Consider the following 72,089-nt stretch of genomic DNA (forward strand, 5'->3'; position numbering starts at 1 on the left):
CTCAAAAGAAAAAGCTAAATACTCTAAATTCAATTCACCATAAACATCATCATAAAAGCTCAAATTCAAGAACACCATATATATATGAGCTCGAACCTTAAGACTTTAATTTATAAATTAAAGGTGAGGAAAAACGACTCATACCTGAATTTGCTTTTATAATCCCCAATTATTAAAACCCAACCAAAGATTTGTTCTGTGGTGATAGAAATTTTTTTCTCCCACACTGTTGTTTCAACAGATCCCCAAATCTATGTATCTATGTGAATTTTGAGCATTTATTCCATGTAGGACCATGTCCACAATATTGAGAAGAATGAAATAAAATTAGATCGATTATTCCATGAAAAAAATGTATATTGAACACATCAAATTAAATTACTAATTTACTAGTGACAATAAGTGCCTAATAATAATATCTTGTTCTCCTACCCCTTCTTTCTAAAATGTTGTTCACCATCTTCTCCCAATATGACTCTGTATGTTTATTGAATTTCTTTTTTCTACAGCTTTTTGTTCCTATTATTCATTTACCAAATATAACATTGTCTTTAGTACTTAATCCCATAATTTACCAAAAACATAACATTGTTTACAAGTCCAATCCTCTCTGCATAATCCAGTACAATCTTGCTTACCATATAATTTGGATAAAACTATACTGGAATTTCATGTTATATTAACTACAGAAAATGAACATAGCAAAGAAAGGAGTGAGAAAAAATATAGTTCACGGGATTACAAAAAGACGACCGTCAAGTTTCATTACTATGTACTTGAATCTCCATTAAACTGATCTCTATACTACACCCTATACAAAACCCCTAAGTAATAACCAGATCAAAGAGCAAACTCAATTAATCTTCATACAGATTTTGAGGTATCTCCCCATAAACAATTCTTTACTAAATATTGTTTTCACTGAAAAGATGCTCCAGTCTTGGAAGATATGATCATATGGAAACACTGTTTGGCACACCTCTACATGTTACACCAGGTTCAGAGCTAGGGGCAAGTAGTTCATAAGGTAACACCCCAGCTCCACACCTATTTCTAAGGCTTGGATCATTGTTCCTTCTCTCAATTTCCTTTTCAATATTTTTCACCTGAGCTGAGAACTCGTAAAACGCCTCCACAATCTCGGGATCACCAGACCAAATCGATGGCTGCTGTCTCTCCCCAATGTACTCCTCGTCAGGGGAATGAGTAGAGAGAGTGTCAACCACAGCCATAAATTTTGTGGATTGTAACACAGAAGGCAATGCTAAAAGGAAGTATTTCTGAGGGTCAGCAACAAAAGTGGCATACTCTGGATCATTCTCTTCAGGGATCAATCTCCTCATTAGTGGTGGGCGGTTAGGAACGTAGCCACCATATGGGTACTGCCCAAAATTAAGGGCTGCATGTTGGGCTGAGGCAAGCCAAATGAGGGTAGTGAGGATAGAAGTTAGATCCTCAGGAGTCTCTAGCTTGGGCCACCAACTTGCATTCCTAACATCGGCGTGGCCCACATTGATGGACTCACTGTACCAGTTCTGCAACTCCAAGTCGTTACAAACCACGCTTGAATTTGGGTAGTACCGGTTGACATAAGTGCTGACCCAGTTCTCAATTGCGCCCCATATCAAGAGTCCGTCGTTGGCATATGGGTAATCTTCTATTACAACCTTCACACCATGTGGCTGTGTGGGGTCAGGAACAGCCATTCCTCTGCAAAAAGAAACAAAACAGATCTTAAATTAGATTCATTGTATGACTATTGTTTGGTCTACACCTTTTACATCATCATAGATAAGGGTCCCAGTTTTGTTTTTCGAAAATGACCATGTTTCAATATCTCTGTTTTAGTACTCTGTTCCAACAACCACACTAATTACGTCCTACGCTTTATTAAGAAAAATATACAAGTTTTTTGTGAGAATGATAAATATATACCTTCGAACCAAATCGGCAGGGAGATTTTCCTGGTCAAAACGCCACATGCTTTTGTAAGCAGCAGCACTGATTTCCATGCCGTAGCGACCGGCTGTGAAACAAGCCTCAATGACGCCATCGGCGTTGATAAGATTCTGTCGTGCCAAAGCATTGATCTCCAGAGTATATCTCATGTGAGGATCCAAAAGCTTGTATATGGGATGCATTGCGCTCATTTGCCGATGTGCGGACAATATAAACGGTTCAAGGCTAGCATGCGTACGTAACCTGTAACATAACACATTGGCGTTTATAAATTATCGATTGCTTTGACCAAATAAAAACAACACAAGTGAAGGTCTGACTATGGAAGTAGTGCTCACCAATGGTTTACTAGTTGATGGACTCCGGCATCGTTAGTGCAAACGTGAGCCTTGGCAAGCTGCCACACCCAATTGGAGGTGGCATCCACAGGTGGTGTCACCACACGCTTAGACCGGGAACTTGGTCCGGTTTGTGGGAGGCTAAGCTCTATGGCTACAGGCTTAAGGGTGCCTTGGGGTGATAGGAAATAAATGGTTCGAGTAGCGTAGGTTCTTCGACCATCGAGTGAGTTGATCTTGTCAAGGAATGGAAGGAATATGTCATGATAATCCACCATGAATAGCTTCTTTTCATCCAAGGCCTGTGTCGAGAACAAAAATATTAATTAGCAAAGGAAGAATATAATGTAAAAGGTGATATTAATTAGAAAAAAAATAAATAAAATATATTAATGTACCTGCTGGACTGTCATGCCATTGAGATGGCCAAGAATATGCTCATCTTTAAGAGCAGACTCTTGGGGTCCATAAATTTCAGGGTCAAGCTTGCTCACTGGTGGAAAAACAGTCATTCTCTCTATGGAGACCGGATTAACCCCCGCGATCGCTTGACGAGCAAATTCATCGTCCCTCAGCCAAGCAAATTTATCCTCTGTAAATCAAGAAGAACTAGTTAGTACCCATATGAACATTTTATTCAACAGTAATAGTGCTTTGGCTTTTGTTTGTTACACTCACTTGAAATAATTTTAGGAGTGTCATATTTGAGTATGCCTTTATTTTGTTGGATTCGGGTAACCAAATTCAAAGGTAGCTTCTTGAGAAGTTCTTCTTGCACACCCAATTTGAGTAGTATACCTTCACTATAAAGGTTATCAATGTCAGCAAAACCACTGAATTCTTGGTTTTCAGCTGAAAAGCTAGCCTTTAAGGAAGGTATTAAATTATGCAACACTGCTTTCAGTCTCCCAAATGAGAAACTGGCCTGTTTTGACTCCTCAAATTGTTCATCTCTTGGCACATACAAAGGGAATGGCTTCTCGATTCTACTCTCTGCTTGCAAATCTACAAGGCCAATGTTATAATTATAAGTTTCACATTTTGGCCAAGACTAAACAAGTGAATATATTAATTCATTCATTATGAAAAATGAAAACATGTGTTAATATGGTTACCAGTATCAGTAGGGAGACGACCAGTACGACACCGTCTAGGATATGGGATTTCTTTACCACCAAGTTTAGGACGAGCTAATTCAGTTGACTTATCTGGGTTTCCCAAATCATTGTACACATCAAAGTCATAAATCCTGTCTGATAATTTTCTAACTCCTTTGCCATTTCCTCTCAAGATCTTTAGCTCTTTTTCTCTCAAGACTTTAAGCCCTGCTGGAGTTTCACTTGGTAAATATGGCTGCACAAAATTACATATGGCAAAGTTATGTCATTGTATTGATATCTAAATAATATCTTAATGAAATATTTAAAGTTGTAACTTGTATCAGTTAGATATTCTTATGATGGGCTCAAGGAAAATATCTCAGTGCTTGGTGACCCATTTTTGTTCAAAAACAAATGAGAACAATGAACAAAAGGGACCGACACTGAGATTTTCTTTACTGTTATTATTGTGTTCAAAATTATTGAATAATCTCTAAAGTACCCAATCATTCATCAGATAACTAATCATTTCCTTTATCTTTAATTTGACTTTCCTTTTTTAATTTTTTGATCAAACAAAGACACCCAAAGAAGGACCATTTAGCTGACTAGGGGCTTTAACTAACATGGACTTGAATAATCTTTTCTTTACATTAAACAGCTTGAAAAATATGTGCACGCTCATAGATTGTAACGTTCATAAGATAGAAAATTAAGAGAGTAGTTGATTTTTTCCTCTTTATAGGAAATTAAGTATATTTATAATCAAATATAATTGGCAGCTAAAGTCTTTCTTTAAGAAAAAAAAAAAAACAATCCAAAGAGATCATTCCATCCATTTAGACCCATGCACATACCTAACCGAAGCTACATGCACGAATTTGTCACTTGCAAATATTCAAAGACAAATTAAAAAGAACAGCTAATAAATCCGGCGGCATCAGCCTAAAAAATCCTCTCAAGAGGGCTTAAAATATATTTAATAATAAAAATAATAAACAACGACATCTAACTTATTTGAAGAAACTATTAAATTAAGTTACCTACCTTATTAGAGAAAAATATCCTCTTGGCAGGATGATCTTTTTTAGATTGGACCCAAGAATTGCAGGGGAAATGTACAGGACCACATGCTAATCCTTCAACAGTTATGGCCTCTAAGAAAAACTCCTTTTGATGCTTGTTAGTCACAGTAATTGCTCCAGGAATACCAAAGTTAGAATCCACCTCAAACTCAGCTGTGTAATTAACCCTTTCTGCTTTGACATTAACTTTCTTTGACCAATCTCTCAGAACAGCCTCTTTGCTCTTCTTTGGACCATTAGTTCCTAAAATCACAACCAAAACAAAAAAACTTAATTAGTATACTTCCATATCACACCATCATATCCAAACAACATACAAAAACAACATCACACATGCAACTATAAAAGGACAAAAAAAGACTTACTTGGGTCTGTTTGGGTACTGATGAGTTCCAAAACAACATTTCTACCAATTTTATCAGTTATGGCATCTAAGTGCTTAACAAGGGTCTCTTTAAAGTCTTCTTTGTTCTTGTTTCTCACGGTCACCACGGCTCTGACCTTGAAGCTAACAGGTTTCGATTCAACTGGAGACTCAACTGGGGAAGAAGAAGAAGGCTGGATAGCCTTACTCCTTACCAAATCTTCACTGATAGCCGCCACGGGACCCCTCACAACCTTCCTCAAATGTAGTGTCCTCCTTTGTTCCAAAGGGACCAAAACAGGACTCACCAAAAACCGGGTTTGATTCCGGCGAAAATTTTGATTCAAAAACACTTTTGAGTAAGAAGCAGAGGAAGAAAAAGAAGTACTTTCAATTATAGAACCACACATAATTTCTTTAGCCAGTGCCATGTTCTTGTTCTTCTATCTGATCTCTTCTCTACACACACAAATAACTCTGCTTTGAGCAGTTTATAAGTTATAAAGCTGTTATTTTTTTATGTGGGTGTAGAGATTAGAAATGGAAAAAACAGAGATGATCCGATGGATTTGATTAGTTTTATGTGTTTATGTATGTGTGTGTGTGTTATATATAGTGGAGAGAAATGATTAAGGAAAGGTCTCATATGACTTACAGTCTCCCCACACCGTCCACACGTTTTTCTAAATTCAAGTTTGTGAATCATTTGCCCTTTACTTTTTTGTATGTGTTTTTTCTTTTTTTTTTTAAAAAAAAAAATAATAAAAAAACATTTTTCATTTGGGATATTAAAACCATTACAATTTAGAATAAGAAAAGTCAAAATAGACTTTCAGCTTCGGAGTCCGTAGACGCGGTTCGGGAAGCGAAAGAGAAGGTGCCGTTTTCTTAGAATGATTTTTTTCTCTTGTTTTTTTTTCCTTGAGAAAAAGACAGTTATCTCCTTTCTCCGTCAATAAAATGACAAATATACACTAATTAGTAGGTATGTGGTAACTGGTAACTGGTAACTGGTAACTGGTAACACAGTCCTAAATTTTTTGTTTTTTCTTACAATGATTTCTTTAGTAAATGTATGTAGTTGAGATTGTGTACTATAAATTTGTTATAAGAAAATTACTCAATAAAAAAACATTAAAATATAATTATTTTGATATTAGTTGAAATATATGAACTACACTATTAAATTACGTGCTGATAGAATTATTATTAATTACACAAGAATGGATCGAGATTTTGTCTATAATTTTGTTTTTGTTTTTTACTTTCAATTTTTCTGCACATGTTGATCTATTGACTTTGTCGTTTTATAGAATCATAATTCGCATAGCAATCTAGTTATATATATATAGCTCAATGTCATCAGCGCCAGAGAAGCTATGAAAGTTACTTTCATTAATTCACCAAACACAAACAAAACCGTTATTTTCCAAACACAAGTTATTTTTTTTATTTTTTTTTAAATCAAGCTCAAAATATATTTATATATATATATATATATATGTTTAGTTGGTTAACTATATATTCAGAGTTAACAGATAAATATTTTTTATTTTATCTTAATTCTATAATCTAAGAAAAAAAAATAATTACATAATTAGAACATATATTCTTTTTATGATTATAACTAGGTAACTAAGCCGCGCTTCGCGCGGTATTGTTTAACTTTTATAATCTTTATTTGTACATATATTTATTATACTTATATTGAGTGATATATCTAAAATATAATATTTTAATTTGTGTATTTAATTATTATTTATAAAAGTTTTTACATTTTATTTTATGGTGCCGTTAAAATACCTTCTCTACAAAAATGAATGTAGGATGAGAACTATAAAAGGGATTGTAGTAACATTATCTTTTTTTAAAAGTTAAAAACTGCGAGATTTATATAAAACTATTAGTGATAGAATATTTCTATATAAAATGTTTAGATAAGAGAATTAATTTTAATAAATTATATGGATGTAAAATTTATACCAAAAGAAAACTCATAATCCATATGACTAATTATTTCCATAATAAAATATTTATTTATCTTACTATTTTGCGATAATTAAAATAATAAGTGCCGTATGAAGTTGGTTACAGTTATATAGATTTGTCAACATTAAAAAAATATAATTTAAAAAAAACTTTAATTTTGAAAATAAATTAATAAATTTTTTCATTTGTTAGATTTTTAAATAATTAATAAAATAATGTATATTTTATTAAAAAAAATTAACTATGTGGGATAGATTAATACTATTAAACACTCATTATACAACTTTCACAAAAATTACTAAGCACATTAACATTCTTAATGATTTCTAAACGATGTGGGATTTTTGCTTCTCCTAAAGAACTTTCTATTATTGAGTGTGAAAATTAACAAAGTTACTTAACAAATACAAAAAAAAAAAAAAAAAAAAAAAACCAAAAAAAAAACATAGAAAAATGAATTCTTAGAATGTCACCACATTGTCTTGTGCATTCCTTTATATATAGACATATATATATATATAGATACGAAATTCTCACAAAATTTGACAAATATAAAGAAAAAATATAGAAAGTCTATTTTTCTTTAAATAGATTTTGTAGATTAGAATAAATAAAAATGACAAAAGAAATTATTTATTTATAGTATATTTGTATAAATAAAAAAATTATATAAAACTAATATGACATTCTCCCAAAATTTAAAATAAATGGTATTTTTTTCTATAAATATATATAAATAATAAAATATATAAGCACACACTATAGATTAGATGATTTTTTTTAAAAAAAAAAAAAAAAGTTTCTAACTAATTAATTAAATAAGATTAATTTAATTAATTATCTAAGAAAAAAAAATAGGACAAAATAAAAATAACAAAAGAAAGGACTTATTTTATAGTGTATATGTAATGTTCCACTTTACTTTATAAACAATGTGGGATTATTAACAAAAGTAAGATTAGTGAGTACTCATGTTTTTTAGCATATTAATATAAAATTCTCAAAAAATTAGGAAAATAAAAACAAAAAATTCTAGAGAGCCACCTATACATTTGTGTGCTTTCTTTTATATAAATATATAGATAGGAAACTCTTTAAACAAATAAATTAAATAAGAGTTGTGTCACCGGCCTTATTAAATAATCTAACGGCTCCTCAAATATAAATCTTCCAAAGAAAAAAGGTCTCTAAATAATTAATGGCATCATAAATCTAAGAATACAAAGAGGAGAAGAGACTATATAAATATATATATATATATATATCATAAAAGAAAAAAAAAATTCAAAAATCAAAAGTCATTGTGTCTGCTAGTATCTTCTAATATATCATCATATGACTATTAATACAATTAAATATTAAATTTTATATAATTTATATATTAATCTTTATAAAATATTAAATACCACCTTTAAATAGTACTAGCCTTATAGCAATATATATATGGTAAAAAAATTACTAAAAGATACTATTGTAAAAAAAAATTACTAAAAGATATCATTGGTACTTAACACACTTTTCAGTGTCAAATACTGCTACTGTAATTAAATATCAGGTCTCATAAAATTTAATAAAATAATTTTTAAAAAGTATATTGCTAACCAATTATCTATAAAAAATTTTAGACACCACTAATTAAATACTCAATAACAATATTCTATAATAAAATAATCTTATAAATTATAGAAGCCGAATATTGTATACAAACTTTTTAAGTTTGACACTTGTATAAATACCATTGATACCAATAATATAAGAGCTTTAATTTACATTAAATGGGTCTAACAAGTTAAAAACCACTCAACAACAACTATATATATTATGTGGAGTTGAAGAGTTGAGGATATACACGTTTAACATTCGTTTATTTCTTTAATATATATAAATATATACAGTGTTGAAACAATGAAAAATATCCACTGAAATAATAGGAAAATGACAAAGAAGTGGAATTTGTACATGTAATGCATCAACGCTTCACTAGGCAAAATCTCCAACTGATCATGTGAAGTGACCAATTATACATTAGCGAAAGTATATTTTTGCATGCATTGCATATTATTGTAGGCACATTTTGGGTATTTTGCACTGATAATGAGCAAGCAAATGAATAGAGATCGTTTCTTCACCACAAGATGTGCACTATAGTACACATATGGACCACAGCCCAACTTAACTTCCTTTTGTGGATCCATCTCATCCATATTAATCTTCTTCGAGTGGCAAAACTTTTCAATAATTTATTTCGATATTAATGTCTTGTTGTTGTTGGTCCCATTTGATATATCTTAAACAAGAGAAGAAAATTTTCAGTAGTTTTTTTTTTTAATTATTTTACTTTACCGTGTTAAATAAAAACAAGAGATAATAATAATTTCTAGAGTAGTGTCTATCCTCAAATAACAAACATGGAAGCTTTCACTATAAATTTTTTTACTTTTAGTCACAAGTAATAAAATTATGGCTAATTATAAATCATCATTTTTATGTTGTAATTAAAATGTCCGTGACTAAAGGTATTAGTGACAAAAATTATAATTTATTGTGATTAAATATACTTTTAGTCACAATACTAAAAGTAAATAAGTGATAACTTGTATTTAAAAATTATGTTTTAGTCACAAGTAATTTTTTGTTCTGACTAAAAGTCACATTATTTAGTCATTGAAAAAATTTATTGTAACTAAAAATTTATCACTAATTTTTTGTAATGCTTGGAAACTGTAGTTACAAACCCCACACCACGTTCACGTAGGCAGTGCAATATTAATTAATTAATTAAGCAGGAGTTCAAGCAATTAAATGGCCTAAAAAATTCTAACAAAGCATACAACAAAACATATATAATAAGCTATAATATTATTAAGCATCTTCTTAGAGTTGTCTTTTGGGTCATGCAATCGATCTTGCATGTAATATATATATCATATAATCACGTGTAATATATAAGTCGTTAGATCTTAATTAATTAAATTATATAACTCAATCGCATAAAATTATAATAATTTTGTAATTGTATTACATATATATATTCAATGGGTTTCTCAAAAAATATCCATTTTTAGTTTAGTTTTGAGTGAGTGGGGGACCTAGCTCCCATTATTTCATACCGCGCGTGCTGGACTTTTTTTCTCTCCAAAGTGGAATTAATTGTGAAAAAACAAATGAAATAATAATAAAATGAAGTACAAGGGCTCAGTTAAAGCTGACTAATATACCACATATCGCACGTGCCGCCAGTTAGGCGAAACAAAAAAAAGGCTGCCTACATATACATATAGCATGATTTGGAGCTTTCCCTGCTGCTTCTAGTTCTGAAGTCGGGTCATAAAAAATAGTGTAGAAGTCTAGGTCAAAAAAATAGAAAAATAATGTACAAGCAGATCATAGAGTAATTACAGTAAGACTCGTAACCACTATATAGAAAAACATATTTATATATGTGTATACGTATAAACAAAAGCAAACAATTCAATATATATATAGCAGCCAAAAGTCACCACCTAATACGTTATACCTAGTACTTTTATTAGTATATATGGTGAAAGAATAAGTGATTATGTCATATTTTGATCGAATTGCTTATTAAGGGTTTGTGGTATAGGATAGATACGCATAGACCATGTAATTAGAACATTGCTATTTATTTGACAACACTTAATTGAGGTGTTTGTCACATAATTGATTAACGTACGGTATTTATTATTAAATTTAAAAATTTGAAATATCTGATAGTAGAATGCACTATGACTTAATGCTTATTTGACACTTCATAATCATAATACTCCTTGACATTTATTGTCTAATTAGTATTATACCTTTATATATTATTTTTATTTATTTTGGCAATTATTAGTACCCTTATATATTCTCTTTAATTTAAAACAAAATATGCGAGATTGCTATTAATGCATTTTTTTAATTAATAACAATCATTATTTTTCATCTTATTAAATATATCATTAATTAATTAAAGCACACCAATTCATGGATGATGTTGTGTGATGGGGAGGAGCTTAATTAACTTAAATTGTAGTGATTATAATTAATAGTTAATTAATTGGTCAAAGTATGGAGTATACGAAAATTCAGTTGAAGACACTTGGAGATTCTGTATGCTGTCTCGTTGATGCTATATATGCTGAACCTTAATTCAGGATGTTGTCTCGTTGATGCAATAGTGTTTGACTATACCTGAATTATTAAGTAAATTGCTAAAAGTATGGTTACATATAACTTAAGAAAATAAATTTTTAAGTAATATCGTTAACAAATTGTAAGATGCCACCTATTAAAAATGTTAAGCACTTAACAATTAATTACTTGGTCAAATAACTGAAATTTGGGCAGTTGTGGCCCCTTAGAATTCAGATAATACTCGTCTTAATTACTTATAACTATACATAGTCTTGGCCCTCATACGTATTTGGTGATGATCCTTAATGTGCAAGATTAATATAGCCTAGCCAAATATATTCTGACATATCATCTATGGTGTTGGAGGAAAGTTATAACAAAACATTTACAAATATATAAAAGCAAATGGAAAATATTTAAACATTATAACTATGTATTATTATATTACGTACGTATTAGGCTTCCCATGTAATTAGTAATTACCTAACATATGTAATATAAGTTATGAAAGTGATTTCTATTGTCACTTTTTTCTTCTCATCAACAGTACCTTTTTATAAATAACATATGTAAGTAAAATAAAAAATAAAACATGTGGCAGCATGTAGTTATATATTATGGTTTGTTAAAATTTTGTTTATATTTTAGTGGACAAAAGGGATTTGAGGAACAACAAAATTTTCTTCAAAATATGTCTGGTTTAAGGAATATATAGATTGAATATGAATATTCAAAGTTCATTCAAAGCTAACTTAAATTTTTAATGTCAACAGACTTCATAATTAAAAGCAACAAATCGGGGAAGTTTTACTTTTTCCATTTCATATATGCACAAAAAAATTTACTTTTTCCATTTCATATATGCACAAAAAAATAAACAAATAAATAAATTAATAATCATATAATAGTCCATATATAAATATATTGAGTGTCATAGCTAGCCATTGACTACCATGTCCATATCCATATACTTGATATATTTGAATTAATGAGACCAAGAAAAAGCATTCCATATATGTAATAATATACAACAATAAAAAAAAGAAAACTTGGTCCATGTTGTGAATATTAGAAATATGTTATTACCATGTTATACACGTACGTAATGAATTGTTTATTCTCTACGTAAGTTTTTTTTTTTTTTTTTTGCCGGGGGATATCTAATAGTTTAATTGTTTTTCTTTTAGAAAAAATTCTTTTTTTTTTCTTATCTACGATTGGGTTAATTAATAGTTCAATTGTTTTTCTTTTACAATGGCTTCTCTACAGGTTCTCCTTCGTCTCTGTGTAGTGCTCGCCGGGATTAGATTCCTCTTTGGCTGTGTTATAAATGTGAAAGTGTATGGTTGAGGAAGTAGGGATAGGTGAGTGTATGGTATATGGTCTATGGGATTCCATCTCAAAACTAATTGACAATAAGAAGACTACGTAGGTCATGCATCTTATGTATGGTATTTAGTTTCTACATATTATTAATGTGAGACTCTCTAACAGGCTCATTCGAGTTGTGGTTTAGAAGGTGGGTTGTCGTCGGGAGTCTCGTCAAGTTAATGTTGGGAGCCGGTGGTTTCGAATTCGTCTGCTCATTAAGGGATTCTCCCCTACATCTTTTTAGATTTGGCTTTTTCTCGGTGGTGCCAGTGGGGCTAATGTGAGTCTGACGGTGATGGTGGATCCTAGGTTCGTGTGAGGGTTGGCCCTAGGCGGGCTAGACCCGCGCCTAGGGCTCCCTCATTTTAGGAGCTCAAATAAAAATAATATCTTTTAAAAAATATATATATAGTTTTTTAATAATTTTTAAAAATACATTTTATCTTTATAGTAAGGTTCAAAAAATTTTTTTTTGCCTATAACACATTTCAACTCAGGACTGCCCTGGTTCATATATTTGGCAAATACATTTTTGGGCCATGGCCGAGTTGATCTCGGGGGTCTATCGAACTCTATATCCCAAGAGTGTGGTTGTGTTTGGTGAGACAGAAAATGTGGAGAAGGATTCTTTAATGATTAGGCCTATTGCATTTTTTTTTTCTCATATGTGTTTTATTTTAGAAGTCATTATGTTTTGTTTCGTTCTAACAACGGTGACGTGTTTGATATCCAATCTTTTTTGAGATTTAGTTGCATAGGTTATTTCGAGACATGCACTGTTATTGTTTGATACTTTATTATTTTATTCTTCCATGTTTAATATTAAGAATTTTGAACATAGTTTTCAAATTTTTCTTCTTTATTCTATTTTGAATAAATATAGTGTTTCTACTTTTATTTTATTGAAAGATCTTTGACTAATTGTTAGTGATATTGATCTGACACGTGTTTATTTGGAATAGAAATCTATTTTTTTACAATATTTTGATGCTTTTTTGTTTACAGCTTATAAGTTATTTATTAGTTGAAGGTGTTGTTAGAATTTTCGTTATTTTTACTGTAAATTAAGTCTATTTTTATTGATTTTGCTAAATAAATAATATTTGTTATACTGTGCTCGGTTTACATATTAATAGAATTTTCATTACCTTTAATTTTTTTATATAAAAAATATTAATAAGAAATGGAATAATCAATTCTCCTCGTGTAGAATGTCAAGCGGTTGATTTATAATAAGGAATGGAGGATTTTATTTTAACAAGGAAAAAGAAAGACTTTGTAATGTTGCATCTATTTTTATATTTGATCTCGTAACATGTGTGAACATCCTAATTTAGCTAATATTTTTGTTTTTGATTATAATCATACTTTCGTATGTATAGTAGCACAATATTGACACCAACACCAATTCTTTTTATATTTTTTTTTAAATTTTGGTCAAGTATTAGTAGCACAATTTATTTTTTTGAATTTTCACCCAACCTAATATTCAACCATCTTATGCCTACAGGTGTAAGTTTCGTTTAATTAAGTAAATAGAAAATTACAAAATTAATGAAAACTTGACTCGAGACAAAAGATGGTAGGCGGGTCGGTTGATTATGAAATAAAAATACTAAAATTGAATTAGGGGATGATTTTCCAAGGTTCAATACTATACTACAAAAATCTCATTCCATGATCATCAAAATTGGACATGAAACTCTTTTATGAAAGAGATATGAAAACATTAATTTCATGTCTTTTTTTGCTGAACATGATATCTAGGACATAAAAAAAATATTTTTACTACTACAAATAAAGAGGAAATTCTTATCAATAAATTATATTTTTTTGAGAATCGAGGCTATTGAAAATGAGTAACTACTAAAAACTGACATTATTAAAAATGAATTACTGTTAAAAATCGATGCTAATGGAGTATCTATAGTGTCGTTTTATAATAGACGATAATTTTTACCGTCATTTTTCAATAGAAGCAAAAGTTTTATTTTTTTTTTTAAAACAAAAAACCTTATCATATATATGACCCGTTTATATATATTAAAAAAAAAGTTATTAATTAAAAGTCTATTTCAGCCCACACTTAAAATAAAACTCTACTCTCTTTCTCTCTTATCCTCTTTTAGTGTCGGTATCATTCTATCTCGTCTCTAATCTATCTCTCATTCGCCCCCTCTCTCTCCTTCTCCATGTTTGTTAACTTTGCCGAACCGAGCTGTTAGTATTTGTAAATTAAAGAGCAATTTGAAAAAAATGCTATGTAATTCATTAAATTAAGGAACGAGATTGCAGGGCTTTATATACAACCAATTGAGCCAAAAGACTCTACAACTAACTAACCAAAAGTTAGTTAACAAGAAGGGAAAAGCAACTATAAACATTAACTAACTTGTAACATATTAGCAATTACTAAACAGTGGCTTAACTAGGTATCCTTAATCGTCCCCTTCAAACTTAGGGTGGTAGAACATACCACACTGAGTGTATCTCTCCAAACTAGAAACCTACAACTAGAGATTGGTTTAGTAAGTCAGTCTGGAAGTTAACTTTCACTTGGAACATGATGAACTAGTATTTGCTTTCGCATCACCTTGTCCCGAACATAGTGAAGATTAATTTCAATGTGTTTGGTGTGAGCATGCAAAACAGGATTAGCTGAAAGATGAACAGCACTTAAATTGTCACACCAAATCTTAGGAGGAGTAGAAGTTAGTTGAGGTCAGAAAGCAATGATTGAATCTAACTGATCTCAGTAACAACAGCAGCAAGGCTGCAATATTTAGCCTTAGTGGAAGACCTTGAAATTGTTGTTTGCTTCTTTGATTGCCAACCAATTAGATTTCAACCTAGGAATATGCAAGAACTTGTTGTGGATTTATGATCATCAGGATCAATTGCCCAATCTGCATCACAAAAGGCTTCAAGTTGCATAGAAGAAAGACAATTCAGATACAAGCCATAGTCAAGTGTACCAGCCAAATACCTTTTTAACAAAAACAAGATAAGATTATGAGGGTTGATGCATTGAGTGGCACACTTTATTAATACTAAAGTGGAAAATTTCTCAAACTAAGCTCTAGGAGCTTGTTTGAGACCATAGATAGCCTTATGTAGTTTGCAAGCTTTGGTGGAGTTTTTAGGATTAATAAACCCTAAAGGTTGAACCATGTAAGTTGGTAACAAATAAATCAAAGAACTCTAATAATATAATTAGCTTAAAATTTAACCATCTCGGGAATTAGATCAATTTATCTAAGATCAACTAAGTGATATTGAATTGAAAAATATATAACAGTAAGTTATAATATCTTTTTCACTGCCAATATCGGTCCAATTTGATGTGAACCCTATACCCCTGAATCTAGTTTGTTTTGCTAATACCTTAGAAAAGATATTCCACTTAGCCAACTGTGAGTAAACCATTTAGTTGATTATTACGTCAATGTAAATCTAATGTACTGATAAATTAAACATTTGAATCATATGATCACAATTATTTTTTACTGTAGTAACAACACTATAATTAGGAAAAGCTATATGTTCGGTATTTTGCAAAATTTGTTTATTAAATAATTAATCATAAAATAAATATTTGAACCATGTAATAGACATTAGTCAAAAATAATCTTTGACTTTTTATTAATAGATAAATAAAATTACATTGAAATAAAGTTTTATTTAGGTGTTGACACAATTTTTGTCAACAAATAGATATTAAAAGATCGTAAACAAGCAAGATAAAACACAAGTGAATGTCGATCAGAAGTAAACTGATTTATGGAATGCAATTTGACAATGATGAACAACGAATTTTTATATTGGTGCACCCCCTTTCAGTTGTAATATGTATAGTCCACTTACAGTATTATTGATCTCAATGCTTTATGTCCTCTAAGAGATCAACCATTAAGTGAGTTTTTAGAGTGAAAATGATGTAAGTTCGAGAGAGATCGACTTCCCCCCCCCCCCCTCTCACCCTTTACAATGACTTCAGATAACCTTTATATAAGTTTACATTGTATGGTTTAAGGTTTCTTAACCAATTTTTTTCTAATTATAGTTGAGATAAGTTTAAAATATAAAATAATAAAAAAATAATATTCCAAAATAAATATCTCCAAAAAATCATAATTGTTGTTCATAATTTTAGACTAACTCTGATGGCACATGCCTAGTACGAAATGTCTCTTCACGTAGACTCAAGTTCGTATGAGTTAAATGAAGGTTGTTGGTCACGTGCCTTCACAACTAGCTTTGAAGGTCGTTGTTCATGTGCCCTCATGACTCTAGCAGATCGTTGGTCACGTGTCCTCACGACTCTAGCTTTGAAAGTTGTTGGTCACGTATGCTCACAACTTGAGCTCTGAAGGTCGTTGGTCATGTGTCCTCACGACTCTAGCTTTGAAGGTTATTGGTCACGGGTCCTCGCATGTCCTCACAAATCTGGTCATGAATATATAACCTCCACTTTTGATGTAATTCCACTTTGGCCATGAGTATACTTGAGTGGACTTTTCATGGTACTCGGTGAACTTGGTCATATGGGTACTCAGCGAACTTCGTCATAGTACCTGGAGAACTTCATCATGACACTTGGGAAATTTTGTCATGGTACCCGAGGAATATAATATTAAAATAATATTATAATATTATTATTTAATATATATTAAATGATAATTTTATTTTTATTTTATGATAAAATAATAATTAAAAAAATAGTGAAGATGTCATTTTAAGCTTCATTGTTTGATATTATTTTTCACTTTAATAATAAGCATTTATTTAAAAATACCAAAAATATATCTATATCGAATTCTTTAAAGCATTCTCATGGGAGTTACTCTTAGTACCCTGCATACACACTAGACAAACCGACTAGTCCAACACAGAGAATCTTCAAGTCACTCCCACGGATCATAGAGACATCTAAGTACCCTAAACAAAATCATGTATATAACACTTAAAACATTTTCTTCATTATTTTTTTTTTCTTTCTCAAAGGACCTAAATCAAGTATTTTTTTTCTCTTTTGCCTAGCCTTTGAAAGCTATATGTGTTGTTCAAGTCACCCCCACGGATTAATGGACATCTAAACTCTAAACAAAACCATGTATATAACACCTAAAACATTTTTTTCATTAATTTTTCTTCTTTCTCAAAGGACCTAAATCAAGTATTTTTTTTTCTTTTGCCTAGCCTTTGAAAACTATATGTGTTGTTCAAGTCACCCCTACGGATTAATGGACATCTAAACTCTAAACAAAACCATGTATATAACACATAAAACATTTTTTTTTTCATTAATTTCTTTTTTTGAATAAGTTTGAGAAATACTTTTTTGAATAAGTTGAAAATTACTTTTCTTATATAACACCTAAAACATTTTAATATTATATTTCATTACAATGCTCCTACTTTTGTTATTAGATTGTCAAATATACTCTTATTCTTCACTTAAGTCTAACACATAATTTTCATTAACTTAAAAGAGTATAATAGGGACATCATTTATAAAAATACGTATATCTTAAAGAATATAGAAATAAAAATAAAAATTAAAATAAATATACAATGTAATTTCCTCATTTTTTTCTTTCTCAAAGCACCTAAATCAAGTATTCTTTTACTTTTGGCTAGCCTTTGAAAACTATATGTGTTGTTGAGTATTTTATTTTATTTTTTATTTTTGTAAAGTAACGGATATTCCATTTCAAGTATTAAATTTGATAAACATAGTGCCTCTAAATTAACTTATACTGCATGTGTTCTTTCTCACTTTTTTTTTAATGAAAAAATTGATTTTGTTAATTATTATGCTTTTTTTTTTTATATTGGGGAGAGAGAATTTGGATTAACTGAGATTTAAAAAAGAAGTGTGAAACTATTAAAATATATATATACTTACAATTATTATTATTATTATTATTATAATATTATTTGTTTTAATTTTTCAATTTGAGAAAATTTTAGATATGGTTTTATGAAAATCAATTAGGCAAAAACATAACAGTTTAGAAAAGTTAAGAATATAATTAAACCATATTTTCATATATATATTAATTATTAAATGTTATATTTTTAAACTGGGATATAATTAACTAAATAATAATAGGAAAAGAAAATAATGAGGTTGTTGCAAGGGTTGGGTTGGGTTGGCAAAGTGGGAAAAATTGCACCGGCCTAGGAAACCGGGTCTGAGGCCGCCATGTCTGGGATTGTAGCGAACCACATATCAACTGCCACTGAAATGTGATGTGGGGCCATACAAATTAAATATATTAAGGAGTAAGGACAAGACAAGCATGCATGGTTATTATTAAGTGTATCATATACAAAACAAGATTCTTAATTCTAAAAACAATTCAAACCTAAACTCCTTTACACCGTCCAGTCCAACTAAATCAAATTCATTTCTAGATATCTAATTTTCATGCATGTCTCTCGGATTGGGACACCCTCATTCAAATTTCATTTTTGAATCATCATTAGTTTTGAACTTAGAATCAATTCCAACCATGTTTTATTCTCAGTTACATGGACATATTTTTAAAAATTATTTAACAATCAACAATGTCATTCGTGCCTTTTTAATATCTAGTAAAAAATTTATCCAAAAATATTTTATTTAAGAAAAAATATATTGTAATAAACTATATATATATATAGATTAGTTTATAAATTTATAGGTAGAATTAATAATTTTATTTTAAATTATAATATATGTGTAAATATTATATTTACTTAAAAATAATTTTATTATGATATAATATTAATTGATTGTTTATTGTTATTATTGTTATATTTGATATAAAAATGTGTTTTTATTTTTTTTTACCTCTATTTAGTTATAACCTCTCAATTAAAATATAATTTTCTTAGTTCTAATTATGTTTTTAGGTAGACACTACTAAAAAAAATCGGCTATTATAGTTGGTTCCTATAACTGACACCTATACTACTGATGCAAAATCCAATTTCATTAGTGTCAGTTCTTAATCGTCAATCGGTACCAAAAGCTAGTGTCTGATTAAAATAGTTGCTAATAGTATAAAAAATACATTTTTGTAGCATTTCCGTCAATTTCTACCGACAAAACAAAGACAATATTTCTAAATTAGGGCAAAACGAACAAAAAAAAAAACTAAAACCAAACCTTAGGCATTTGATTGCCATGCATCTTCCCCTTCTAACTTCTAGTATAGAACTCTTCCCAGCTTCATTCCTCTTTGATTTCTTCTTCATATAAGATGACCATCGAGTTTTGTTACTGGTTCTACAAAATCTAGATCAAAGTCATCATCTTCTACAATAGGTCGTTTCTTTTTAATGATATCACATTCATTGATGTAGGTTTAGAACTTTTGGAAATGGGCTTCTTAACACTTAGTTTTTTCACATATGGAGATGGAGAAGAAGAGGAGTAAGTCACAACTACTTATACGGAAATTAGTAGAAGAAGAAAAAACAGAAATAAAAATCATGGTTGGAGCTTCAATGGCAATTGGAGATTGTGGGGGAGCAATTTTGTGGAGAGAAAACTGATTTTGATTGTGAAAAAATGATTCAAAAGAAAAATGAAGATGAAAAATCAAAATGAAAACTGAAAATGAAATGGAGAACATGTATATAAGAGAGAGGAAAGAATAGTTTTGAGTGTCACTCTAGTATCATGACATCATCATAGATACAAAGATTGATCCATGCGTATAATTGTAAAAGGAAAATTTGATTTTCTATATTTACATATACATAATATTTTTTCCCTAAATTAATACTTTTCTACATTGAAAATATATGACCACTTTTCCAAAATCCCAAAAATACTCCTCTCAAAAACTCTTTTTTTTTTCAATTTTTTTGGGCTTTTAAGGGGTCGAGTCCGATGGGGCCCGATGCCCGTCCGATGCCGACCTGATGGGACATGTTTTCGGGTTTTTGAAATCGGGTCCGATGGGCCCGATGCCCGTCCGATGCCGACCTGATGGGACATGTTTTTGGGTTTTTGAAATCGGGTCCGATGGGCCCGATGCCCGTCCGATGCCAACCTGATGGGACATGTTTTTGGGTTTTTGAAATCAGGTCCGATGGGCCCGATGCCCGTCCGATGCCGACCTGATGGGACATGTTTTTGGGTTTTTGAAATCGGGCCCGATGGGCCCGATGCTCGTCCGATGGGCCCGATGCCAAATTTTTGGGGTCCGATTGGTTATTTTGGGTTTTTGAAGTCGGGGGCCCGATGCCCCGTCCGATGGGCCCGATGCCCGTCCGATGGGGTCCGATGGGCCCATCAGACCAGACCTTAAAAACCCAAAAAAATTGAAATTTTTGCGCGACATCGGACCTTCTTCTTCTCCGGTGGTGTTTCGGCCGGCGTGCGTGCATCGGTTCGGTCGAGATGGCGTGCGTGCGTGCGTGGGTTTAGTTCGTGGATGGTGCTTTGGGTCTCCGTCGGTGCGTGTTTACGGTGTTGTGGACGGTGGTGAGGGGCCGGCGTTTTGGGCAGTGGTGAGGGGTCGGGGCTTTGGGCGGTGGTGAGGGGGATTGGGGGTTGTGGTTCGGTTGGTTGAGAGAGAGAGAGATAGACGAAGAGAGAGATGGGGTTGAGTTATGGGAGGGGTAGTATTGGGTTTTAGATAAAATTGTCACATATTTTCAATTTTTATATGTATTCAATTAGAGAAAAAATTATCCCCCAATTAATGCATAGATATTCAAATTTCCCATTGTAAAATTGTAATAAAAGTTATTTTTTTGAATTTTCATGTAAATTTTTTTTTTACGTGTCGGTTTAAAACGGACACAAAATCCTAGCATTTGTTACGAACCGACGTTAATGAGTGTTTAATAGCACCGCTCATTTTTAATAGTGTCGATTTTTTGGCGCTACTCGAAAAAACCCAACCCTTTAACAGATGAAAATGCATTTTTTTTTTGTAGTACTAGTGAGAAGTTCTATATATATATATATTTATACAGATAAACATATAGCATATTTTTGACTTTACATACATTAAAACAAAATTGCATAAAAATATAAGCTGGCCATTTTTTTTATCCTCTTCAGGAGCATTATTGTGGATTTTTATTTTTCGTAAAAATGTTTCTTTCAAGTAGTAAACGCTTATAGTACTAGACAATAATATATATGACACTTCATTCAAAAAAAAAATGTATATATGACACTATGATTCACTTGAGGATAGGATTGAGAAAAAAAAATACTTAAGGGTGCCTTTGGAAAACCACATGTAATTGGATTTGTGTGTAATTAGAAGTAATTACACAATTTGACATGTTTGTCTGCACTATGTAATTACACTATAACTGTGTAATTGGAAGTAATTGAGAGGTTTCAATTACACTCTCCAATTCTCATGGCCCCCAAAAATTGAGTGTAATTACACTGTAATTACTAAAAACTTTCCATATTAAACATTAGTTACTAAGAAAATATTATTTTCCTATGTAATTACTAACTATTTTACAGGATATTAGGAATTCATATGTAATTACCACCTCATATCCAAACAGACCTTATATTTTAAAATATAGTGTAATTACTAAACTGTATAATTACCACCCTAGTAATTAACTTATATACCTAATAATTACACAGTTACTTCCAAACAGATCCTAATTAAATATAACTTTTTTTCCTTTTAGTTTCGTTTTATAAAAACCAATCATATTGACTTTCTCTCGCCTTACTTCTAAGGATAGGTCATAGATAGAAAAGGTTTTCTCGAGGACAACTATAATTATTTTTCTGCATAGATATATAGTTAATTTTTTTAACGTGGTAAATGTATCATACTGACCCATATTTGTAATGAGGAACTTCTTTGATGGATTTATAAGCAATGGAAGAGGGCCCCTATTGGAGACTCATACTCCAATCCAATGATAATGATGCATATGTTTATACCACTCTTTAGTCTCCTCTTAATAATTTTGACAGCACTGAATTGATATACTAAACCACACTGTCGAAAAAAGTTAGTAGGGAAGAATGAGAACCACATTATTATTATCACTATAGCACTTCTTTTTGAATCACATATAATTTTATTATGATTTGTATCAATTATTTTACCTATATTAATTGCAACTATGCTACACTTAACCTCATATCTCTCATTTTCATAATAATTTAGTGTCTATTATAATCTAATGATGTTAATTACTTTTCAAAAAGAAGGAAAAAAAGTGAACCATTATAGTTATCATTATTTTAAAGGTAATTATCATAAATTTTCTATCAGAAAATGATGTCCACTGTGTTTTTTTTTTTTTTTCGTTATTTTAAGAAACCAGATTTCAAATTAGAAATAGTAGTTTAGAAGAAAAAAAAATAGGGTGCTATTTTAGATTTCATATTTTTACAAAAGTTACCGATTTTTTTTATTTTGTTAAATAGCAAAATTACTATGTATTTTCTAAAATAGTACAAATAGGACCTTGAGTTCAATTTTTAATAATTTTTTTTTAATATAACCAACTTAAAAATAATTTCTAACACGATCAGATGTAGAAAATATAACTAGTTTTGTCATAACACTTTTAGATTGAGTTATTATTAAGTTTTATTTTGACAAAATCAGTTCAAGGTCATATTTGTACCATTTTAAAAAAATATAGGATCTATTTCGTCATTTAACAAAACAGATAGTCCAATCAATAACTTTTACAAAACACAGGATCCAAAATGGTATTTACCCCTTAATACTAGTATTTTTTTTACATTTCATATATGGACTATATTTTAAATATTTATTGATTTTTTTCGGCTCGTTAAAAATAATCTTTAAATTATTTATAGTAGAATTTACGTGGGGTATGGGTTTTTTAAACATTTTATGATAAATATGGCATAATTGATTATGGACACTTTATATGGCTTTTTTTATAGTTTAACCATAGTTTATGGGATTTTAAAGCCCATACGGTTGGAATTTATTTGTCAAAAGCCCATAGTATGTGTATTGTAGTTTATTTAGGTTATTTTAGTAATTTTAGTTCAGTTTTTTTTTAACATAACCATTTTTTTTTTTTTTTGTAGAGTTTTGCATGTAATCATCAGATTTTAATGGTTGTTTCTACATTTTAATTTACTTTTGTAGTTTTCAATTCAGACCTATTTTCCCTAAACTGCCTATGCCATTGTTTCTCTCCCTCTCTTTTTTCATTTCACCATTTCTTCATTTTCCTCTTTCTTCTTTTCCTCTTTAGTTTTCGTCCTTTGTTTTTTTTTTTTTGCTCTCGATTTTTGGAGGACATTGCCGCCATTGTTCTTCGGGTAAGAGCTTCCATTGTTCGTGTGTTCTTCAAGGTACGCATGAGTTTTTGCCTTTTTTTTTCTCTGATTTTAGGGTTTTTTGTTCCTTTTCATTTTGTGGGTTTGTTGAAGTTGTATTTTTTCTTAATCATTCTTACATTCTTACTTTTTTCGTTTTTATTTTTTTTATTTCTGTTTTAAGATTACTAGTGTGTTGTTGTTCTTCTTTTTTAAAAAATGTTTCATTCGAAGTGATTAGTGTGTTGTTGTATTTATTCATATTGGATTATTTGAGTATTTTGTGTTTTGGATTTTGTTTTATGCTTTAGAATTTGGTTGTTTAGTTTAATTTTTTTAATTTTTGTTGATATTCGGTGTTGTTGTTGTTGTGTTTTTTTAAAAAAAAAATTATTGGTTTTTGGGTATGATTTTTGTTGGTTTTAGTGATAAATTTTCTTTCATTTTTTAAAAACTGGTTTTTGGGTATGATTTTTATGATGATTTTAGTAATTTCGGGTTTTAGAGTCAATGTGTTGTAATAAATTGTGAGTTTATTGTGTAATCTGAAAAGCTATGTAGTTTCTGTTGAAAATATTGTATTAGTTATAAACTTGTAGGGATTTTATTTTGCATGAAGAAATTGTTGTTGTGTTTGAGCAGTTATAATCTTTGTTTAATTTATAGAAACTGGTTTTTGATGTGTATGGGTGGTTTTGAGGTTTGAGGTTTCAAAATAAATCTCATATGGAAAACCAGTTTCTAGATCATGATTACAGTTTTAAAAATGGGTTAGAAATGATGCATGTGTTGTTTGGGATCCTCATATACCTAATTTTGAAACATGTCAAAAACCAGTTTCTGGAGTTTGATTTATGTTCTAGATATGTGTTATTTGTGCATTCTGTGATATTGGGTGTGTGGGTGGTTTTAAGGTTGATGTTGCAAAATGCTTGGATTTTTGAGTGGGTTTCCTTTTGGCTGGATTATTAGTTTTATTGTTTAGTTAATTACTGTTGAGGAAATTGTTGCTACGATTTTTTGTTTGGTTTTTGTTTTTTTTTTTTCGATTTTGTGTGAAACTGGTTTTCATGTTAATTATCAGGATCGATTTGTTGTTTGTGTCTAATGTTTATTTTGTGTTTTATTTTTTTATCAGATGGAGAGTGAATCAGACTCGAAAGTCCCATCTGTTGTTGAAAAGGTTGAGCCGACTACGAAGGCTAAAGGCCGACCAAAAAAAAACTTCACGTAAAGCTAAAGTATGTTTTTATGTTTGTATTGAAACCAGTTTTTAATACTTGTGTTTGTTGTTGTTGTTTATTTTTTTTTTTTGTTATTATGAAACTGGTTTTATTTATTTTTTATTAAGATCCTTCTATTGAAGAAGAAAAACCTGTTGAAGTTGAAACGAGGAAATCTCCGCGTAAATCCAAAGTATGCTCTATGTTTTTTTTGTTGTTTATTCATGTTTTTGTTTATTTATTTTTTTGAGATGAAACTGATTTTTTGTTGTTTTGTTGTTTTTTTGATGATGAGAAGATGGCTAATGTTGATAAGAAAGTTAAAAAGAAACCAGTTTCCAAATCCTTTGGCAAGAAGAAGAGCGAGGCTCCTGCTATTGACGCTCCATTGGTAATTTTTATTTTCTAAAGAAACCGGTTTCTTGCTTTTTTATTTTTCATGTTTTCAGGTTTTCTGTTTACAGTTTTATTTGAATGTGGTTTCTATAATCTATATGTTTTTATTTTTAGTTTTTAGTTTTTCTCTTTGTTTTGGGTAACCAGTTTTTGAATATTTTTTTTTTTGTTGTTGTGTAATTTTAATTTCGATTGTTTATATTCTTTTTTCTCTCACAGAAATATTATTTTAAAATTGATGTTAAGAAGAGGTTTGCTGGGAAACCTCAACTTTACAATCTTTATAATGTCATTGATGATATCAGTGAGTTATAACTTTACAATCCTTTTTTCTTTTTTTTTTCTTTACTAATTCCAACAAACTTTTTAGATCACAGTTTGTTGGTATTAGTAGTCCAGTCATTATGTAGTCTTCATACTTTTTATCCTCTTTCCATTGCCCTCCATATTTGACCACACACATTATTGAGTCCATTCCTGTACAATATTTGAAAACTGTTAGTTAAAAATCATAATGTATTAAGAAACCGGTTTTTTTTTTTTTATTTTGTTTTTAAATTATATGTGTTTTTTTCACAATATATTTGAGAAACTGGTTGATGTTGAATCAGAGGAAGAATTGCCCCATGGAGAAGAGAGAAAGTGAATTAGAAAAGATGGAGAAGAGAATCGCAGGTGAGAGAGAATCACAGGAGAGAGAGAGAATCGCAGGAGAGAGAGAATCGGTGTAGAGAGAGAATTTTGTTTATATATGGTTAAAAATAATAAATTTGCTTGATTTAAAATCAGATTTTGTTTTTAAGGTATTTTATGGTTTTTTTTTTAAAAAAAGTCATATTTGTAGTTTGGTTGGTTAGTTAATGCCATATTTTGTGGCATTTAGTTTTCTTGCCATATTTATCATAAAATGGTTTATTTTTCCCATATTTTTGAAAATATCCCTTATTTATATTGTTGCGAAATGGACTATTACCACGTTTGGGCCATGTTTTTAAATAATTTAAATATTTTAATTTAGTTTTACTTATTTTTCAACTATTAATTGAATTTTAGTGTGGTGATTTTTTTTAAAGATACATATGTTTAATATTTTTATTTTAAATTATGTATGTAGTGTTAATGTAATAATGATATAAATATTCATGTTATTATGTTATATTTTTATGTATGACAAAATTTGATAGATTGACTATTTTATAATTGTATAAATAATTTAAAGACTATTTTTAACGAAAAATTCTGAAAATACAATAATACATACCTCATAATAATTTATCTGCAAAAACTTTAAATAGCCAAAAAAAAAAAAAGTATTGGACTTAATTAAGTCTTGAACTAATATAATATGGGCTTTAAGTATTGGGCTAACAAATGTAAGAAATATATATGGAGTAAGTTGAAAAATACCATTTTTATTAATCAATTAATTAAATTTACTTCTAATTTTATATTTAATTGAAACATACTTCTTTTTATATGTATTGTACCTAAAATACCCTGACATAAGAGAGTTAGATAGAAAGTATTTTGAAATGACAGGAGCAAAATTGGTATAATGTTTAAAAAAAAAGGTAAAAATAATAAACTTTAAAACAGAGTGTAAAAATAAAAAAAAGACAATATAAAAATAATACAGAGTGTAATTTCTACTATATTCTCTTTAGAAATTATTTCACATGCACAAAAATAATTAAAATAAAATTACAAAAATATAGTAGTGCAGAATATAACTAAAATTACATATAATAAAGGTAATAACACTAAATATATTTATATATATATATATATATATATTGAAAGGATACTATATAGATTTATATCAGCATCTAAAGTATATAATTAAATATTAAAAACTATTTTATTTATCCACCAGTTTGTACAACACTCTACTACAAATTACGTATAATATAGCTTGGTTAACAGCTCAAATATATAATCTAGAATTTCAAATGGAATATAAATATAAAAATTAAGTTGCGGAATATCATATAGTTTGAACTAGTTTATGATTTTTGTCTCAAAAAAAAAAAAAAAATAGTTTATGATTTTCTTGGTATTGTAAAGATTTTTTTTTATATAAATATCCAATATCCAAAAAAGAAAAAAAAATTATATTACAAACAAATGGATTTACAATTATTGTAAATGACATTTGTTTATGATAACATGATATTTTTTCTAAAAAAAAAAATGAATAAAATGTATTTTTCAAAAATAAAATAAATGTTTTCAATATTTTTACCTACTTATTTATTTTAAGAACGGAAAACGGGATAAGTTGAGAAATATTTTTTTTGTATTTATTAATCAAAAACACCCTTATTTTATACTTCTGTGAGTGTGTTACCTAATATACTGATCTAACTCTTTACTTAAATTTAACACATAATTTAAGTTAACTTAATGGATATGGGTATATAATTGTAACATCATTTATAAAAATGAATATATCTTAAAGAATATGGAAATAAAATAAAAATTAAAACAAATAAAGTAAAATAGGTATATAGTATATACAATGTCATTTTCTCCAATTGTTTTCAAAACAATATATTATATATGTAAATAAAAAAAAAAATCAGTAAATATATAAAATATAGTCGACATGTAATTAAAAATGTATATAAAAAAAAACCATTCAAAACGAAAATGAGTAATACGTATTACCTAATTAAAAAAAAAAAAGTAGTAGGTGTATGTATGTAATAAGCAAATTATAATATTTTAATTATTTAGGCCCTCAATTAGTCTGAAACTACCCAAAATTTCAGTTTATATATGTCAATATTCTAATGGCCAGTACTGCATGCGAATATAACTCATTAACACAAAGCATCTTAATGACTGGGTTTCACGATATCATGTTTATAAATATTTTGTACTTGCAATATATTTGGTTTACTAGAAAATAATTCTTTAATTGATGAGCTCATAATATTGTTGGTTTTTACTACGTATGATATCAGTCTAATATAACTTTATTAGCTCACGGGTACTGTCCTATAAATTAAACAATATATATGATATATAATATCATGCTGACAAAAAATAGGTCATTAAGGTACATATTATGAGTAGCTTAAACTGATTGACAAAGAGAAGAGACCAGCCAGCCTAATTTATTATAAGAAAAAGAAGGTCATGACTCATGAGATATATGCAACATGAAATTACAATATAATAATATATAATACAAATATATATATATATATGTATTATGTATATGTATATAAACTATTTAGATCACATAGAAGATTAACGAGATAATAATTGTCTGTAAGTAAAAATACATACAAACTATTACACAATTATCTTCTATCAACCCACTAAATTTAACTTTAAATTGGGCTAATAAAATTAGTTACATATATAATAAATATAGAAAATAAAACTAAAACTATATTATAAATTTACCTTTATATTTGTGCCTGTACGTAACCCTATATATCAAACAATTTTATTGCCATTTAAAAGAAAAAATGTTCTTTGAGGGCAACAAAAAAGACTGAGTTCTATTTGGAGATTTAAAACTTAAAAATTGAACTATTTATTAATAACAATTTGTCAAAAATAAATAAATAAATCCTTTCCAAGAGTTTGGATTATTCATTACTTGCGCAAAATATTATTAGCGGCTTTATAGAAAAACATATACAAAATTAACGGATCGATCGATATATAGAAATAAGTAAATGCGTTAGCAAAAAATGATATATCGAAAGTAAATGACTCATAAATTAGGCCATCAATTTCTAATAAAGTTTTCAGCAAAAAAATTCTAATAAAGTTGATATTAATACTGCATGAAACCGGCCACTGATTTCTTTTTAAAAAAACAACCGGCCAATAATTTAATACATAGATAATACTAAGTAATTAAATAAGATTGCTGTAAATTAGCACACTTGATAATAATAATAATAATATTGCTATGGATCGGAGAATATAGCAACATCAAAAATTAATTCTAAAGAAAAATATATAGGGCAAATATATATATAATATACCTACATATGAGTCTGGTTCCAACTCTCTCTTACACTTGATTCTTTTGGGAGCAGTACTAATATACCTGTAACATATAAATATTCATATATATACTAATGTATAACAGCTAGCATGAACAAAATTATTATTCTATATATCGCCAGGACTTTTTATAATAAGTTTTTTTTATTATTTTTGAAGAACTCATATACTAATTTCAAGACTAGCTCTGGCTAGGATTACTTAAATTACTTTTATGTTAAACATATATTTTTATTTTCTTGCACAAATTATATTGCACGATCCCCATGAATAAATATACATAAAAAATACATACCTTACCCAAATGTTACTCACCCAAGAAGCAAGCACATGCATATATGATCTATATATGTACATGCATTTTTAATATAATTATAATAGTATATACATATATAATTAAAAAATGAAGGAAAAATAAACTTATTATAATAATATGTAATTAACAAAATCAAATTAAACTGTAAATTACATGACAAGAGTTCTAGAGCGGTTAGATCCAAGAGGAGAAACACAGGTTGAGAAGGATGAGGTGCTAACACCCATGATCGGAAGAGCGAAAGAGGACTCAAGAAAAACCCTTCGCTGGTAAGTATCTAGGCTGCCACCGGCCTCGGCCAGATCCTTAATCATATTCTTGTAGGTTTCCTTAAGCTTCTTCAAAATGCTCTTGTAATGAATTTTCAGCCACCTTAATCTAATCTTTCTCAGCTTCTCAATCAAAACAGCCACCCTTCGCGGCCTCTTTCCGCCCAGCCTAACACGCGGTAGTTTCTTCCGCCGCCGCAGTGGGATGCCGTGGCGCCTGTTCGGGTTCAGGAAGGGCATGTTTTGGGGGAGGAGTAGTTCATGCTCTATACCCATTTATATTATATAGATTAATATACTAATTACGTCCGATGTGGGACAGAGAGAAAGAGAGAGAGATATAATGGTAGAGATATGCACAATAATATATGTGTATTTATAAGAGAGAAAGTTGACTATAAGTGTGAAAATTAAATAAGTAATAAGTAATAATATATACTTCGAAAAGAAAAAAGGGAATCTTTTAGTTCAGGACCATTGCTTGTTTATTTTTTTAAATTAGAGGAGGATAAGATGGTAGAGATATGAAAATGAACCCATAACATATATAACGTACAATTTACAAAATAATAATAATTGTTCTTCAATGCAAAATACAAATTAGGTATAAAAGAGTTCATTATATTGGATGACATCTCTCTAATACTGCGTTTATTTTATAACATATACCAAAATTATTTTTATTTTTATGGGTTTAGATCATATATTTTTTTATTATTTAAATTGGATAATATATTTTTTTAAAATTTTATTTTAGACCATCTTTTGTTGAGTGGTCTAGCTAGTGGCAAAATGGTTACTCCGGTTTCTAGGTGATGAAAGTTTATATGTGAGGATAATTTTGACAGCCTATCATCTTCAAATCCTAAGGTAAATAACTTTTGATTCGACAATAATATACAAATAAAACAATTCAAATTATACATTATAGTTCTGAAAAAAAAAAAAATATATATATATATATATATATATATATATACATTATGGTTGAAGTTAACTTTTGAAGCTTGCTATTAGGGTAGCCCATCACTCTTTTCTAGAGATGGAAATTTATACCGCGGGGATGGGTAACCGCGGGGACCCGCCCCTAATGGGGTGGGGATTCCCCATCTTGGTGGTTAATGGGGCGGTAGTTGGGAACAATTTCAATACCCGAAGCGGGGATGGGGCGGGGACGGGGATAATACTATCCGCACCATATCCGACCCCGATATAGATATATATAATTTTTTTTGTTTTTTTTTAAACTTTGACACATATTTAGTTTTTATTTTCTATTAAGTTATGTTTTTTTTAAGTAGGTTTATTTTTTATCTTCTATGAATTATGAATACATAATAAATATTTGTGAGAATATTGGTTTAACTTTTTTCAATTATTTTAAATTAATTTATTTTTTCATTTTACCTTAATGGATACCCGATGGGTTCCCCATAACCGATGGGTATTCCCCTACCCCGAATCCGTTGGTTATTAGACGAGGATGGGGCGGGGATGGGGGTATAAATAGGTAACGGGGATGGGGCGAGGATCGCATTCCCCGTACATTAACCGACCGATTTCCATCTCTACTCTTTTCATCTTGGTGTAGGAAATGTAAAGTTTAATAGTTATTTTTACGACTTTTTTCCTGAAATAGTGTGGTAATAAGTAACGCATGGCAATTAAGAATTAATATACAAATCACCATGTATATCTGCAGCGCTGACCTTCATTAATTTTCATATTATATTAGGCGAGAATATATGCTAACATGAAGCTGGTATCAAATATACATCAATGGTCAATTTATTACTCCATACATTATATTGATTGTTCCTGCATATAAGATTATTTCCTTAATAAGAAAATGACTAATAAAGAATCAATTACCAAAAACGAATATCGGTAGCTCAGAATTGATGTGCCAACTCGATCATCACTAAAAAGTGGAAGAAAAAAAAAAGGTTGAATTCAGCTGTGTTATTTAGTTCTTTATATTACAAAATATCAAAAAAAATAGGAAGAAAAAATTAAAACAATTGACAAAAATAAACCAAATGATTCATTACAAACGTTTGATGAGCCTATACCTCTTATAGTATGTTCAACAACCAATCAATCAACCCATGTTATATTCTTCCCTAAAATCACAAAACAAGATAAGTTTCATGAAGTTGGCATGTTGGAAAATCCCTGTTTAAATTATTATCTTTAAAAAATTAATTAGTGAATCAGATGAAGATACGGTGACTATACATATACATGTTTATATATTTAGATCAAGCCATGTGCAGGAATCACGTGATTCTACTATATAAACATCTGTCCAAGTGGTAAGAACATTGCTTGTGAGTTGTGAGCCCTACAATTTATTTGGTTTTGTAGGGATGCAGAGTTGTGTTAGTTAAGAGGGGTACATAAATCCAAAATATTGATAGCTTTTTGGGTTTGTTAAGAGGTAATCAATCGTAAGTTGTCTACTCTTTCTTTCCCTTTCACATGTTCTCCCCATTTTCTACGCAATTCAATTATAATCATTAGGCAATAGAATAATGCTATGTCAGTAATATAAGTGATTGTTGTTAGTTAAAAATAAACAAGTGAGGAAGAAGGTTACAGGAATTAAAGACTAAGTAGTTAAAAAGAATAGAATAAAGAAGCAAAACCCAAACTATTTCAATAGGAGAATCCAATAATCAAAGACCAAGACCAACACGCTACACTAAAGCAACATCTCCCTTTTATTTATTATTTTTGTGCATTGAAATTAAATCAACAGGGCCAATTCAAAAGAGTAAATAAATTTTGGATCAACCCCAAAGTAGAGTTTACATAAAGATCAGCTTATGCACAAATCAGAAGTACTTGTACTATATTGAAAAGTAAAAAAAAAGACCTTTACGAGCGAAGGTTGAATGTGCTTCTTTCTTTTCTAAAATAAGAAACTGAAGTTAAACAATGCCTTACCAAAGAGATCCAAACTCTGGTCTTGTAAATCATTTATGCATACCACTTCTATACCAATCCAACAAGTAGAGAATCAACCTTTTTTTCTGATCAATAACGCAAGAGTATATGATAATCCTCCGTAGTCACACCTGAGTCTTCAAATTTGTACAAGAAGAAATTAAATTAAATTAACTTTGGCATTAAAGCAAATGCTGGATGCATAACTCCCAATGCAGCTGGATCTCTTTCCCAACTCTTTTAACTCATTCAGAAGCTATGAGCCCCCCATTGTTGCTCCACTTAAAAGCAACTGGGCTTCGAACTTTATGAGTCCCATCAGTCCACTCAATCGAGCCAAACTTGGCCGATTTACTGTAATCAACACTAGTAGAGAATGTAACCTCGTATGCTTGTGTTTGATTCACACCACTAAACACAAGCTTGCTTGGAGAAACATTAATTTCAATCCCCGGGGGTGAACTCACTGTCACTTGGTAAACAGCATCAACTTCACTTCCAACATTCTTGACAACCCTCTTATACTTGACCAAACCTTGATGTGAATCGAAAACAACCGAAAACGATGGATAATTCAAACCACCAGGGCTACTCAAAGCCCCAACTTTGTTAAATGTCGTTTCACAAATATCAGCTCTAGTGGGTGCTTTAACAAATATTGATATACGCTTAGAATCATACCCAATAGAACAAAGGAAAGCCACATAATCATTAACATCAAGATCATAAACCAAACCCGGATTGAGAGCTTTGTTGGGATCAACATGTCCTGCTCCATGAATGAAAGGTGTTGATTTTTCCCCTGATGCAAGATCATCAAAAGTCTCACCAGAATTGTCCAAGTTGTAAGCTGTTGTCATCAGAGCAGATTTTATAGCAGCCGGTGACCAATCAGGGTAAGCCTTTCGAAGCAGAGCTGCAAGCCCACTAACATGTGGGCAAGACATTGAAGTACCTGAGATTATATTGAACTCAACACGCCTTGGATCAATATCCAAATCTGTTGGACCAACCGAGCCAGTCCATCCAGCTAAAATGTTGACCCCAGGTGCTATAACATCCGGTTTTAGGATTTCTGGGGTGAGAGAACTCGGACCGCGGCTCGAGAAAGCAGCTACCTTTGGAGCAGCAGGGGATGACCCAATTACAGTCCCCCGAAACAGAATAGTAGCCGTTGGATCATCACTTGATTTTATATACTGTTTGATTTTATCACCATTAATCTGACCAACCATGGTCGCTGGTATAAGATGAGAATCAGCTATGAGCTCTTCCCCACTGTCTTCTGTATTAGCTAACACTAAAGCAAGACCACCTGCGAGCTTAACAGCACTACCTTTTTCCACTCTTGCGTTACCGCCACGGTCGCAAACGACAATCTTTCCGGCGACTTTAGAGGCAATGAGAGACCCAGAATAGCAGTACCTATTTCCTGCATCACCGGCGTAGATCAACGAAAGCTTTGCATCGGCAGCCAAAGGCTCTCCTGCGTACAGAGACACGCCGTTTAAAACTCTACCGTCACCCAAAACGACATCGGCCGGGAACTCTCTGTCGATGGTGGAAGCACCGACGGTCAGTATCCAAGGAGCGATGTTGGTAGCAGTGGAAGGGTTGGGACCGGAGTTTCCAGCGGAGCAGGAAACCAAGACGCCATGTTGGGATGCCCCGAATGCCCCAACTGCGATCGAGTCCAAATAGTACGGCGGCGAGTGTCCATTTGCCCCAACGGAAAGAGAAATTATATGAACACCATCGGAAATCGCTTGGTCCATGGCTGCTAAGATATCCGAATCGAAACATCCCAAGCTCCAGCAGATTTTGTAGACGGAGATTCGGGCTTTGGTCGCCATTCCTCTGGCTTCTCCCTGAGCGTAATGGAGAAAACTCGCGTTCGAGACCACAGCTCCGGCAGCCGTGGAAGCCGTATGGGAGCCATGACCTTCTGTATCTCTGGGTGATTTCGATTCCTTAGATCCAACAATGGATCCCCCCAATTTCGCAAGGTAGCCGTTGTAGAAGGCTTTCGCTCCAATAATCTTCTTGTTACAACTCGAAGCCGGGAAATCGGGTCCGCTCTCGCAAGTCCCTTTCCAACCGGACGGAACCGCAGACAAACCGGAATCGGAGAAACTCGGTCGTTCAGGCCAAATCCCAGTGTCCAAAACTCCAATCACAACGTCCTCTGCGTAATCGGAATTAGGCCAGAGCCCAAACCCATCTGCGAGGCCCAAGAACCGGTAAGTCCGGGTGGTGTGGAGCTGACGGGCTTGGTCTGGAACAACGGAGATGACCCCAGCAAAGTCGCGTAGCTTAGCGGCCTGAGCAGCAGTGAGAGTGGCGGAGAAGCCATTAATGGATTTTTCGTAGGAGTAGAGAAGCTTAGTGGGGTGAGGAGAAGGAGGGAGGGATTTGATGATGGAGGAATACCAGTGGTGGTGGGAAGTGAAAAAGGAAGGCTTGTGGGATTTTGACACGTGGACGATGAAAGTCTGTGGAGCATCATCGATCGGATGAGAATGAGATGATGAAATTACAGATAGAGAGAGGAGACATATGAAAAAGAAGAGAATCAAAGAAGAAGAATCTGAAACAACAGCCATGGCTGCTTCGTGTTTGGAGATTTTTTTGCTCCAAGAGTTTAGGGAACAAACAAATGATCTGTTCGGCTCTGTTCTCAAGTTGAAGATAGAGTAATGTGATTGGTCATGCTATTTCATTATTTTTTTTTCTTTTTAATTAATCATATTTTTTGTCTTTTATTTATTTAATTAATTTGAGTGCAACTTGTGCATTTCTCTGGCTACATACATTGTTAAAGCAATTTATAATCTTTTGGAGTTAATATTTTTTAGGTGGTCATTATTCAATTTTAAACATGTTTCGTGTGTGTTTGAGTAGTTTATATTAATATTTGTAGTGGAATGTTACTCCAAGGTTTGGTTGGTGGGACAAATAAATGACATTTTGTTTACAATATATTTTGGGAATCTTTTATCAAGATTTAAGGCATTCCAAAATGAACACTTCTTTTTGTTCCAAAAAAAAAATGAATACTTTCTTTTCTTTTCTTTTTTCTTTTTGAATTGATTGAAAAAACAGAAGCATCATTAAAAAAGTTTACTCTTAGAGATGATTTGCTAATCTGTAAATCTTAACATTAAATTTTGAACTAACATAAAAAGATATATATTTTAAAGAATCTGGACAATGAAACTTTTAAACAACTTTGTAGACTAAAACTTTTCAATGAACCTGCACCATATAACCAAATAAAACCAAACATATACAATTATTTGTTTTTTAATAAAATAGAAAAGATATCCAACATTAGACTATCTAACAAAATATTTGATTTAGTACTAAAAAAATGTCTAAGCATATTTGTAATTTTTGAATTTGAGAGCTGATAATTGAGTTTTAGACTCATTTTAAGTTATGAGTTTAATTTGCTTAGGTTCATTGCGACTTGGAGTGTGGAGGCTTAACTTTTGACAGCTAGAAATGAATAAAAGAAATGTTTTGGAGTGTTTTGGATGAAGATTAGATCTATCATTTGGAGTTCTTTTTTTCTCTTTTTACTTTTAGTTTATGCTAATTTCATGTTTATAGATTTCTAAGTGTTGAACATGAACTAATTTCTATTTAGAGTTTATAATTGAAACTTAAAAAATCGATCTAATTGGATGCTACTAATCTAAACAATAAGATTCAATCACACAATATAAGCTGAGTTGTTTTTACAACGAATTTGTAAGGATTATTAAAAGCTAAAATACAGAAAGTAAATCAAGATAAACATCATAAATTTACAAGCTTCACCTGCCCTAGAAACATATTCTAGGCAGTTAGTGTTTGGATTTCTTGAACCAAGGTAAATAACTTCCAATAAGAATCAATGCCAATATACAAACTCCAGTTTGTAAAACAAATGTATGTAAAATAATACAACAAAGATTCTTACAATAATTAACCCTAAGATCTTGATTAATCAACCAATATTTAAATTTATGTCCTCTTAGATTCGAAGACAAGATCCCCTTGCTTCAATTGAGCTTCTCTTCAAATGAAACAACCCCCATTATCATCGTCATATAAGCTTGAACTCTTCAACAATGGAGCAACCTACAAAAAACAAAGAAGAAATAGATTTCTTTCCTAGTAGAGAAAAATCTCTATCAAAGAATTAAATAAGTGAGAGTTGGTTAGAATATTCAAGAATCAACTATATATAGCATTAACTCATACAAAATCGACTTTGACAACGCACTAGCAACTCATTGACAGTAACATGAAAATGTTGATTTATCAAAGCTAACTCATAAACCAGTAACAGACATACTCAGATGGAGCTACTGATTGTTCAGGTGGCAGATGACTCATACTTTGACATACATTAAAACATGATTCTTACAATCTCCCCCTATAAAATTATGATCAATAAATAAACCAAAAATGCATGAAAGATAGCCAAAAAAAATTGAACCAACAAAAACAACATCCAGTGAATATGAACATAATTTGTCACACACAAAGATATGATTCCTACAAAACTCTTGAAATTTTATTATGAATTAATGCAATTTTTCTATTTGTTTCTTCGCCTTAGATCTATTTTATTTGTGATTATTGTGTGTGTGATTGATTGAGCACCTCTTACATGCTATTTATGAATTTAAATTAAAATTTGAATATATAGATTTAAATTCAAAACAACAATGTCAGATTGGTCTATATAAATTTAGGGTTGAGTTCATTGTTATTGTTATTATTTAAATTTCTCATAGATATATAGATTGTATTAAGTCGAGTTTTATATTTCTTATTGTGAATATTTTATATTTGTGTATGTCTTTCATCTTAGTGAGAAGAATTATATTTGTAATTGTATTAATGAGTAGTAAAATAAATAATAAAGGAGATTAAAATCTCTAATTTCTCATTATATATTTGAATCAAAGTTTATTATTTTCTGCAGTTCTTTCATTTAATTTTGCTATCTATTATTTTAGTTTCTAAACCATTTCGATTTTAGTTACCAAATGGAAAATAAAATTATTAGTACTTGATAACATGGAACAATAATCAGTCTTAGCAAAATAAACTACAAAAGTAATTACACATGTTGGATAGCCTTAATTTTCTTAACAAAAGTGTTACAATTAATAAGCATATTGAGCAAGTATAAAATAAGCTTACGAAAGGTGGGATTCCTGGATTTCTCATCTGAAAGGTTTTATCCCGAAACCTAAGGGAGGGGTAATAACCAATGATCAATATATTGATGACCTATTGCTTGCAAATGGAGATTGGGGCATCCCAAAGCTAAATGGTCTTTTTGATAAAGAAATGGTGTCTGCAATAGTTAAAGGTGGTAAACCCTCAGGCCTTGGGGAAGATAGATGGGTTTGGACTCTGGAAAAAAATGGACAGTTCTCAAGCAAATCAGCTTATCTGTCTCAAGCTCTGGCTAGGGCCCATCAATGTGAGGTAGCTCCGTCACTATGGAACAAGTTGTGGAATAGCAAAATTTTGGAAAGGCATAAGATCCTATGGTGGTGCATCCTATCTAATGCGCTCCCTATTAGACCTGTGATAGGTAGACGGTTCCACATTGAAGAAACCTGCTGCCCTTTGTGTGGATTAGGGGAGGAATCCATGGAACATCTGTTCTTGTCTTGTGAGGTGGCGATGCATTTATGGCGATCTTCACCTTGGGGCATCTATCCTATCTGCAATAACGGGATTCGGGTTTGGGACTGGGTCAAATTTATATGGAATCTCAATTCTAGGGGGATCCAAGTGGAAGCAGTTTTCCTGTATGCGTCGATTGTTGTAGAAACTATCTGGAGAGTGCGAAATGATTTTATTCATAACAATTCTCGTCCGGATGTTATGAAATGTATTGACCAGATTTTTAATTCTTATGCAGAGCTTCATGATACTTTCTTGCCTACCCCTGCACCATCTTTGAGGGAGACCTGGAGGGCGCCTCCTTAGGAGTGGATAAAACTGAATTGTGATGTCAGGGTGGGCTTAGACAGTATGTGTACATCGGTGGTAGCTAGAAACCATCTGGGTAAGGTGGTTCGAGTTCACACGACTAGGTTGGATTTCTCGGATGCATTATGTGGAGAAGCAGCGGCTTGTTGTGCAGCGGTTTCGATGGCTCTGGAAGAAAGTTTTCAGTTTGTTTTGGTGGAGAGTGACTCGAGAGTAGTCATCAACGCTCTAAATAGGACGGAGTCTCATTGGGCGATTGAGAACTATATCTCCTTTTGTGTTAAGTCCTCTCCCTCTTTTATTTGTTGTAACTTTGTGTATGCTCGTAGAACTTGCAATTTTGTTGCCCATAATGTGACTAATTGGGCTTTTGTTAACAAGTTGTATGGTATTATTCTGGTTTCTTCAATTCCGAAAAACCTTTTATGTAATGATCGGGAGCTTTAACTATGTTTATTTAATGGAATGATTACGCGTTTTTCAAAAAAATAAATAAATAACCTTACGAAAGAATAAGTAGAAAATGAAACATTATTTTTCTTAAGTAAGCAACTTTCTCTTAAGTCTTAAGTTAACAACTTGGTCTTACTCAATAGAGTGGAGTGGACAACCATTGATGTTGGTTTAGAATTGGGAAATCAACCAGATTCATCCATTATACATATGTTTAAGTTAATGCCATGTCTTATTCATTTCATTCCAAAAAAGTCTATCTCTTGTTTCGGTCCCACCCACTTTGTATAATTTATCTTTGGAAGTTGATATTCTATACCTGCCAATGCCATGTCCATACGTCAATCATTATGCTCCTATCATATAAATATTTATATTATTATTGCTCCTCCATTAAATGATGTGATAAAAAAAAATTGAGAAAATAAAACAAAGCATGTCATATAATATAATGTTAAATTTCCTTAATGTCGTTTTAGCGGACTAAGACAAATGCTTACGTGTAGAACGACACATTGTTTAAGCTACTCAGTAAAAGCACCGTACTACATGTCGTTGTACTCGTTTAATTTTGAAATTTGAACTAACTTTTTTGCTATAATTATAGTGTGGTTTTAAAATAAAATAATTAGATATGAATTCATTTTTTGTAAAAAAAAATATATATTTTTACTTTAAAGAATTTTTTTTAATTTTTTTATGATTTTTCTTAAAAATAACAAAAAAAATAAATAAAAGTAATATGAAAATAACATCTAATAGCATCAAAATAACAACAAAAAATAATATATAGATAACAAAAAATCAACAATAAATTAACAAGAGTACTACATAAAAAGACCGTATTTTTTGTAAATAAAATAAAAAAAAAATCGTAAAAATATTTAAAATTTCATAAAACCGTATTTTTGTAATGTTTTTTTGTTATTTTTGTGTATTTTTCAAATAATCCCTTTTAAAATTGACCTTTTACACAAATAACAGACAACTTTTAGGAGGTACCTATAATTAGATTATTGAAAGTTCAAGCACCAGTCCAAACTGTTGGGTCAACCATATTAATGGGCTTGGACCAAAATAAGGGCTTAAAGCCCAAATTAAATGAAACATAAAAGAAACACAAAAATAAATGGGGTAAGTTGAGAAATACCACTTTTATTAATCAATTAATCAAATTTACCTCTAATTTTATATTTGATTGAAACATATCTATTTTTATATGTATTATACCTAAAATACCCTGACATAAAAGAATCACATGGAGAGTATCTTGAAGTGATAGGGGCAAAATTGGTATAATATTTAAAAAAAGAGATAAAAATGATAGACTTTAAAAAAGTGGGTAAAAATAAAAGAGAACAATATAAAAAGAATATAGAGTGTAATTTCCTCAAAATAAATGCAGAAGCTGATGGTGGGGTCGTGAAAAACCAGCAGCCAAGAGAGAAAGAAGAAAGAAAAAGAAATGGAAATGGAAAAGAAGAGAAGAGAGAGAAAGTAAGTTTTGTCACTTTGATCTTCAGTTTCAATTTCGCTGATTGTTTTTCTAAAGTGCTCTTCTACAATACTCATTTGGTGAGACTCAAGTTTTTCTATTTGTGTATTTATTTTTTGAGATGATAATAATTATGACCCACCATTATTTAATCTTGAAGTTGTTGTGAGCCTCTAGTTATACTAAAAAAAACATTGTAATCTCATTATCGAACATTAAAGATAGTGGATGATTTGACCAGACTACAGTCCCGTGAGGACGGACACACGAATAGTAGTGTGGGGGCTATAGCCCTTATACAAAAAAAAATAATGTTAAAAAATATTAAATATGTTCTACTTAATTAAATAATTATACAACAAAATAGTAAAAACAACCCCACAAAATGATTATAATTTTTATGCAAAGTAATATAAATATTTTTATAACAATTAAGCCCTCACAGATCAAAAATTCTGAGTCTGTCACTAGTCCCTTAATTGTTTTAGCATTGGGTGTATACGTAAAAATCTTAGTGTCTCACTTTTATACTAGATTCGTGTATTTTATTTGCTTGTGGTGCTTTGATTAATATTTGATATTGTTGATTGTAGTGTTTGATAAGTGTCCCATTTTCAACATACAAAGAGAGAAAGTATTGTGATTATTTACAATAGGTTTTCCAATACAAACTGATTTAGCTGATATAAGATCCAATTACAATTACAGTAAAAACTCTATCTAACAATACTCTATTTAAAATTACTTTTAATTTATTATAAAAAGTTTAAGTCCCAATTTGGACCAATTATAAATAAAGATGTGATTGGTTTAGAATTTAAAAACTGAAGATCCACATAAAAATTCTTTATTTGTTGAGTTTTCAAAAACAAAATTTAAATATTATTTTGAGTTTTAGGCTATAAAATAAATACTATTTTTATGTTTTGTATGTTTTCAAATCATGGAATCCAAAAACTCTTTAAATATTCTCTTACCTTTTTATTTAGAGATTTCCAACCACTCATATATTCAACTTTTTTTAAAACTCAATAACATTATGTTTGATTTTTTTGTGATTAATTTTTTTTTATAGTGTACTACTTAATTATAGGCTCTTAACTAAAATATAATTGACTTGGTCTGAAGTTTATTCTAATGTATATATAATTGGATTCGATAACTTTTTTTTTTGGAATAAAAGTTATAAATATATTAAAACTAAATGGAGTTAAATCTCATGATCATTATATAATATGTTATCTGGTATAGAAGAAGAATTGACCATACCGATTACATTATTGGTGAAAGCCCACTTAGCCACATTATGGGTCGCAAAATTACAATGTCTTGAAATAAATGAAAAATTACAACTTAACAAAAATTTAGAAAGATGTTTACATTGAAGCACATAGTTACTAATACCCCAACTGGAACAAGTTCCCTTCAGCGTGTTGATAATTGTCTCAGAGTCACTCTCAATCAACACTAAAGTATGCTTCAAAGAGATCGTTGATCTTAGGACTAGCTAACAAACAGGTCGCAACTTCTCCAATAAGTGGGTCAGAGAAGTTGAGCATGTTGGTAGCTACCTACAAAATCGACTCTGTGTGGTCCCTAGGCAAAGCCACCATGCACATTGAACTGCAACTAACTTTAACATTACATTTGATTTTGATCCAATCTTTCGGGGAGAAACCAATCAGGAGAATAACTGTCACCGGTGAAGAAAACAAATAAGAACCATAATCTGCGTAACACATAGAGATAGAGTCAATATAATGTTTAATGTTACCTATAGACTTATTGTGAACCTTGTCGTTGCGAGTTTTTCAGATTGTGTCTACCACAATCGAAGCATAAAGGAACATCTCTTGGATTTGGACTTTATACTCTAAAGGAATTTAACTCAATCCCAAACACGAGCCCCAGAATCCATAACTGGCATCACACTCCAGGGGGAAGACCTCCATAGGTGAAAGGAAAAGTTACAATAGAGAAAAAGATGTTCTATTGTTTCCTCTCCCTCTCCATAAATAGGACAAGAAACTTCCTCAATATGTATTCTTTTAGCAAGAATGAAACGAATAGGCAAAGCATTTGAGAGGATGCTCTACCAAAGGAGCTTATGACGCTCCAAGATTTTAGAATTCCAAAATTTATTCCACAGAACGAGAGCAACATTGCATAGAGGAGCACGATTCAAGGCCTGAATCAGATAGGAAGATTTAGTAGAGAATAAACGATTTAGTTTTTTAGTCCATATCCACTTATCACTACTTTGACCACATGATCTACCATCTTTAATGATACTATTGGTTGTTTCTAGGTCAAAAAGGTTACGGAGTTTGGATACATCCTAATTTTCATTGTCTAGTAGTAAAGCCGCCACTTTCTCTAAACCCTTAGGTCGAGCGTTAACATGTTGAGGATAGAAATTTCGACCATGTATAACCCACAAATCTTCCCAAATATTAGTTTATTTCCCATCCGAAATAAGTTTACAAGTTCCTTGCATAAAAATTTCTTTAGTCTTCACAACACTCTTCCAGAACTACGAGTTAAAATTCTTAAAGAAACACATTTCAAGAAAGGCCTACCTTTTAGATACTTAGCACTCAAAATTTTAAAGCATAATGATTGATCTTCGTAAGAAAAGCTCAACTCCATCTAGCCCACTCCAAGACTTAAGAAGGCACAAAAGCATTTAAATAGATACAGGTGCCTTGGCTCGTAGCTTTACTAAAAATTTTAATTTTGGTGGATCGATACTGTTGTGGATGCTACATGTATATATTTCTGTGTTTAGAAAATAACGGAATTATTTATGTTATTATTATTATTGATAGATTGAAATTTAATTTTCAAGGTTTTTCAATTGGAATATGAAAATAGTAAACATTGGGCTCACAAGATCATATTTGCCAAACCCAAGATCCAAACTTAGCTGAATGTAAAATATCCCATAAAGGACGATTTTGTAAGTGCCACTTTATTTCTTAAATAATGAATCATACCAGGAAATGTTTATTGATAAATATTACTCTTCCAAAAATAAGGTAATTAAAGTTGACTATTTTTTTATTATTATAAAATAACTTAATGTTGTTATAACTCTTCCATCTAAATTAAACAAAATAGTTACTAAGAAATTCGAGCAGTGATATAGTATTAAGAATATCACAAACGCATAAAGTAATCACTTTATTTTTGTTAAATGTCCTAACTTTTTAAGTAAATAAAAAATTGCAGAAAGCTTTTATACAGTTTCAATTAATACTTTTTATTTAGGGATATTTTTCATTTTTTTTTTTGTTGTTGTGGCAGAATTTTTTTTAAAAAATCTGTGTATTTGGTTAAGTTTTCATTATTATTTCATGGTTATTTTTTAATTATTCCACAATTATTTTAATTATTTTGTTTAGTTGTTTTACAGTAATCTCAAAAAAATTGTATTTTTGTAAATAAATTCTGTATAGTTGTAAATATTCAAAATTTAATATTTTTGTAAAAACCCTTTTTAAATATAAGGAAATTGCCAGTATCATACCAAAGAAGTTGATTTAAAATTTGAAATGAATTATTGTTCAAAAAAATGAAATGAATTAAAAAAAAAAATTAAGACCATGATAATCATCAACTGATGCAACCAAAGAGGAACACGAAATTTTCTTTTCCAACTATTTTGACATTTATAATATTTATTTGGTTTATACTAATTTAGACCGTATATTTTGTACAATTATCTATTTGTTTTATGTGTTTTAAAAGCTTAATAATACCATTAGTTAGTTGTTTTGGACTCGATTTTTGTCAAAATATTTTGGCATATGACAAAAGTATTTTCTCACTTTCTCCTCTACCGGAGAAAAGCTTCCCAAATCTAATAATAATATTCATAAATATTTAAATTGAGTCTAAGGGCTTATTTTTAACTTTTTACAAAATCCGAATAAATTTAAAGTTAAAATTTTTTAAAATACAAAATTTAAATGAGTAATATATTTATAACCTATTTATTTAAGAAAATTATATTTTTTTTAAACACTATTATTTTAAACCATATATTTTTTTTAAATAGTACACAATAATATTCCGAGTTGATTTTTTATCAATTTTTTTTAATAATAAACTAGGTGTTATAATAAGATTGAATAAATTTTCTACATTATGTTAGAAATTATTTTCAAATTACTTATATTTAAAAAAAAAATTGAATTCAAAGTATTATTTTATATCATTTTGAAAAATATATAATTTAATTTGTTATTTAACTAAATAGAAAATAAATTTAATAATTTTTACAAAATATATAAAATCTAAAATGAGTTAATTTTTTTTAAATAAATAAATAAAACTTGTGTTATAATTATAAAAGACATACACGATGATGAACACCACACTACTAATACATGTATGATATAATTGGAGGGTAAGGTTGGATTAGAAAAAATTAATGTAAATTTGTTATATTGTAAATAAATAATAATTTAATCTTCCTAGCAAGTAGTAGGATATTTTTTTTAGATAGGATGGGGGTTATGGCTAATTTTGTATTGTGAATTTCATATCTTCCCGTATAATTTGATGATATATATAGCTTAAAAATGAAAACAAATCGTATTGGCATGATCAAATATCTCATTCTAATATTTTATTTTTGGGAAATTTACATCTAGAGCCTTAAAATACATCTCAATTACATAAATAACGTGACTTTTAAAATAATCAAAGTTACTATTATATTTGTAACGTTTTCATTAATATTGGTTTTGTTTTTAGTTCATAAATTCTTTTCTTGGTTATCCTTGTGATGTACATTCTTTATTTTTTTTTGTACAATATATCTCAATGTTTGTATCAATTACCATGTCTTCTACACCTAATAATTTTTTACTGTACATATATTTAATAAATATTTAGATTTAAAATATTTTCTCTTTCTTTTTTTTTTTATATTTAATTTATTTATTTTTTTTTTGACTACACTAATAATTATTTGATCTCAAAAATTACATATTGATCTATACTTTAAGATAATCATTTTGATATGTGAGACACAAATATTTTTTTGCTAGCCAAAATCAAAGGTAACATTTTAGTTTCTTTAGTTTTTTTTTTTTTCAATTTTTTTTTTTTTATATTTAGTTTACCAATAATATTCAAACTATGAAGTATACTAAATAAAATATTTCATATTTGTGCTTACTTCTTATATTATATATATGAAAACTAACTAGTTTCTACAATAAACTTAAAAGGTAACTAAAAATGTAATTTTAAAATAAGCAATTAATAATTTAAATGTTTACTAATTTTACTAATAAATTATGTGAGCTTTTTTTTTATTATTATAATTTATTAGTTTATTAAATAAACTTGTTGTTACAAAAGAAAAATAAAAAGTAACGTAAAAGTTTAAAATAATTGAATAATTTAATATGATTTAAAAATAAACACATCAATTTTAAGTAGTATCAAAAAGGTATACAAAATAATTGGTATATAAAAGTGGTAGCTTATTATATTACATAACAACTCATTAGTTTCAATAAATTTTAAGATTACCAAAATATATTTTAAATAATAAGATACAATAATATAACTTAAAAATAATTAATTGATTATTAAGATATTTACAAATAAAGTTTGGAGGTAACCAAATTGTATCTCAAATTATATGATATAAAAATGAAGTTTTTTTTTATGTAAAATTAACTAATTAGTTTCTTATCAACATTATAACTAAGTAACCAAATAGTTACTTTTGAAAACGGAGGTAAATTAAAAATAAAAAGTAGAATTTGAGATTAATTTCGTTTCAGGCCATATTAATTTCAAATTAAGGTATTTTTTAAAGACGTGGCAAGGTATTATTGTAAATGAGATTTGTTAAGGTATTTTTGAAATTAATTTGTATTTTAAGTATATTATTGAAAAAATCCCTTTATTTTTTTACTTATATGTTTAGGAATCTTTTTAATCACATCCTATCCAAACGTGAAATAAAATAATGGAGAAGAATATTGTAATTAAAAGTTACTTAATTGATCAAGAAACCTACTTGCTGAGGTAATGGTCCAATAATTATGCATTGAACAGAGAATTTCACATCAAATAATGAATGTAACTAACCATATATAAAGACTCACCAAGGAGTAGGACCTACTTCATTAATATACCCACAGAGATGGATCATAATTTATCAGACAAAGGTCTTTATATAAAGTCTGTATAATTAATATAAATGAATAAGTTTGACACTTTGACATCGTATGGTGGGTGTGAAAATATAACTCTTCTCTTCTTCTTTAACAAAAATAAACACTATCGACCATTAATAATTTTAATGTAAATATATTGTTAAGATCTCTCAAAGAAAAAAAAAATGAAACATGAGAATATCGATTTACATATATTGCGGTATGTGATTCTCTTCTGATCTATATAAATATATAAAATAGTAGATTTAATGATTGTATGAAGACAAAGGCCATAATTATAATGAATTTAGGGATTAGGTTAACAACTAATAATGAAGCTGAAAATGAAAATAAAAACATTTTATAATATAATAATTAATTAGTGTGGAAGTGTCTAGACATGGTGTTACTTCTTGTTAAATATAGCCAAGAAAATATCTCCCTAATGTCAAGGAAAATGACCTAATAAAATGTTAATTAATGCCTCATTTTTCATGATTTATCGTCTAATTGTTGTTGACATGATGTATATCAAGATATTAATTACTATACTTAATTTTGATGACATGTTTTCACGTGAAGCTACCTGTGGTGATCGAGTGAGTGGTGACTGACTTTTTATCTAAGTTAGAAACGTACCTAGCTAAAACCAAATATATCGATAGTACTCGATATAAATAATAACATTAATTGGCTAAGCAAAAACGGAACTCTTTCCTCCATTTACTGCTGACCCTGACTATTTCTCTATAATTTATAATTATATTATTACTCTTTGTGGACCAACCAACTATAGGCCTACATATATCACAATAATAATAATAGCAAAGAGGTCACATTCACAATCTCTGAAACTGCTTCTTCAGCATCAATTATTAATTCAATTTGGGGTTAAGTACTGTTCAGCTGAGGCTTTTTTTCCTCGAAGATTGAATGACCATTCTATTATATATGTATGACTAACTACCAACGAAAGAGTGGTGGTGGGGGCATAGAAACATTGAATTAGTGATGGGAAATTTGATTAAATATGTTTACATTTTTTTAAAAAATTTCTCTTAAATTTATATTTACCAATATTTTTAACATATGCCAACTTTAGTGTAATTCCCAAAATATCATCCCTATTTACATCAACTCTCTCCTTCCCATCCGATCTACTCCACCACCACAACAAAAAAATACATTGGACTATCGGACAGCATCGGGCTGCATCGGCCCACATTGGGTCCGATGTCTTCAACCTCCAGCCAAAAAATACATAGGGACCATCGGACGGACCATCGAGGCTGCATCGGGGACCATCAGACTGCATCGGACCGACCATCGGGCTGCATCGGACCCACATTGGGGTTCGATGTCTTCAACCTCCAGCCAAAAACTTCATTGAACCATCGGAGTGCATCGGACGGGCCATCAGACCCGTTAAAAAACTCAGATTTTCCCAAAATACAGATCCGACCGATCCCACCCTAAATCTAACCCTAACTAACAGATTTCACACCATATTGCAAAAACACAATCGATTTCTACCATAAATTCATAAATCTATCAATTTAAGACCAAAAACTTCATAAAAAAATTGAAAAAAAAAACTCACCTTCACCTTTGACATTCTCGCCAGTAGGCGGTAGGCGGTAGGCGGTGAGAAGTGGTCGGTTTTGATTTGGGAGAGGGCCGACATTGTAGGCTGTAGGCGGTGAGGGGGGTTTTGATTTGGTGAGGGGTTTGATTAAGAGAGAACGAGAGAGAGAGTTGGAGTATTGTTATGAGAGGGGTATTGTTGAGTTTTTTAAAAAATATTCCTATGTTTTCAATTTAAAAATGTATTAGTTTATCCATAAAATATTTTATGTATAGTTTTTTTAATTTCCCTTACTAATTAATAATATATATATAATTGCAAAGAAAAAAAATTTACAACTCATGCAGATGCATTAATAATAACTTGTTTAGTAAATTAACTTAATTAAGCTGGCTTTTTTTCGTTTGTTTGTTGCGTAAGTACTAATTATGTCTTGTTTTTGTTTACTTTTTCTCGTCAATTAACAATTTCTTATACGAAATCTCCTTCGTCCACTGCCAAATAAATAAACAAATGAAATTTTTAGTTTGTTTTTCGTTTTCTTAATATATATATAAATGAGATCAGAGAATATGTACTTTGTAAGTTTTTTGTCGGGTTTCAACAAAGGATTATCAGTATCATTATTATTATTATACTACTACTACTGCAATCTGACCTAAATCACACTAACAGTGCTATGTACTCTTCTCACTGTAGCCCTGATTTTGATGCTCTCATCTTAGTTGTCATTTTTTTTTTCTTCTTCGTTGTTTCCAGCATAAGCCATAATTATTATCAAACATTTCCTTTTTCACTTGTACTAAAGTCAAAACACTCCATTTTGTTCTCTTTCACTCTTCTTTTTATTTTATTTATTTATATATTTTTCACTATTTCCACACTACTATCCTAGCTAACAATCATTTACAGTCTAGTCCAGGCGTATCATTTTTTTTTTCCTTTTTATGTCAAGACAAATACTTACTCCATTTACAGATTGCTGTACCAATCAGCATAATTAGTGGAGGAAATTTTAGTTACAGATTTGGCCACACAGATTTTATCATACGTGGCTATAAATTTATGAAACTTAAATGTCACATTCTCATAATTGATAAATCTATCATGATTCATGTGGCTACATGAATATATATATACAAATTTGTTGGTAATTACACTAGATATAGAAACATTAATTACAGTAAAAATTGTTAGATGACACTACTAGTCTACTAGTATAGTATTATAGTTAATGGTGAAATTTAATATTAAGTTTATAGAAAAACAGTACTGACAGCATAACAATGATCAGTGAAACAAGAATATGCAAAAAAACAAAAAACAAGAATACAAAAAATCTCTGGCTAAATATATGCTCCATCACATGTCTCCTATTCCTAATTTAGAAAAATTCATAACAAATTAATTAGCTAAAGTTAGTTGCTCTTTACAAGAACGAATAAGTTAATACAAATCAAAGATTAGATGATCAGATCATATCAGATTCTCTATGCTAAACAAAAAGCAGAGAAATTAATGTATGAATGAAACAAAAACGTAACAAGATTTTCAAGATCAAAATAGAAAAGTTTTTATGGTATTGATCACTACTAGTACAAACTACACATGATCAGAAAATCTAGTTTTTTCATTTTTTCTTATAAAAGTTTTTCTTGGCTTTTTGCCAATGGAATTTCCAAATCCACAAAAGAACATTTTCCCACTTTGATTCTTATTTTTCCTACACATCAACGTGTCAAAGTAGAAAAACAACTCTCGGATCTAGTAAGGCCAGGACCACAAATCTCTGAGTCGATTTTGGACATGGGACTGCTTGGAGTTGATCTCAAACCCCTGGGAGAATCAAAACTCCGACGTAGAAGTTGTCTCATAGCCGAAATTAAGTGGATTGTGGGATCAGGTGGAGGAGTAGAGCCAGAGGCCTTAAATTTCTTGAAGAAGTTCATGTGCTTAGTCATCGCTTCTTCAGTGCTAAGTAGCCTCTTGGACCTAACAATCTCATATTTAATAGCCTCAGAACACAGTCCACAAATCCAGTGGCCATGGAATCGTTCACGGATTCGCTCTATGTAAGCTGGTGTACACTCCTCTGTTAATCCACAGCAGTCGCATTTGGCGAACTCGATTTCGGCTTGAACAACCAGTTTTGATGCTTGACTTTCTGGGGCTGATGATATCACCATTGGATCGGTTACTATTGTTGTTGACATTGCCAATAACCCTGAAAATCAAACACCAAAATGTTTTTAACTTTAAACTGTTTCTGAAAACAAAAATCCGTTTTTTCAAACGACCCGTCTCAGATATAATCAATAAACAGAGGAAGAACAACAAAAGATTTAATTTTTATAAGAAGAAGAAGAGTTAGTACCGGCAGAGAAGCAGAGAATAAGAAGAAGAAAACTAATGAACAACCCCAATAATTGATTTTCTTTTGTTTTTCGTTTTTGTGTGTCTTCTGCTTTCTGCGAACTTGGCTTCGTATGGGTTTGTGTTATCTCTCCTTCTCCCACTCGCCTTCTTCAACCTTTTCTTCTGTAACAATGGATATCTCACACATCAAAACCATTTCAAAAAAGCTTCTTTTACAAAACAAAGCCCTTTTTGTTCTTTATCGAGTTTGAGAGAGAGAGCAAGATCTCCTTAATTACTTTTATAACTTAAAAAACAATCGTTGGCTTTGATGTTCTGAGAAACCCAAATCGAAAACAAGAGATCTCCTTTTCTTTTTGTTTTACAAAAAATTTGCTATATGATTCAATGGTTAGAGAGAGAATTTCTGGACAGAGAGTACCCAATGATTGAGGCTTTAAGGGATGGAGCGAGTATATTCCACGTCAGCAAAATTTGCTGTCAGTGAATTCTGGCCGTTGATTAGTGGATTGCCAGCTAAGCATTATCGTGTATTTGCTGTTTTGGAGAGTTTTTTTTCTTTTCTTTCAGTTTTCTTGGTAATTTCCAACCAATCCACCAACTCCACGTGTATAACACAAACGTGTAAGGACCACTTCCATTGTTTTTTTATTTATGACAAATTATAAAAAATGTCGTAAAATATAAATGGTAAATGATACACAATTCCTTCTTTAAAAAAAAAAATTAACAAACATAACAATAATGTATCATCCCTAATGTATTTTACTATGTTTTAAAAGAAAAATTTATTTTACTAAAATGTCGTGAAATATAAATGGTAAATAATGCTTTGTATATATTTATGACAAATTATAAAGGTTTTCCCTTTAATTAGTAATTTTTCTCCATATTAAGTGAGCATATTTTATATATAGTCTGATAGTTAGAACCTACACGCAATTCTTAGTAACCTTCACTGTTATAAATATTTTGTTTTAAATGTTGCTTTGATATTTGTTCAACAAGTACAATGAGAGTTTTTTTAAAAAAAAACAATGATAGATTATATATGCGATACACATATTTTTATAACACATACAAAATACGGCACGTGTTTTAAACTATTTTCAAAGACTGTTTCTAAATGGATATAAATACATCTTTTTCAAGAATAATATGTAAACACATACGTGTTCATATTAACCAAACATATTTAAATCAACCTTGACAAATTATTTGTTTTACGAAATGATTTCGCATTATTTTTCAATTAAATGGGATCAAGTTATTATATCTTTACTCAAATTGGTTAATTAATTAATTAACATTTATGCAATTAGATAGCTATATATATTTTTGTCAAAAAAGAAGAAAGTTTTAACTATATATAATACGTGTTGTATACAGAAAGAGCGTGTGAAAACTATACTAGATAATTAATTGTTAAATTTTGTTTACCAAAAAGGAAGAGGAATATAATCTTGAGCTGCGATCCCATTAAAAATATTAATTTTTAGCATTGACATGACTGATAACAAAAACGACAAAGCATTTTTATAACACCTTTAATAATTGGGTTTTGATGTGTTACCTAATAGTGCATATTACGCAACCTCGTCTATACTCGTAGACCCCACAAAAACCCCATTATTTTCTACACCACCACCATATATATCATATAAACCCTTGCTGGCGATTCCTTAGGAAACCCAATATTTCATGATTAAAACCAACCAAAAGAAAAAAAAAATCAGTCATAGTCAAAATTATGATGAACTTCTTCTATTATATAATAATAAATATATTTAAATAAATAATGGACCAACAATACAATCGTTGCCAAACCTCTAGCTAATTAACCTAAGAGATGATATAAATATATAAGTATATATATATATTTTTTTTTATTTCTGTTAAAGTGAAATTATTGCACATATCGGTTATATGAAAGTGATACTACTAGCCATATATATTGCTCACAAATAAATAAAGACAGAACGCAATATTTATGAATTGTTATTATCATCTGCTTGATTATATCACGAAAGAATATAATATTTTATTTATATAAACATTAATTGGTACCATCTTTTTGTTCATATGAAATGAATATGGAAAACATGCATGTAATAACAAGTTGACATGGATGGAACAATATATCATGCTGCACGTGAAGCACGAATTCGATCATATATAGGATTAGGACATTTATATATAATGTACACTATATTTACTTTTTGGATACAATTTATGTACACTTTAATTCAACTATCATATATACTCAATTTAAAGTTTTCCTTTGCATTTTTCAAGTATAATTATATGAATCATTTTAACTGATCGTGTTCGATAATTTAGTCAAGGAAATTAATAATAACAAGAATAAATATTAATTAGTCATTAATAAATTTGTATGAAACCATCGAATTAATGTGACAAATAATTTTGTTATGTATTAAAGAGAAAAAAAAAACACATCTTCTCTCTTATAAAAAATGCACAGACTCGCTCACCTCAAAATTTGAAAATTTGAAATTTAAGGATCAAATATAATAAAAAAAAAACGATCCGTATATTCTAGTTTTTAATTCTCTAACTAAACTAATTTGGAAATATTAGATAATATAGGTCGGCTGTTTAATTTTGAGTTATCCATGTTAATTGGCTATCTGAGTGTACTTAATATATTTAGTTAATAATCAGTAGGTCAACTAAAGCCAAGTTTTCTTAATTCATATTAATTCGATAAAATTGTAGAAACGAACAACACCTAACCAAAAAAAACGAGCAACAAGAAGTCTAGAATGTTCTTAAAAATATATATATAGAAATAGTCTTGTGGGTGACGTAGAATAAATATTGTGACATGGCAATATAATTATAAAACTTACGTGGTGCAGACTAAGCAAATTAATCATAATTTACTAAGTGCCATGATTTCATTATATTATATTTATATACACTTCTTTAATGTGTATTATTGCTTCCATATATGTAAAAAAGGCATCGCTCTACTGCTTGATGAGGACTTATTAATCACTTAAAACAAATGAAAAATAACTTATATATTCATAGATATAGTAAATAAATTAAACTTACATTTTTATTTTATTTAATTAGTAGTAATAAGTTGAAAATTTTACTTGTGCTTTACAATAATTAATTAAATTCAGAAAGAAAAGCTAATGATTGGTAAGCTATAATAGTTGTGTCTTGCGTGTGTGTGAGAAGGGGGTTGGATATATTAGAGTGCCACCATGACTTTTTAATTTTTATATAATATAAATTAAAGATGTATATATATACCTACCATACATTATTAATTACTGTATGCTCTTGTTTTTATTGAGATTTTGATGTTAGGCTGTGTATGAAGAGCAAAACCTTTTTAGGATTTGCTTACAACCACAAACAGACACACTCATCCTTTTAAGGAACGACTAATAAGTTTTGAGGGTATTATTATTTTCATTTACCTAATTATTATTATTTTCCCTTCAAATCACGTTAATTAGAAAAACTAGAAAAGTTTACCATCAATAAATACTATATTTTAAATTTTGTATTTTGTGAAAGCTTTGGTAGATTTTTTATTTTCTTAAATGAAATAATGGACTTTATATTTTTTAAAATGGTAAAAAATAACACCAGAACTCAATATATATAACTTTTTTTAAAAAAACAAAAATCAATATATAATATAAAATATAATCAATCTGAAACTAATTTTCAACGCGATCAGATAGAAATTATGTAGCCAATTGGAGTCATAATCAGGGCCGGCCTTAGGCTAAGACGGGATAGGTCCACGATTAGGGTCCATTTATTTTAGGGGTCCAAATAAAAAAATATTTTTTAAAAAATACATATTTTTTATAATTTTTAAAAATACTATTTATTTTTATGATAAGAGTCTAATTTTTTTTTTTACTTATGACTGATTTCACCTCCGGGTCAGCCTTGGTCATAATACCTCTAATTTATTAAATTTTATTTTGATCAAAAATTAACCGAGATTCAAAGTAATATTTACTTGTTTTGTATAAATACAAAATTATTGTAGTAATTATGTAAGATGATGAAATAATTGTATATTTTCCAATATATTTTGTATTGTCATTACTATTTTTTCTTCTTTGTCTATATATTTGTTATTAATTAATATGAAACTTATGTCAATTCATTGTGATAAGAAATTGACATGTCAAGTGAAAATTATTTATTTATTTGATATTATATTTTTCATTGGCACTTAATTTTGTTTATTAAATATGTGCAAAATACCCTAAAATATCAATATAGTTGTCAGTCAATTATAAGTCCAAATCATGATCTTTATTTATCTTCATTTTATATTGCTCATTACCTGGCTAATGGGTTATATATGAGCTACTCTTCAGATTACATAGTATATAGTATCAAAGATTATCCTTTTTTTAGATCTGTAATAAAAACAAAAATAAAGCCGGTACGTCATATTAAATATTCAATAATGAATAATGATACGTGTAATTATACTAAAAAAAATGACTGTTTTAAAAAGTATTACACACACAGTGCTGAGAAATTTATGGTTTTGGAAGCCTAACATTGGCATTAGTACTTTTAAGTACTTAAGTAGGAATTAGGATTTTCTGTTAGAAAGAAATTGGTGTTATATAATATATTAAACTAATTTAAGTGTGACAAACTCAACTAATGAAATTACCGTAGACTCCATTAATTATTTATACAGTTTTTTTATTAAAATATTTAAATTAATTAATGTGTCACAATAAAATTAATATAAATAAATTAAATTTCTTACGTAGATTTTATTGACTGAAGGGAGAGATTCATTCTTTCCGTGTGTTGTTATTATTATTGTTATTTGTTCTCTTAATTGGCAAACACGAGTTCTCATTTTGTAAAGATTTATTTTTCGCTTTTATTGATATTAATGTAAGAAATTTCACAGTTATTCAGGAAGTAGTAGTTTAATTTATTGGTAGTGCTGGATTAGTCTCTTATACATGATCTTCATCTACATTTGCACTCAGATATAATGAACAGACTTAAATGAATAATTTTTAATATTTCGTTATTGATGTGTTAAACTTGTTTTTGGTGATGGGTTTGAAAAAGGAAAAAGAAAAAGTATAACAGAGTGTGATAGAAAGTTGATGTATAATTGGGCCGCACAGTCGAGTTTGATGTGGAACTCCAATGACCAATTAAGTCAATTAAATTATTGTGGGGTTAGTGTATACTCGAGTAACAATGCGCACTGAAAAAAAAAGTATGAAAATTATAAATATTTTTATACAAGTCAAATTAATAGAATTATTATAATGATGCATCTCGAATTTTATATCCTATCGTATGTATCAATATATATATGTAATTCTTGTATTTGTTTCCACTCTCTTTCTTTGCTAGCTATAGCTAAGACTAAGAGATACCCTTTGTTCAAAACTAACCTTAACATAGGTCTTTTACACTTTGGTATGAAATGGGAACCATAATTACTTGTGTTAATTAAGGCAATTGTCCACCCATATTAATTGAAAATGAATAAGAAATACAAAGATTGTGGATGTGTGAAAGGCACAATGTGTAACATTTTCATATCAAGGTCTTATTATATTTAAAGGTCAAACTATTGACCCCACAGTTTCATATCATTCTATATCGGACCAGACCAAGGAGCAACAAACGCTCATACATTTATATACATAAATTCAATCAAAAAAGTGGGAAAAACAAGTGGTTGTCCGAGGATAATATATAAATATGTACGTATAAAATTTCACTTTTTTGGCCGGCAAAGATAATTGATTTAGTGTTTGAATATGGAGTACTAAAACATCATGGAGAGAAGATCTTGCTTATATATCTTAATTGAAGATCAACTTTCAATGGGAATTAAATTTCGTAGTTGATCTATATGGGCTTGCTTTTTGCATGGTGGGTGACTCGTCATCAAGTACCTTATTCATAGTATGTAACTACAATCGTGATAAGTGAAATTTTAATATAAAGTTTCATTTTTTATACAAAAATGGAAAAAGAAAAATTATATATATTTATAGTATTTTACCCGTACCTAGAAAAAATAGTACTATTATTTTCAGTTTCTTCACAATAGACTAATAATAAATATAACTGAAATTCACCTAGCCCCAAGAGACTTTCTCTAAAGAGCTGCTATTAGGCTATAATATAGTTTTAGCATAATGAATACCAAATCCGCTACCTCAACCAAAGTGATTTATGTTTATTGCTCTCTGATAATGATAGAACAAAATGTTATTAATGTAAAGAAATGAAATAATAACAGAATAGCATAACTTCTAATTTCTATTCATCAAAGTTAAAAAAAAGAAAGCCAGAAAGATCGGTGTCTCTTAAAACTCAGAACCCAGTTTATCAAAATTGCTTTAAAGTTCAAGACAGAAGAGCCAATTTTTATTAACTTGTTAGATTAGACATTAGTTCTAACATAATGGAATAGCCAACGAGTTGAAGAGAACCAACTGAAAATGACTTGCCTTATTCAAAATGAACAAAAATAATCAATTTCCCAATGACCGGGTCATTGACTCTATGCCGATTAAGAGGTGTACGGCTCTTTTTAACCTCTTGCCATGGCAATCCCAGATATGTGATCTAATCTCAGGATATTTTCTGAGGATCTAATCTCCACATGCTATCTTCAATGTAATGGAGTTATTTTCTATCCTTTGTTTTGTGTATATTTCTGTACAAAATAGCTGTTTCAACTACTCTCCCTATAATACTACCTCTCCCACCGAAGATTGCTCCTTTTCAAGTGCTTTAATCAGCATTTCAATTTGTCTTCTGTAGGCAGGCATGAAGTGATCACTAATCATGGTTTGTGACAGTCTCAGTTTACTGTAAAGCGATCTCGGGGTGAGAAAGATACCGATCCTATCCTCTTCTGGCTGCCCATCATTTGAGCTGTTGGTGCTTGAGGTTGGGCTATCCTCTTCTGGCTGCCGATCAACTTCACACTCTGCATCATCAGATTCGGAAGGAAGATAAACAACATGCATGATCTTCCCAGCAGGGAAAAATCTGTGCGCTTCATTCACTTCAGGAGCAGAACTCTCAGGCTGGCCATCACTTACTTCTGCCATGGCTGCTGCTTCTTCTTCTCTTATTTCATTGGCTACATCAACATCTTCTCCCTCTGTCTGATCGTAGAGCTCCTGCTCAATCTGTTGCCACAACTCAACTTCAGTCATGCGGTCTTCATGTCTGTTATGCCCCATCAGATCTTCTCCATCACTGATATCACCATTCTCTTCACCATCATGAACTATTTCATCAGTACAAGAACACTCAATTTCTGAAGTCCAGCCTCCAGATGAAGATTCAGGAAGGTCAATATTTTCAATGGTAGTTGTAGTTATAGTTGTACTCTTTGTTGAGGATGTCAGAAGACCGTCAGAAGTTTCTGTCTCGGTAGCAGATCCTGAAGAGTTTAAAACAGCAGTCGTGGTTCGCTGGCGAGGTCCCATGCAAGACCACGATGACAGGCGAAGAGAAGGACGTCTCCATGCTGCCTGCGCCATGCTCTGGGCTCTTTTCATAACTACCTGTTAAAAGATCAAGAGAATGAAAAATAATACAATCAAACTAGTACCCTCAGTCATCTCAACAAACTAAAGCCAGTAGTTGCAATCTTTCTATTATCGATAGCAGCTTGAAAGAAAAGTACTCTGGCACTTGAAAGGCCTTAAAACAATGAAAAAAAAAAAAAGTAATATACTACGAAAAATTCAAAAAAGAAAAAAAAGCAACAAAATCACCTCATCAAACACTAGTTCAACCAAAAGTAAAGTTCTGCTTATATTTCCTTGTTTAACTTCAAATGTAAAATGAAAAGGTTTACATAGCATACAAAATAGTGGGCAAATTATATTTTATTACTTCCCTTCAAATATCATGCAAGAAAAGAGGATCGACCAGATGTAGCAAAAAAAAATATCCAAATTACACCACAAAATTATTTGGTATCACAAAAAAATAGTAGTTACCTGAGTACCACTGGAAACTGGGCGTAAAATCGCACCTGCCCCAGCAACTTTGGCTCTAGCAGTGGCAATAGATGGAAGGCGAGAACCTAAAGCTGAAGCAGAACGATAGACAGTACTAAGAATTCTTGTTTGCTCAATCTGATTTCTTAGATCGTTCAGCCAAGCAGAAGCTGTCACCTGTTAAGGGAACATAATAAGTACGATACGAATTGGCAATTTTGAAAAATAGATAAAACCCTACATAAGCAGATAAGGTAAGGCCAACACAAGTAAAATTCAAAGTCCTAGCAAGGAAGAACTTAACTACTTTAAAAAAAGTTCTCATCTCTACAGTTTTCCACAAAAACAAGTTTACTACAACAGGTCATTAAATAATGCTCTTCATGTTTAATAAGATACTCGTTACATGTTACGACCACAATGAGTGTTAACGAGCATAAAATAAACACATCTGAAATAAAATAAGATGAACTCCAAAACAAAATTCCAAGATTACATGATCCTTGAAAAAATAAATAAAAGCTACAAAGGTATAGATCATAACCTCAACCCGCAAGTCATCCACAGAGGCAGCTGAGAAAGTAGGCACTAAATCAGCTCCATTGATAACAGAAGTAATGAAATCACCACCTGATTCTGCCAAGTCCCATGTCATACATGCAGCTGCATTGTCATACAAAATCACAACTTTTAGAACCATAAGAAAACCATTCACTAGTACAACAGTTACAAAGATACAAATAAGATATATTTGAAGGAAATTGAACCTGCACCACCACTAACAAGCACTCATTCACCCAACTGCTTGAGTCTCTAACTCATGTACTCTTTTTTGTTTTTTAAATAACACCATGTTTGTTAGGGAGGAGAGATGGGTGGATGGAGAGGGTTGGAGGGAGAGAGTAGAAGGGATTAGTGGAATCCATTGTTTGGTAGTGGAGAGAAAGGGAGGGAAATGAGAGTTGGAGGGAGACCTTTTCCCTCCAAATCCCAAAAATGTAATTCCTCCACATTTGGAATGATTTAAGAAGATGACAAAATGAATATACCAAATATCAAAGCTATCCTTTAAAATAATAAATATTAATACTGAAAAGGATATTATAGTAATTTTACCAACTAATTTCCTCTCCATCTTTCCAACCTTTCTCCTAATACCAAACAATACAAAGAAGAGATACTATCCTCCCCATCCTTCCTAAACTCACCCTCCATCATACTCTCCATCCATCCTACTCCCCTCCTTCCTACAATATATGGGGGCCTAGAAACTATAGCTATTGCTATGTAGGTAGCTAGGAGAGACTTAACCTCAGAATTGAGGAAACAAGACCATTTGAGCTACTCCTTTTAGGTTGGAATGGTTACATACATTGAACAGGCTAAATAATCCTAAGCAGTTTGGAATAAAAGGAAACCATAGCAGCCAACAAGAAGCGCACAAACCTGGAGCAAATGTCACACAAGTAGCTGTTGACAGTTCTTTCTGCTCTCGCAATATATATGTTAGAAGTGCGGCTGTACCTCCACCCAAAGAGTGCCCCACAATCTGTTTTGATCAATAAGATTAATTTGTTACACATGTTCTACTAGGGGGAGGAGAAGAATAAAAAGAAGAAAATCCAAACAAGTTCAAGGAAAATTATTTAGATTTAAAAAATGCATTCCAACACTCGTAATTTCAGCAAAGATTTAAGGATTACAAATAGCTAATCAACAAATCATCGTAGATACCTTTAGTTTGTAACCAGGATTTTGACCAAGTGCTTTAAGAATACAAGGAGTTGCAAGTTTCGCAATCCACCGTGCAGCTGCAACCATTCCACAATGTGCATAACCCAAAACTAGATCAGTAACTCCTCCCTCGTGTACAACACTGTGATGGAATGGTACCACAGCTCCTGTTGCAGCAGTTAGAGTATCCTTAATACTATGAGTTCCGCGAATAAGCAAGAGAAAACATTCAGTATTGTGATCAACGAGAATTGTAAACGCTGGTTTCAAGATCTGCATTAGAAAACAAGGAAGTTCAGATCGAATTCAAATGTACAGGAACATGTGTTCCTTCCCACAACTCGAAAAGTAAGCAAATGATTTCTTGTAACACCACTTACTCCTGCTTTGGGTTCTTGAAGAAGTACATTCTCTTCAGAAAAACCAGTCTCCTCCAGAAACAAAGGAAATGGTTTTTTAGAAAAATGCCAACAAAGCGTCAACAAGTGCAAGAGATATCTAAGTTCAGCAATTATTTCGGGTCCCTTCAGTTGCTGACTGTCTTTCCCACCAAAGACACTCCCAACATGTAAATGACCCTGAAAACGAAAAGTGATTTAAGTCAATTCTCTTCAAGATTTATGCTAAAACCTGCAAGCGAATACAACTAAAAGCATTAGTTTTTTTACCTGCCTCTTTAGAAGGAAACTGATCCCAAATGCCAAATCCCCAATTGGCCACTTCCCTAAGGTTTCAGAATAAGTAAACCTTAGTGTCTCCGACAAGGTTGAAATCGTCTCCAACCAAGTTGCAGGGGCCTGAATTAACCTATTTGAAACGCGTTCAATTCCTATCCGGGGATGGTTAGGCAAACTACTTTCAATCTCACCATCATCTTCTTCAGCAGAAGGTCCCGACTGTAATTTACGATTCAATGTATAATATAAGAGGGCAGCTGCACCGGCAGCCGTGGCCATTGTAGCAGTCGCCATTAGCTTCACCTTCCTATCAAAAAGAGAATCTTATATTCAAGACACTTAAAAGAACCAACTTCAATTTATTTTCTGACATTGTACATAAAGATTCCAATACAAATCACTTCTTAGCTTAATGGGTAGGCAGCATAACAAAGAGTTAGTTTTTTCTATCCAAACTTAAAGCTTGAAAATTCTATTTCCTCTACTCGTTTATGCTTCATAATAACACTAAAGAAAACAAAAGAGTAACAAAAGCCTCCTCTTTTCCTTCAAAAATCAAAGAAATTCGACTAAAAATTCATACAAGTGGAACGAAAACAGAGAAGAAATTAAAACAGAACCAAAACAGCTCAAATGGATAACCCTAAAAATCCCCAAATGCTAAAGAGTAACAAAATCCAACAAACCTGAATTGAATAGGAGTCTTCCAAATTGAATATGAGGCGCGAGGAACCGAAGAAGAGAGGTTTAATGGAAGTTAGTGAAGATAGAGTTTGATTAGGGAGGAAGCAAAACGCCGCCTTCAACGTAATTTTGTGCTTTTTGTATATTAATAATTAATAATTAATATTAAAATACGCGTATGATGAGACACGTGGCGATAAGTTAGTGTAGAAAGTAGCGGGAACCGACCTCTACTGCTCTGCCTGTTTGGTGAGGTGTGGTTCTAGATCTACTGACTAACTACTACTATTTATTTTTGCTTAGTTTTTCACTACACTTTGTAAAATTATTAACGTTGTTTTATCATATATATATATACAAGCAGGTGCTGAACTGCTGATGATATTCAATACTAAATTTATGTTTTCATTTTTCCCTTTTAAAGAATCTGTCAAGGTTGGAGTTAGATGAATATCGATTATAATAAAGGCCCAACATTGTGACTAACTGTAATGAACACGCTTGGTCAATTAGTGAATTATGTACGGCCAAGTATCCAGTCCACCCATCTAGACAGAGTTTCCTTTCTTATCTCAATTTCTTTTATCTTAGGCCAATAATTTTATTCTCAAACTTTCTAACACCTATCTAAATAGATTCTTTTGTGGCAGACTTACCTTTTTCTAAATCTAAATTCATTGAGTATTTAATGACATTCATATTCCATACAAAATACTACTCTTTTACAATTTTATATCCACCAGTTGGTGGTAACAAGGACAATTGTACTATCCCATAAAATAATTTTCAATAACTTGTTGGGAATAATTAATTTTACAGGAGCTAGAAAAGAAATGAAATCATTTGTTCTAATCAAACTTTTCCTCAAAAGAGAATCAGATATGTGAAGATTCAATCAGGCTCTCGCTTATAGCTGTCAGGTGTTCGTCAATTTCCTCTGTGGATAACACTCTAAACACCGGGTTGTCCTGCTTCACAACTCCCACCTACAATTTAAATCATAACAATCAATTCAAACTTTATTTTTTATCAAAAGTCAAAGCATAGATTCTGAATGCAATATGGACCCCCTCAGCAAAATAATTAAAGCCCAAAAATGAATTGCAAGCGTGAAAATACTAACATAAAACCACAGTATTAGACCATGCCAATAAAAAACAAAGGCGATGGAACCGAGAATAAATGCAACAAGGACTAGAAATTCTCAAGTCAAAAAATACTAATGGCAGTATCTGACTAGAGAACAAATATAAGAATAAGATAGTATGATCAAAAGAGGAAAAAGAGAAAGAGTGCAAAAGTTGGTGAGTGATTAAAGATTTGAAGAAGGTAACCTCAGCATTGTGTTCAGAATTACATTTTTAACGGAAAAAGAAAAGGGAATGCCATACACAATAGATCTCAGTTAGACATGAGACTTTCAAGTTCCATCACTACCACATCAAGCAAAGATAAAATCAAAAAGGAAATCCAGATGAGGAAAAAATGAATGAAAAATCAAAAGTTACAAACAATATTTAGTTTCAACTTAGCTGCTGTAATCCATTACAAATTCACAATGTCAAGTTACCAATCCCCCATCATAATAAATAATGAAATTTTAGCAAAATGAACTTTAATACCTCAATCTCAGAGGCCTTGAAATCCTTCTGCAGAAATGGCAGTCTACAAAATTAACGTCATGATTCCAGTAGTTAGACACAATACAATTCTATAGATATAGAGATGCTGATTTTGTCGACAAACTGCATAATCATGTTGCTACATGTAGCACAGAAAATACTACCACTGCCATGGCCTGCGAGCAATTTGGAAAAGAATAAAGAATTCACAACTTTTCATAGCTAGGAATGCTCTGAAGTCCTAAAATTAGAATCTAAAAGATCTCCATTGTGTAATTTTTTAATAGCAAGCAACCATAGCTAAAATGGTCAGCATGTGGTTTGCTCCCAAAAAGTTTAAAATACCCCTGCATAACTACAAAACAATTGCTAAAATAATGAGTTAGGCTAGGAGCCCAATGTCAGAAAGCAAATTATACACAAAAAGTAATAATTTGAAGAAAAAACAATCCATAAAGGGAAGTACAAATAATAATTAACACATAATGTTTACCTGTATGCTTTCCTCATATGTAAAATCAGGATTGTTCTTCATTTTTTTCTCCAAGAAGTTGATTACCTCTTGTTCTTTTAATCCTGAACTTGTGGCCTAAAGTACAAAGTAATGAAACTCCAGTAATAAGAATTACATATATTTGATAATGCACACATAAAAAGGGAATGACTGAACAAAACAATGAAAGGGAAAGAAAGTTCTCCACTTCCCTTTCCTAGTACAGAAGCACATAAACAAGTGTTGAAAACTTATGACAATGTACCTTGTGGCCGAAGATATGACCAGCTGGGTCACATTTGTACAGGCAAGGTCCAAACTCATCGTCAAACCCCAAAATCATTGCAACTTCCCAAATCAAGCAGAAATCACAAGAAAATAAATAAATAAATAATTAAATAATGAAAAAAAATCAGTTACAATATATAAATAATATATCTCTATTACTAAATCTAAAAAACATTTACTCTTTTTTTTCCTATTATATAATAAGAAATTTTTAGAAGTAACTTACATTACGAACTAACCTACTCCAAGTGGTCTCATGTACGCATGCTGAGTATACACTTGTGATTTGTCTGGAATCCTATTCACAACAAATAATACAGCACATGAGGCAGGGAATCACAAATACACTCCCAGCTAAAATAAATAAATATGTAGCAAACCCCTTTTGGAGTGTATCATTCTAGAAATCTACTCGGGGAAGAAAAATGAAACTACTATAATGTCATACCACAGTAGAGAAGAAAAAATGAATTATCATTGAGCCAATACATTTACTGCCATTTCATAACCATATCTGAAGCGAAACTCAGCTGCTTCATTTCTTGCTTGTGATACCAAGGTTCTTGCATCAGCTGGAAAATGAAAAGTCAGAAAGATAAATCAAAGTAACAAAAGTCAGTATACAAGGTATGTTGTGGGATACTGTCCCACGTGGAATAAATGGTAAAATATTGAGTTATATATAATAAGAAGATAGGTTACTCCATTTATCACCAATCGGTATTAAAATGAAATTCCATAATTCTCAACAAGGTACATCTAGGGAAATAAAAAACAGCAGAACTACAAGCAAGATAAAGCTTAAGAAGATGCCATCAATCGTAATACAATGTAGATGTTTCTAATTTGATCATTCTTTTTGCAAAAACAATGACAAGAAATTTAGTAAAAAGCTGACTTGTTTCAAACTTATAATCTCTACTTAGGTAAAAGATACGACTGATTCCTCAACTGTTGTTAACCAAAATAACTAGAACATTCAATCTGGTGATCTTCTCTCTTTCGCTGAAATAACACTAATACTCGGAGAACCCAACAACAAAACTTTACACTGACCTAATGACTTTGAGGGTAGCATCGACGGAAGAACGTAACCCTAGACACCGAATTGAGACATTTCCTTCTCTTTAACAAGGCAGAAATAAATCAAACTCCTCATTTCTTCTCTCAATCTAAGAGTTCTTTGGTAAAACAAAAAGAGCAGCAAGGACATACAGCTAGGGGTTTCAGAATCAGTTTCTCCGAAAATCCCCAAAGAAAAAGTATTGAACACTCCTACATCTGAGATAGAGTGGCGATTCAAAGAACAAAATATATGGTAGTATATAGAAATGAAGTAATCACGTACCGACTTGAAAGAGACGACCCTCAGGTGAGAAAATCGTAATATGACGATCGTAGCCACCTCCGCTGCCTCGACTCATGACTGAAAGGCAGATGTGAGAACTGAAAATAGTGAGCAAATGCTTCAGCTTCAGTGCTTCACTAGGTGTTCATGCTTTGCTATTGGAAAAGTGTGACGTGAGAACTGAGCAGTAGGGGTGTTCACTAAGTATTTATCCGGAGTTTGCGCTGATTGGATTGGATTGCAAAATCTAAAAGCTGCACTTGTGCAGATTAGATGTTGTTTCACCTCAAAAAATAACCGATCCAATCTAATCTGTACTTAATTATATATATTTTTAAAAAATTATAATATATAATATATAGAAATTTTTACACCAAAAATCTGTTTTGCACATTTTATTACTGTTTTACTCCTACACGCCTACATCAACATTTTTACTTACCATCTTTATTTTATTACAATAATACCACTTACACACCATTATCATGCACAGACACATGTGTCATCCCCATCACACATCAATCAACTTCCACTCTCTTCTTTCTCTTTTTTTCTTTTCTATCACACATCAATCAACTTCCACTCTCTTCTTTCTCTTTTTTCCTTTTCTTTTCATTTGATTTTGGATTTTCTTTCAGTTTTTTTTTTGTTTGGAAGATCAATAACCTCCATTGTTGAAGCATAACTACTCATTATTCATCACGATTTTTTCTCTCTCATTTTTTGTTCTTCCAAAAAATTTCAACTCTCACTCAACCCACGATTTCTCAAGTTTTTTTCCCTCTCAGTTTATTCTTGTTTCAAATTTCTTTATAAAATGGTCATCACTCGTTCATCCTCATCTCTTTCCCCAGTTCAGAAAAAAAAAATCGAAAATGGGCTTGAAATCTTTGGCTAACAAAGCAAAGGGTAAACGTCCGATTGTTGAAGAGAAGAAATCGAAGCTCAATGTGGAGGAGCAAATGGTTGAAGAAATTTCTAGTGAAAAAGCTAGTGCCTCTGCCGAAGTTTGAACAGAGGTTGGTTTTCAGTTTCATTTTCGTTTCCCCCCATTTTAAACATTTTCTTGTATTTCCATTTCATCGTTTTGGTTTTTTCTGATTTGTGATATTTTAGGTTTTTCATTTTAAAATTTCGTTTGGTTTTCTTTGGATTTTTAGGACTTTATTTTTGTTTAATCAATTTTATTTTGTTCTTGGGTTTGGCATTTTAGTTTGTTTCTTATTATTTTCGTTCCATTTTTGTTGTGTTTTATGTTCTGTTTTTGTTTCTAGTTTTTTTTAGATATTTTGAAACATTTGTTTTTGTTTTAGTGTCTCTATTCAGTGGGTTTTAGTTTTTTTTTTTTTTTTTATAGTTTTTTAATAGTTTAATATGTTTATGTATGATGTGTTTTGGGAATATTATTAGGTATAGTTGTTTGCTGTTCTTTTTTAGGTAACAATTCGATTTAGATGTTTGTAGTTTATATTCGTAGAGTTGTTTCTGCTTGTCAGTTTGTTTTTAGTTTTTTTATAGTTTTATTATAGTTTGTATACTTGTTTATTTACAATTTATATTTATTGCTGTTAATAAACTATAATAAAACTAAAATGAAACTATTAAGAAACGTTTAAATTTATTTCAGAAACTAACTATTTCTCAAAGTGTTTTCTCCTTTTCTTATTTCCAAAATAAATTCTTGCAAACAATTGAATTAAACTAATATAAAATAATGATGCAACTGTAAATCAACTTGAAAAACCACAACACTTAATTCAATTTAATATAGTTGTGGTCATTGTGTTTTTTCATCAGTTTTATTTGAATCAGATCAATTGAATTAATAGTTGTATTTTTCTCGTTTTGGTTTCATTTTGGTTGTTTTGCAGTTTTGAAACGAGCGCGTATTTTCATCTTCATGGTTCGCTCTGTACAGCTGAAGGCTTAGTGCATGTGGTATTTTTGTAAATATTTGTATGTGGACTGTATAAATGTTTAATGGGCCGGCCCAAAGTATTTTTGTAATTTTTTTTCCTTTTTTGTATTTTTTTGTTTTTTTCCCTAATATATATTAATTTTCTAGTAATATTAAAAAAAAAAACACAAACTTTTAATTTATTAATCTTTTTTAGTAATATATTAAGTTAGTGTATTTTATTTGTTTTATAATAAAAAATACTAGAAAAATTATTTTATTCACATAGACACATACACACAAATTTAAATATATATATACTGACTTATTTATTTTAGTAATAAATACACATATATTTTAGTGTAAATTATATATTGACATATATGTATATATGTTTGATTTATATATATAAATAGAGATGGAAATAGATTATTATTGGAGATTAAGAAACAATAGTCTTTTTTTAATTTTTTTCTATGAAATATTAAATAATTTATTATTAAAAAAATAACCGATCCAATCCGCACTATTGCAGATTGGATTGGATCGGATTTAAACTATTATACGGATCGGATTGGATCCAAAATATGAAATCTGCACTTAGTGCGGATTGGATGTTGTTTGACCAAAAAAAATGCGGATTGAATTGGATGAACACCCCTAACAGTACAAAATTCAATTGAAGAAGAAGCTTCTCATTCAAAAAATGTAAATACAGGGAAATATGATACGTTATGGGCTCCGAAGAGGTATGAATATGGGCCCCCAGCTTTATCGGGCCTGTAAGAAAGAAAGAAATCTTGATTCACTCTTGGATAATGTTTGGATGTTGTTATACTTTTAATTAAAAAAATTATTTATAATATGTGTAGTTACTAGTTTGTTTCGTGTCATAACTAGTGGATGTTCAGTATTTTGTGATTATAAATAGTACAATTTTTTTTTTATTTATTTGGAATAATTACGTAAGACACTATTTTTTGTAAAATATTTATATTTTTACGTTCACAGAATATTTTTTTACATTTTTACGATTTTCCAAAAAATAACACGAAAACAACATAAAATCAACAAGAAAACAACATAAAAGTAACATGAAAATAACATCAAAATAACAACAAAAAAATAACATACATATAACAAAAAATTAACAACAAATGAATAAAATTTCAACATAAAAAGACCGTATTTTATGTAAATAAAATCAAAAAAATCGTAAAAATGTTTAAAATTCCGTGAAACCGTATTTTTGCTTTTTTTTTTTTTTGTGCATTTGTGAAATTAACCCTATTTATTTTAGGCTATTAAAGATTTTTGCCCTTAAACTATAGCTTCTGAATTATTCAGCTCATGAACTTTTTAACCCGTCAAAAATAATTCATCAACTATTTACATTGTTGTAAAGTAGTTATTCTATCAAATTTTATCACACGTGGCAAAAAAAATTAATGACATGGCTGCTTAGACAAATGTCATGTCAGTGTCACGTGTATAATTTAAAAAAGAAAATTTGCGGTAAAATTTTTCAAAATGTTCACTTTATTGTTGATTAGTTCCCAACCTCGATAAATAACGATAATACTCCACAAGGTCACACATTTTGCAAGTCTATTAGTCCTAAATTTATCTGCTCTATTAATTTATTTAAAAGTATCACGTGTTGAAGTTTTATTGATCCAAATAATAATTTTAATTAAAAAAAAAACTTAAAAATATATTTTAAAATCCTAAAAAAATTATTTTTCTTTTTCTTCCGTCTTCTTTTTCTATTTTAAAGTTTATTTTAGCACTTAACGGATTAAATTGGATAGAAAGAATACAGAGCAAGATGATTGTAGAGATTTAGGAGTTTAATCTAATTTTTTTCAATTTAAGGAGCTAATCGTATCAGATTTCAAAATTCAAAAAACTTGGCCGCAAATTACCTTTTTAGTTATATTTCTTTTTTGTCTTTTACCAATTCTTAATAAATGGTCATATAAAAAAATAAAATAAGTGATTATAATAATTAATTTATTTCATATAATATATATAGGTATAAGGGTGACTATTCAATGGTTACATTTTTATTATAACTATATGGTTACATTTTTCTTTAACCTGTAATAGCAGGTTACTGATAGGTAGACTTTCCTTTTTTAGATTTAATTAATTATAATTAACTATATTCTTAAAATAATTAATTAAATAGACATTCATTTTTTAGAATTATTTAATTATAATTAACTATTTTCTTAAAATAATTAATTAAATATTTAACAAGACCTCTTTTATCAATTAATATTTATATTTAAATCCTTACTTGAATTATTTTAATAATTAAGCCATTTAATTATAATATTTACAATAAAATTTATTTTTTTACAAAAATTAAACTTCTTTTGACACAAATTAAAATTCTCTTCTTATAATAAATTTTCAATTAATAAAAAAAAATATTTTGTTACAATTATATGAACTAAGTATGAGATCTCAAGCTAATCAATCGATAACAAGTGCAGCCACTTTTTTTCTAAAAAATCCTTCAACTTATTTCATTTTTTACTTTTTAAATATTTAAATAAAAAAAATTAAATAATTAAGTGTAATAATTTAAAATTAAGATTACAAGTATAATAAAATTTAAATTATGAAATTATATGTGTATAATTTTAAATTATAAAAAATTTTGCTATAAAATTTTAAATAATTTAAGTATAAAAAAATAAATTGCTAAAAGATTCTTATATAGTAATAAATTGCAAAAAATTAATTAATAATTATAATTAATTTGATTTTAAAATATAATTAATCTTAATTAAAGTTTTATATAGAAATAAATGAGTAGGTTACTTTCAGGTTACAAGTTATTTATTATTTATTTTTATTTAATTTCCAAATTAATCACAACCATTTAATAGTAATCCAATGGCTTAAAAAAATGTAACCATAATGGTTACAATAAAAATGTAACCATTGAAACCTCTTCCATAGGTATAAATATTCATAATTCAATAGGGTAGTATTAAAAAAAATATTAGCTGTAAAACTACATGTATTATACGATTTATGACGCTTAACAGCAATATTTTAACAAAAGTATAAAAAAATAAAATGAGAGTTTGGAGGATTTTACTGAGAGCAGTATTAGGAATGTCAGTCGGGCCGGGCCCGGCCCGGCCCGCCACAAACCCGGCCCGGCCCGACATAACTTTGGCCCGGCCCGGCCCGGCCCGACTCCTTCTTTTGGCCTAGCGGGTCAAGCCCGGCCCGAGATAATCGGGCCGGGTTAGGCCCGACCCGTTTTTTTTATTTTTTTTTTTTTTTTTAAGAATATTTATTATTTCGTAAGCCTGTCTTTTTTCTTCATCAACTAAAAAATATAGCAAGTTCTAAATGTGGGTCCTCCTCAACATGCAAGTTGGCAAGTTCTACTAATAAGCTACGTTTTTTTTTTTAGGAAAAATGTTTATTATTATATATGCATGAAATTAATGGGTTCTTTCTTTTCGAACATTATTCATTCATGGGGGGTTAGCTATTAATGGAAGTTTAGCTTTTACAATTAAGGAAACGAAGACATTGACATGTAGTATTATTTTAATAAGTGTTATTAATTAAGAGAATCAATGGAAGTTTTTCATGTGTGTTTATAGAAAGGGAAAAGGAATACTTACCATTTTTTTCTTTAGAGAAGCGGCTCAGAGCATAAAGTAACTCCACCACTACTAAATCATGTAATACTACTAATAGAGAAGACCCAAATTTAATTAATTTTCACATCGAACAGACTAGAAAGTAGTATAGTATATAGTGGTAGGAGGTCTTATCGTTGAGTTCCAACACATCAAAAGAGAGATGATCAGTCCAGTGCAGTGCACAGTATGACCAAAATGACTTGATAACATTACAACAAAATGAAAATTGTTAATAAAGAAAATTAAAATAACGAGGAAACAACAAGCATCCGAATAAATTTGTTTTATTAAATTGAAAAAAAAAAAAAAACATTTTGGGCCGGGCCGGGCCGGGCTCGACCCGAAATAATTTGTACCGGGCCGGGCCGGGCCGGGCCAGAAGCCCGATAAGAGCCCGAATAATTCGGGCCACAGTCGGCCCGTCGGGCCGGGGGCCCGGCCCGGCCCGCGAAAATGGCCCAGATTGACATTCCTAAGCAGTATACATTGATATTTACGGTTAAAAAATAAATTTATGAAATTAAATATTACAAATCGTATAATTCATGTAATTTTATCCTCAATACTCTTAACACAAATGTGGTGGACTAAATATTGTTTGTTATGATGTACAAAGAATGAAAAGAATACAATAAAACACGTAGATGTGCTAGTTATGGTAGTGTAGTTATGTGTTGTATATATCACACAACTACTCGTGAATCGTGATGAGTAGCAGAGTTAATTAGTT

The 72,089-nt window shown here is 30.4% G+C and overlaps 6 protein-coding genes and 2 long non-coding RNA genes across 8 annotated transcripts; 2 read left to right on the forward strand and 6 right to left on the reverse strand.

Moving 5' to 3' along the window:
• Positions 1-738: 738 nt before the first annotated feature.
• LOC115707105 (linoleate 13S-lipoxygenase 3-1, chloroplastic) lies at positions 739-5,540 on the reverse strand. Its single transcript, XM_030634953.2, has 8 exons — positions 4,848-5,540; positions 4,445-4,725; positions 3,413-3,650; positions 2,976-3,302; positions 2,696-2,889; positions 2,298-2,599; positions 1,936-2,202; positions 739-1,710 (listed from the first exon to the last, which is right to left on the reverse strand). Exons 1-8 carry the CDS (start codon positions 5,275-5,277, stop codon positions 954-956), a joined length of 2,796 nt encoding a protein of 931 aa, XP_030490813.2. The 5' UTR covers positions 5,278-5,540; the 3' UTR covers positions 739-953.
• A 19,560-nt stretch (positions 5,541-25,100) lies between these two features.
• On the forward strand, positions 25,101-26,182 carry LOC133038063 (uncharacterized). Its single transcript, XR_009688018.1, has 2 exons — positions 25,101-25,253; positions 25,870-26,182. It is a non-coding gene; the product is annotated as an uncharacterized LOC133038063 (long non-coding RNA).
• Positions 26,183-29,570: 3,388 nt separating this feature from the next.
• Positions 29,571-30,343, reverse strand: LOC115706799 (uncharacterized). The gene has a single exon (XM_030634533.2). The coding sequence runs from the start codon at positions 30,146-30,148 to the stop codon at positions 29,753-29,755; it is 396 nt and encodes a 131-aa protein (XP_030490393.1). The 5' UTR covers positions 30,149-30,343; the 3' UTR covers positions 29,571-29,752.
• A 2,234-nt stretch (positions 30,344-32,577) lies between these two features.
• LOC115707109 (subtilisin-like protease SBT1.4) lies at positions 32,578-35,686 on the reverse strand. Its single transcript, XM_030634958.2, has one exon. The coding sequence runs from the start codon at positions 35,422-35,424 to the stop codon at positions 33,067-33,069; it is 2,358 nt and encodes a 785-aa protein (XP_030490818.2). The 5' UTR covers positions 35,425-35,686; the 3' UTR covers positions 32,578-33,066.
• Positions 35,687-50,087: 14,401 nt separating this feature from the next.
• LOC115707112 (uncharacterized) lies at positions 50,088-51,332 on the reverse strand. The gene is made up of 2 exons (XM_030634961.2): positions 50,914-51,332; positions 50,088-50,763 (listed from the first exon to the last, which is right to left on the reverse strand). Exon 2 carries the CDS (start codon positions 50,750-50,752, stop codon positions 50,270-50,272), a length of 483 nt encoding a protein of 160 aa, XP_030490821.1. The 5' UTR covers positions 50,753-50,763; positions 50,914-51,332; the 3' UTR covers positions 50,088-50,269.
• A 5,983-nt stretch (positions 51,333-57,315) lies between these two features.
• LOC115707113 (uncharacterized) lies at positions 57,316-62,445 on the reverse strand. Its single transcript, XM_030634962.2, has 8 exons — positions 62,037-62,445; positions 61,342-61,657; positions 61,054-61,251; positions 60,674-60,946; positions 60,386-60,488; positions 59,484-59,602; positions 58,940-59,116; positions 57,316-58,498 (listed from the first exon to the last, which is right to left on the reverse strand). The coding sequence occupies exons 2-8, from the start codon at positions 61,642-61,644 to the stop codon at positions 57,668-57,670; spliced, it is 2,004 nt and encodes a 667-aa protein (XP_030490822.2). The 5' UTR covers positions 61,645-61,657; positions 62,037-62,445; the 3' UTR covers positions 57,316-57,667.
• A 266-nt stretch (positions 62,446-62,711) lies between these two features.
• On the reverse strand, positions 62,712-65,861 carry LOC115704747 (proteasome subunit alpha type-6-like). Its single transcript, XM_061109988.1, is given in 7 exon segments — positions 62,712-63,020; positions 63,657-64,011; positions 64,150-64,245; positions 64,415-64,497; positions 64,677-64,735; positions 64,886-65,009; positions 65,786-65,861. Coding segments are annotated over 6 exon segments (513 nt in total). The 3' UTR covers positions 62,712-63,020; positions 63,657-63,936.
• A 280-nt stretch (positions 65,862-66,141) lies between these two features.
• On the forward strand, positions 66,142-67,811 carry LOC133033546 (uncharacterized). Its single transcript, XR_009685666.1, has 2 exons — positions 66,142-66,804; positions 67,657-67,811. It is a non-coding gene; the product is annotated as an uncharacterized LOC133033546 (long non-coding RNA).
• The last annotated feature ends 4,278 nt before the right edge of the window (positions 67,812-72,089 follow it).

The sequence above is a fragment of the Cannabis sativa genome, chromosome 1, assembly GCF_029168945.1.
Source record: "Cannabis sativa cultivar Pink pepper isolate KNU-18-1 chromosome 1, ASM2916894v1, whole genome shotgun sequence".
Lineage (NCBI taxonomy): Eukaryota > Viridiplantae > Streptophyta > Magnoliopsida > Rosales > Cannabaceae > Cannabis > Cannabis sativa.

Excerpts from the sequence above, each read along its gene's own strand:
- LOC115707105 (XM_030634953.2), bottom strand. The coding sequence starts at position 5,277 with ATGGCACTGGCTAAAGAAATTATGTGTGGTTCTATAATTGAAAGTACT. Across the intron at positions 3,303-3,412 it reads TCGTCTCCCTACTGATACTG|ATTTGCAAGCAGAGAGTAGA; the intron begins GTAACCATATTA and ends TTGGCCTTGTAG. Across the intron at positions 2,203-2,297 it reads CATCAACTAGTAAACCATTG|GTTACGTACGCATGCTAGCC; the intron begins GTGAGCACTACT and ends GTTATGTTACAG.
- LOC115706799 (XM_030634533.2), bottom strand. The coding sequence starts at position 30,148 with ATGGGTATAGAGCATGAACTACTCCTCCCCCAAAACATGCCCTTCCTG.
- LOC115707109 (XM_030634958.2), bottom strand. The coding sequence starts at position 35,424 with ATGGCTGTTGTTTCAGATTCTTCTTCTTTGATTCTCTTCTTTTTCATA.
- LOC115707112 (XM_030634961.2), bottom strand. The coding sequence starts at position 50,752 with ATGTCAACAACAATAGTAACCGATCCAATGGTGATATCATCAGCCCCA.
- LOC115707113 (XM_030634962.2), bottom strand. The coding sequence starts at position 61,644 with ATGGCGACTGCTACAATGGCCACGGCTGCCGGTGCAGCTGCCCTCTTA. Across the intron at positions 61,252-61,341 it reads GTTTCCTTCTAAAGAGGCAG|GGTCATTTACATGTTGGGAG; the intron begins GTAAAAAAACTA and ends TTTCGTTTTCAG. Across the intron at positions 60,489-60,673 it reads ATCCTGGTTACAAACTAAAG|ATTGTGGGGCACTCTTTGGG; the intron begins GTATCTACGATG and ends TGATCAAAACAG.